The 66,868-nt window shown below is 54.3% G+C and overlaps 5 protein-coding genes across 9 annotated transcripts; 2 read left to right on the forward strand and 3 right to left on the reverse strand.

Annotated features, from left to right (window-relative positions):
* Positions 1–10,504: 10,504 nt before the first annotated feature.
* On the forward strand, positions 10,505–34,593 carry Kash5 (KASH domain containing 5). 3 transcript variants are annotated; one of them, XM_076575342.1, is made up of 20 exons: positions 10,505–10,619; positions 14,542–14,679; positions 18,212–18,316; positions 18,626–18,812; positions 19,184–19,248; positions 20,424–20,490; positions 20,680–20,841; positions 21,395–21,512; positions 21,732–21,782; positions 27,059–27,136; positions 27,417–27,473; positions 27,715–27,774; positions 28,157–28,221; positions 28,373–28,460; positions 28,829–28,927; positions 30,700–30,758; positions 32,953–33,001; positions 33,933–33,997; positions 34,078–34,194; positions 34,291–34,593. In XM_076575342.1, the coding sequence occupies exons 2-20, from the start codon at positions 14,637–14,639 to the stop codon at positions 34,430–34,432; spliced, it is 1,677 nt and encodes a 558-aa protein (XP_076431457.1). In that variant the 5' UTR covers positions 10,505–10,619; positions 14,542–14,636; the 3' UTR covers positions 34,433–34,593. The 3 variants fall into 3 exon arrangements, with proteins under 3 accessions (XP_076431457.1, XP_042130645.1, XP_076431456.1); XM_042274711.2 differs by lacking the exon at positions 10,505–10,619 and adding an exon at positions 10,657–10,975; XM_076575341.1 differs by lacking the exon at positions 10,505–10,619 and adding an exon at positions 11,037–11,170.
* Positions 34,594–36,480: 1,887 nt separating this feature from the next.
* Pth2 (parathyroid hormone 2) lies at positions 36,481–38,603 on the reverse strand. 2 transcript variants are annotated; one of them, XM_016004913.3, is made up of 3 exons: positions 38,471–38,603; positions 36,855–36,985; positions 36,481–36,683 (listed from the first exon to the last, which is right to left on the reverse strand). In XM_016004913.3, the coding sequence occupies exons 2-3, from the start codon at positions 36,980–36,982 to the stop codon at positions 36,509–36,511; spliced, it is 303 nt and encodes a 100-aa protein (XP_015860399.1). In that variant the 5' UTR covers positions 36,983–36,985; positions 38,471–38,603; the 3' UTR covers positions 36,481–36,508. The 2 variants fall into 2 exon arrangements, with proteins under 2 accessions (XP_015860399.1, XP_006986321.2); XM_006986259.4 differs by lacking the exon at positions 38,471–38,603 and having other exon boundaries at positions 36,855–37,021.
* Gfy (golgi associated olfactory signaling regulator) lies at positions 37,030–43,586 on the forward strand. The gene is made up of 4 exons (XM_076575345.1): positions 37,030–38,891; positions 39,670–40,766; positions 41,990–42,163; positions 43,325–43,586. Exons 2-4 carry the CDS (start codon positions 39,689–39,691, stop codon positions 43,516–43,518), a joined length of 1,446 nt encoding a protein of 481 aa, XP_076431460.1. The 5' UTR covers positions 37,030–38,891; positions 39,670–39,688; the 3' UTR covers positions 43,519–43,586.
* An 851-nt stretch (positions 43,587–44,437) lies between these two features.
* On the reverse strand, positions 44,438–56,057 carry Slc17a7 (solute carrier family 17 member 7). 2 transcript variants are annotated; one of them, XM_076575354.1, is made up of 13 exons: positions 55,871–56,057; positions 51,413–51,665; positions 50,791–50,865; positions 50,437–50,555; positions 50,016–50,130; positions 49,854–49,941; positions 49,648–49,734; positions 49,415–49,557; positions 48,408–48,557; positions 48,172–48,304; positions 47,306–47,416; positions 46,840–46,967; positions 44,438–45,700 (listed from the first exon to the last, which is right to left on the reverse strand). In XM_076575354.1, the coding sequence occupies exons 1-13, from the start codon at positions 55,930–55,932 to the stop codon at positions 45,407–45,409; spliced, it is 1,758 nt and encodes a 585-aa protein (XP_076431469.1). In that variant the 5' UTR covers positions 55,933–56,057; the 3' UTR covers positions 44,438–45,406. The 2 variants fall into 2 exon arrangements, with proteins under 2 accessions (XP_076431469.1, XP_006986319.1); XM_006986257.4 differs by lacking the exon at positions 50,791–50,865.
* Positions 56,058–61,121: 5,064 nt separating this feature from the next.
* Positions 61,122–65,722, reverse strand: Pih1d1 (PIH1 domain containing 1). Its single transcript, XM_042274701.2, has 10 exons — positions 65,507–65,722; positions 65,313–65,406; positions 64,715–64,781; positions 63,635–63,814; positions 62,753–62,814; positions 62,589–62,670; positions 62,131–62,233; positions 61,892–61,967; positions 61,386–61,529; positions 61,122–61,236 (listed from the first exon to the last, which is right to left on the reverse strand). The coding sequence occupies exons 2-10, from the start codon at positions 65,400–65,402 to the stop codon at positions 61,198–61,200; spliced, it is 843 nt and encodes a 280-aa protein (XP_042130635.1). The 5' UTR covers positions 65,403–65,406; positions 65,507–65,722; the 3' UTR covers positions 61,122–61,197.
* Between the last annotated feature and the right edge of the window lie 1,146 nt (positions 65,723–66,868).

The following is a 66,868-nucleotide window of genomic DNA, read 5'->3' on the forward strand; positions in this document are numbered from 1 at the left end:
CCTGCTTTTAAAATGATTGACAGATGGGGGCTGGAGGGATGACTCAGCAGTTAAGAGCACTGGCTGTTCTTCTAGAGGTCCTGAGTTCAATTCTCAGCAACCACACGGTAGCTCACAACCATATGTAATGAGATCTGGTGCCCTCTTCTGGTGTGCAGGCATACATGCAGGCAGAACACTGTATACATAATAAATAAATCTTAAAAAAAAGTTTGATGGAGCTGGGCGGTGGTGGCACATACCTTTAATCTCAGGAGGCAGAGGCAGGTGGATCTCTGTGAGTTCAAGATCAACTTGGGCTACAGAATGAGTTCCAGGAAAGGTGCAAAGTTACACAGAGAAACCCTGTCTCCAAAAACAAACAAACAAACAAAAATGGTTGATGGACAAACCCGTATGGGTTCAGCAATGGCCTTTAATAGCAGAGAAACTACAGGCCTTAGAATAGCTGGTACAGGAGCAGTTAAATACTGAACATATTGAAGAATCAACCAGCCCTTGGAATTCTCCTGTATTTGTTATTAAAAAGACATCTGGAAAATGGATAATGGTGGTAGATCCAAGAGCTATTTTCATGGTAATTCAACCAACCAATGGGCTCTCTACAATCTAGAATTCCTTTGCCTACTCTGTTACCTAATAGATGGCCTCTTTTTTTTTTTTTGGTTTTTCGAGACAGGGTTTCTCTGTGTAGCTTTGTGCCTTTCCTGGAGCTCACTTGGTAGCCCAGGCTGGCCTCGAACTCACAAAGATCCTCCTGCCTCTGCCTCCCAAGTGCTGGGATTAAAGGCGTGCGCCACCAACGCCCGGCTAGATGGCCTCTTATAGTTATCAATTTAAAAGACTATTTTTTTTCACTATATCTTTACAAGAAAAAGACAGAGAAAGATTTGCCTTCTTGGTGCCTACTTATAATAATTCTCAGTCTGTTAAGAAATATCAACGGAGGGTTCTCCCACAGGGAATGTTAAATAGCCCCACCCTGTGCCAATATTTTGTAAGTCAGCCATTGGAAATAATATGTAAGCAATTTTCTCAATCAGTAGTTTACCATTACATGGATGACATCTTACTAGCTGATTCAAATGTAGGTATTTAGAAAGACTGTTTGAAGAAGTAAAGAAAATTTTGCCTTATTGGGGATTACAAACTGCTCCTGAAAAAAATACAAAAAGGTGATTCTATTAATTATTTAGGATATAAAATAGTTCTACAAAAAATTAGACCCCAAAGGGTACAAATTAGGAGAGATTGATTGCAGACTCTTAATGACTTTCAAAGATTGCTAGGAGACATTTCCTATCTATGGCTCATGATTGGGGTGAAAAATCATGAACTGAGTAATTTGTTTAAAACCTTAGATGGTGACAAGGACTGAAATGGTCCAAGAGACTTGTCAGCTGAAGCTGTGGGAGAATTGGCTTTGGTGGGTGTGGCCGCGTTCCTGCTGAGCTTCTCCAGGCCTGGCTCCAGAGGGCAGCACCGAGCCCAGTCCATCTTTTGTTTAACTGACATCTTTTGTTTCTCCTATCGCCCTATGTGAGTCTTGTCTCAGAGTCTCCCAAGGATACAAAGCCTATGCAAAACTTGGTTCAAGAAACCAAGAAAATCACAGTGCCTGATGAATCCAGGAATTTACACTTGGCATTGTATTTTTGGGAACTCCTTTCAGGTTGTTTTGAGCATATGGAAATCAACTTGCTAAAGTGTAAATATGGAGAGAAATAAAAATGCCCTGGGCAAAGGGAAAGAGCTTCAGTCCTTCAAGGCTGGACACCTGGCAGTCACAAAGGCTAGATTCATTCCTTTTTTTGTTTGTTTGTTTGTTTGTTTTGTTTTGTTTTCTAGACAGGGTTTCTCTGTGTAGCTTTGCGCCTTTCCTGGAACTCACTTGGTAGCCCAGGCTGGCCTTGAACTCCCAGAGACCCGCCTGGCTCTGCCTCCCAAGTGCTGAGATTGAAGGCGTGTACCACCACCGCCTGGCTGATTCATTGTTAAGATGCCTCTGAGTCTTCTTTCCATGGATCCGGTGAACCAACACACCTGTGCCGGGACACTTCGTGACAGGTGGAAGAGAAAATTCAGGATGCACATGTGGATCCTTTGAGTCCAGAGCTTGACTGCATTCTAGTTATTTTACCTTCTACCCATTCTCCTACAGGAAAATTAATGCTGAGGGAAAATATTATTTTAGAATGGATCTTTTTACCACATAAGCAGAGTAAAAAAATAAAAAATAAAAAAGGTCTCTGAGTTGATTTTAAAAGGAAAATTGAGACTTTGTCAATTAGCAAGAATAAACCTAGCATAAATTATAGTACCTTTAATGATAAAATTGACAAATTATGGGCAGAAAGGGAACCTTGGCAAAGAGCTTGCAGTAATTTTTTTGGGAGAGATTAACAGCAAATGTCCCCAAAGCAAGATAATTCAATTTATAAAGATAACTAACTGGATTCTTTCTCATATTGTATGGGGAACACCTATTTCTGGAGCCCCTACATTCTATACTGGTGCAAATAAATCAGAAAAGGCAGATTACAAATCAGAAAATGTAAGTAAAGTGGCTCAAAGCCCTTACGATTCTGTCCAAAAGTCAGAATTATATGCTATTATTCTGTTGGTATGGATTTTACAGAAGCTCTTAACATAGTTACTGACTCTCATAATGAAGAAAGAGTTGTTTTACACATTGAAACTCCTGAATTTATTCCTGATGAGTCAGAATTAACTTTTTTATTCAGTTACAAGAAATAATCAGGAATATGAATCATCCCTTATATGGAACACACATCCAATCCCATACGGGTCTGCCAGGCCATCTAGCACAAGGTAATGAAGAAATTGATCAACTATTGATAGGAAATGTGCTGGAGGCCTCAGAGTTTCACAAAACAAAACAACAACAACAAAACCATGTCAATAGCAAGGGTTTGAAAAAGGATTTTTCCATCTTTTGGCAATAAGTCAAAGAAATTATAAGAAAATGTCCTACTTGTACTTTTTACAATCAAACTCCACTACCAGCAGGATGTAACCCAAAGAGTACTCAGAGGAATGAAATCTGGCAGATGGATGTGTTTCATTTTGTAGAATTTGGAAAATTAAAATATGTACACCACACCATTGATACCTGTTCAGGATTTCAATGGGTAACTGCTTTGAGTTCTGAAAAGGATGATCCTATAATCACATATTTGCTAGAAGTTATGGTCATCATGGGTATTCCTGTACAAATTAAGACGGACAATGTTCTAGCATATATGTCTTGTCCTGATAGTTTGTGTATGCTCTAACAAATAAAGCTTGCCTGAAGATCAGAGGGCAAAGCCAGCCACTAGTTAGCCATAGAGGCAGACGGATCTCTATGAATTCAAGGCCATCCTGAGCTACACAAGATTGATCTAGTTTAAAAGGGAAACAGAGCCAGGCAGTAGTGGCACATGCCTTTAATCCCAGCACCAGGGAGGTTGAGGCAGGAAGTGATATGGCTGGACAGAGAAAGGAATAGAAGGCAGGAGGAGACGGGAGCTCAGAGTCTCTTTCGGGATACGGAGTCCTAGAGGTGAGAACTCTCTAGCGGCTGCTGCTCTGCTCCTCTGGTCTTTCAGCTTTTACCCCAATATCTGGCTCTGGGTTTTTATTAAGACCAACTAGGATTTGTGCAACAGTTTAAACAATTAGGATTTGTGCAACAGAGTAAAATGAAACAGTTTTTTTTCTTATTACAATATAAAGGATCTTATAGGTATACACACAGGCCTACAGGGCAAGCAGTTAAGGAAAGATCAAACAGAACTCTAAAGGATATGCTAAATAAACAGAAAGGGGTAATAAAACCCCCAGAAATAGACTGCATAATGCTTTATTAACTTTGAATTTTCTAAATGCTAATGAGAAAGGAACAATGGCTGCAAAGAGACATTGGATAATAGAAAAAACTACAGAATTAAATCAGCCTGTATAGTTTAAAGAATGGAAACCAGGATATGTGTTACGTTAGGGAAGGGGTTTTGCTTTTGTTTCTTCAGGAGAAGAAAAGCTATGGATACCATCAAAATTAATAGATTCAATTTGAACAGGAGAGACCTATTAATTAGAAGAGGTGATAGTTCATCAACCAGCATGACCATCCAATTTAAATTAACTTATATGACTAACAAATGCTTTTCATTTGATCAGATATAACTTGCCGAAAGGGAACCTCCCTAAAGTCAGGGTTTGGGAAGGGTTTTGATTTTGTCTTTCAGGAGAATAAAGGCATCCACCTAAGGAATCTGAAGACCTCTGGATAAATGAGACATCTGAAGAAAAAGGATGATTCAGCAAAAAAAAAAATGTCCCAAGAAAAAGAGTAAATTGGCCTATTGATATATCACATTTTCAACAGGATAAAATTTCACAAATCTTCCCAAATGTTTGTTTCTGCTGTTCTCTACAGACACATAATGCAAATGATCTTTTTGTAGTCTCAGTTCAATTACAAATTAAAGCTGGCTTTGGAGTTGGGAGTGTGGCTCTCCCCTCTAAACCCATGCATGCTTGTTAAAAGCAAAATCCAAAATCTCTGACTCATGTCAGAAGAGCCACCTGATATGAGACAAAAGACAAACAAAAATTCAGGGACTTTTTATTGTCACTAATCTAATCTCATATTCTTTTGGTTTTATTTTGACTTTTTAAAACTTTTCTTAATGTATAAATATTATCTCAAAATTTAATTTTGTCATGATATTAATGGTCATATAGGGTACTAACTAATTCTAGAAAAATGTTTCATCTAGCTTCCTGTACATGATTTCAGGTTTGATTCTCTATCAGGTAACTAGGAATTAAGTTTTTGTGCTTTGGATGTACATAACAAATATTGATCCTTTAACCTCTTTGAGGTCTGCTGCATATGACATTTAAAATGTTTAAGTTTTTAGCAGTGAACAATAACTGTGCCTGACAGTGAGTTTTGAAGTCTCCAAAAGGATGATGGAACCCCACAACGATGATTCCACATGGATTATAACACCACTAAGCTGACAAACACCACCCAAAGATCAGCTTTGGACTACAAACTGCTCAGGACAATTTCAAAGTGGCTAGCTGAGATGATCCAGTCTCACAGACTACTCTAGCCAGAATTTGAGACAAGCCCTGCACGTTCCCATTATGCAGAGACTGGACAACAAATGATACAGCTACCTCTCCTAGGACTTGAAAATTAACCCAAATTTTTCTTTTCAGGATCCCCTAAAGATGATGTTGCCCCCAGACAGCAATAAGTAATTTAAGAACATGATTTCCACATTCCCAAGAGGTAGGTGGGTGGTTTTTGGTCATTCAGTGGCTTTTGGATATTGTCATTTTTTAGCCAGTTGGTTGCAAGTTGTTATTGGTAATGGTCATGAAAAAAGCTGAACAAAGAACTTTAGATTAAGGGTTCTTGTTTTGAAAAGAAAAACAGGGGATAAAGAAATGATAGGCTAAAAGGACTTATTGAATCTACCTTTATTTATTTGTTTTATTATATATTATTATTATTATTATTATTATTATTATTATTATTATTATTATTTTGGTTTTTCGAGGCAGGGTTTCTCTGTGTAGCTTTGTGCCTTTCCTGGAACTCACTCTGTAGCCCAGGCTGGCCTTGAACTCACAGAGATCCACCTGGCTCTGCCTCCCGAGTGTTGAGATTAAAGGTTTGTACCACTGCCATCCGGCTTCAATCTACTTTTAAAAAGCAACTACTTGTTTTAAATATTTTATGTTGATATGTATTTTTGTATATTGATACAAAGTTGAGATTATTTTTGTTAGAAGATAATGTATGTACATTTCTAATCTTGTTCAAGGTATTGTACCTACACATCTCATTTAACAATGTAATGAAAATTGCTAGTCCTTGAAAGTTATTTTTACAAACTATTTAGGATAATAAAGAAATGCAGGTTAGTAGTTGGTCACCTATTACAATTAAGCTTGTAATCAGGTACGTTTTCAAGGTCAAACAGATATACTTTAAGTAAACAGGTGGTCATCAAACACTTCAGAGATCTACAGAATATGGCATATAAGATGTTTTGATAACATAGGTTCTTTTTTTATGACAATGAGACATGTCTGCTCCTGGCAGCAGCAATCTACTTCAGAGAAGATGATGGACCTCAAAGAAACTTCATATGGGGTTTACTTTCATTGTGGTAAAAGTTATCCACCAGGCAAGAAAGTGCTCTTGCCTTGACTGCTGACAGTTGCTGTCCAAATGGGACAAGCAGGACACAAAAGAAAGGAATGCCAAACTTTGCCAAGACAAGGTAGGAAGGCCCTTCAGAAAATCCTGCTTCACAGATGAGTCTGTCAGATATTCTAGGCCTGTAGACTAAATATAGATGTCCCAACCTTGCAAAAGAACCTTGGGTGACTGTCCAAGGCAGCCAACTGTTTCTGTCATTTCTCACATTTTTTGGAAGTTGCTTGCTTGAGCTTCCTGCTTACTCAGGTGTTGTTCGAATCTTAGATGGTCTTTTAATTAAAAAAAAAAAAAAACAGCTCCAGATATCAGGGTGAAAGCTGAAAGATCAGAGAAGCAGAACAGCTAGCTACTAGTTCTTACCTCTACGAAATCCTCAGCCTATAAAAGAGTGAGTTCCTGTTTCCTCACACCTTATATACCTTTCTCTGCCCTGCCATATTATGTCCTGGGATTAAAGGCTTGTGTGTTTCCCAAGCCAAGGCATGAGATCTCAAGTACTGCGATTAAAGGTGTGTGCCACCACTGCCTGGCTCTGTTTCTCTCCTAGACTGAGTCAATCTCATGTAGTCCAGGGTGGCCTTGAACTCACAGAGATCCAGGCAGATCTCTGCCTCCCAAGTGCTAGGATATTTTTGTTTATTTGTTTGTTTTCTCAAGACAAGTCCTGGATCTCACTCTGTAGACCAGTCTGGCCTCAAACTCACAGAGATCTGCCTGGTTCTGCCTCCCAAGTGCTGGGATTAAAGGCATGTGCCACCACTGCCTGACTTCTAAATCTAATCTAGTGGCTGGCTCTGTCCTCTGATCCTCAGGCAAGTTTCTTAGGTTAGATAATATATCACCACACTCAGGTAATATTTCCTTCTTGGGTCTCTGATGGAGTTGAAGGCTTTATAGTTATTGTTTTCCTTGTAACCAGATTTGGAACAGAAATTCACTGAAGAGGTGTAAAGTACATAAGGTTGAGAGACATTAAAAGGTAATTTTGGTAATGCAAGTTACAATAGAAAGTGAAATAGATACAACCTTTTGGACTCACCAAGATAGGGTAGATAAAGAGTATTTTCCCTGAATTTGTCAATTGCAAATGGACTACACAATGTTGATGTATTTATTGCCTGTATACATTGTGTACAGTTATTTTACTTATTGTATATAGCTTTTCTTATATTAGTTAAAAACCTTTTTTTTATTTTAGACAAAAAGGGGAAATGTGGTGATATTTTGTTTGTGCTCTAACAAATAAAGCTTTCCAAGCCAGGTGACAGTGGCGCACGCCCAGCACTCAGGAGGCAGAACCAGGCTGATCTTTGTGAGTTCAAGATCAGCCTGGTCTTCAGAATGAATTCTAGGACAGTCAGGGATACACAAAGAAATCCTGTCTCATGGCCTGTCTTACGGCCGGGCGGTGGTGGCGCACGCCTTTAATCCCAGCACTTGGGAGGCAGAGCCAGGCGGATCTCTGTGAGTTCGAGGCCAGCCTGGTCTACCAAGTGAGCTCCAGGAAAAAGCTACACAGAGAAACCCTGTCTCGAAAAACAAAAACAAAAAAAAAAAAAAAAAAAAAAGAAATCCTGTCTCAAAAAACAAACTAACAAAAATTGTAACAAATTTTTTAACAAAATTAATATTTTTAACAAAATTTTTTATATTAACAAATATTAATCTTTCAATATTTGTTTTTCCTTTTGTAAGATCTAAAAATTTTGTAAAATTTTGTAATTTTGTACAATCTAAAAAACATGTTTTGGTGGCTAGTGTGGCTCAGCAGGTTGGGTGTTTTAAAACTTGGGGCGCCGGGCAGTGGTGGCCCAAGCCAGGACTCAGGAGGCAGAGCCAGGTGGATCTCTGTGAGTTCGAGGCCAGCCTAGTCTACAGAGTGAGATCCAGGACAGGCACCAAAGCTACACAGAGAAATCCTGTCTGGAAAAACAAAAACAAAAACAAAAACCTTGGGGCCTTGGGAGGGCAAACAGGCTGGATCAAGGGCTTCATTCAGTACCAGGTGCACATCCTGGTGCCATAGGAGACCAAGTTGCCCAACTAAGAGATGGTGGACTGGCTGGCTTTGTGTGTCAACTTGACACAAGCTAGAGTCATCAGAGGAAGGAGCCTCAGTTAAGGAAATGCCTCCTTGAGATCCATCTGTAAGGTATTTTCTCAATTACTGATCAATGGGGAAGGCCCAATCCATGGTGGGTTGTGCTATTCCTGGGCTGTTGGTCCGGGGTTCTATAAGAATGCAAGTTGAGCCGGGCGGTGGTGGTGCACGCCTTTAATCCCAGCACTCGGGAGGCAGAGCCGGGTGGATTTCTGTGAGTTCGAGGCCAGCCTGGGCTACCAAGTGAGTTCCAGGAAAGGCGCAAAGCTACACAGAGAAACCCTGTCTCGGAAAAAAAAAAAAAAAAAAAAAAAAAAAAAAAGAATGCAAGTTGAGCAAGCCATGAGGAGCAAGCCAGTAAGCAGCTCCCCTCCATGGCCTCTGCATCAGCTTCTGCCTCCTGCCCTGTTTAGTTCCTGTGCTGACTTCCTTGGTGATGAACAGCAATGCTGAAGTTTAAGCCAAATAAACCCTTTCCTCCCCAACTTGCTTTTTTGGTCTTGGTGTTTCATCACAGCAATAGAAACCCTACCTAAGACAGACAGTGTTCTGAATGAGATGCAGGCAAGATCTGGAACAGCCACACTGAGCTAAGTGTGTGTACTGAATGTATGTGTTAGAGGGAGTAGCTGTGTGGCTTGATTGGGAACAGATACCAAAAGAAGATTGTAGCATGAATCCTAATTGGTCTTAATAATAAAAACCCAGGGCCAGATATCAGGGTGTATCAGAGAGACAAAGGAGCAAGCCACAGCTACCGCTAACCTTGACAACTCCTCAGTATGAAAGGGGTGAGCTCCTGTCTCCTCCTGCCTTATATTCCTCTCTGCCCAGCCATCTTGCTTCCAGTCTCCACCTCCCTACCCTAGTGCTGAGATTAAAGGCATGAGATCCCAAGTGCTGGGTGCTGGGATTAAATGTGAGTGCCACCACCACTGCCTGGCCTCTGTGGCTAACTTGTGGCTAGCTCCGCACTCTGATCTCCAGGAAAGCTTTTTTTTTTTTTTTTTGGTTTTTCAAGACAGGGTTTCTCTGAGTAGTTTTGGTGCCTGTCCTAGATCTCGCTCTGTAGCCCAGTTGGGATGTACAGAGTTTATTTCATCACACAACTCTTAGATCACATTCCTTTCCTGAGGGAAGTCAGTGCACCAGCTCAAAGCAGGAGCTGAAGCAGAAGCCATGCTTCCCTCGGCTTGCTGTTTTCTTTTTTTAATTTCTTCTTTTTTCCTTTAATTTTTTGAAACATTTTCTCTGTATAACAGCCCTGGTTGTCCTGAACTCACTCTGTAGACCAGGCTGGCCTCGAACTCACAGAGATCTGCCTGCCTCTGCCTCCCGAGTGCTGGGATCAAAGGCGTGCGCCACCACCGCCGCCGCCTGGCCTAGCTTGCTCTTTTCATACAACTCAGAATCACCTTCCCAGGGGTGGTTCTGCCCACAGTGGGCTGGGTCCTCCCATATCACTCCTGAATCAAGAAAACATCCCACAGGCTTGCCCACGGGGCAATCTAATAAGGTATTTTCTCAGTTGAGGTTCACTCTTCCCAGATGACTAGATTGTATCAAGGTAACCAAAACCTAACCAGCACACACAAGGTCTCATGTGTTGAACTGAGAAAGACTTTGAATTTTCCTCTCTACCTCCTGAGTGCTGGTGCGCCACCACGCCCAGTTCACTGTACCAGCTGGGCTGCAAGTCCCGCCCTATCATAAACAAGGGGTAGGAGGGTACACACATAACAGTTTGCATGTGGCTTCAGGGGACCTCTTTCCACCATGTGGGTCCTGGGGATTCATCCCAGGTCACCAGGATGGGTGACAAGTGTCTTTACTTACTGATTCATCTCACCTCATTACATAATATGACTATGTAGACCAGGCTAGCCTCACTTTCCTCCACCCTCCTGCCTCTGCCTCCTGTGCGCTGACCATCCCCTACTAAACAAAAAAATTGTGCCCATTTTGGGGAGAGCATACAGGATGAAGCCTGGGGGTGGCACCCACAGACTCTACCACCTGATGGACCCTAAACAGATTAAGCAGACCCAGAGGAAAGCGCAACAGTGGGTCACGTTTTCCGGAGTTACAAACGGACGAGAGGGCGGAGTCTTCTGTTCCAATATCTCTGGGAATGAGTCTGGTCACCCGCTCCTTCTTTACGGCCGTCAAACAACCGCCCAACCCGGCGTGATGGGCTGGGGCGGGGTGATTGCTCCACGTCCGGTACCAGCCTGGGCTACACGGCTGGGCAATGCCTCAATAAGTAAGGAAGTAAGTAAGTAATAATTGGGGGGAATGCAGGTCGGGTACGTATTAATGCCACAGGAGGGCACCGAGCAGACGCGAGGCTGGAGCAGGCTGCGCATCATTGTGACGGTGGCGGGCGCGGGACCCAAGAGAAGACAGAAAGGATTCGGCTCAGTGACTGACAAGAAGTGAGGGGTAAACAGGGCGTCCTTCCGTCGAACCCTACCCTGCTATTTCGCCAAGCAGAAGGCAAAGAGCCCGGACCGCAAAGCAAGTTCCCGGTGGTTTACCAAGGCTCGCTCCACCAGTGCGCATGCGCTCGCTCTGGCCTCGGCGAGCCTCCCAAGGCGTTCCACGCATGCGCGCCCAGGGGGTCCATGGTAAGGGCTCCGCGGGCGCCTTCGAGCTGGTGTGCGCCTGCGCGGAGTCAGGAACCCGGGAGGGGCGGGGCTTGCGGGAGGCCGGCATTTGCATTTTGGCGGGAAAGGCGCGTGTGAGCACGCCGTCTCTTCCGCGCCATTCGCAACCGCCGCTCGTCGTTGGCGGCCCTCAGCTCCCGGGAGGCCTGACGCCAGGTACGCCCTGCCTGTGGCCATGGCCAGGGGAGCCACGGCAGGGGCACCCCCCAAGTTACCGCCAGACGCCCCAGGAACACCGCCGGCCAGCCCCTTCCAAAACGCTCCAAGTTCAGACCAAATCCCCCCGGAATGTGTGAAATACTCTCTGGGAGTTGTTTTTTTTGTTGTTGTTGTTTGTTTGTTTATTTGTTTTGTTTTTGTTTTTTCAAGACAGGGTTTCTCTGTGTAGTCCTGGCTGTCCTGGATCTCGCTCTGTAGCCCAGGCTGGCCTCGAACTCACAGAGACCCGCCTGCCTCTGCCTCCCAAGTGCTGGGATTAAAGGCGTGCGCCACCACCGCCAGCTCCGATGATTTTTGTTGTTTGTTTTGTTTGTGGTTTTTGTTGGAGATAGTGTTGCCCAGGATGGCTATGAACTTGTGACCCTCTTGCCTCAGTTTTAAGATTACAGCTCTCTCAAACACGCCCAGCTACATTCTTCCAGAAACCTTGAAACTTAACAGTTAGTTATATTGTGTTTCATTTTGTTTTTGCAGGGGCAGGTGTGTGTTTTTTGTTTTGAGACATAGTTTCTCTGAGTAGCTGTCCTAGAACTCACTCTACAGCCCAGGCTGTCCTTGAACTCACAGAGATCTGCCTCTGCCTCCCGAGTGCTGGGATTAAAGGTGTGCGCCATCACTACCAGACTTTATTTTCGTTTTGTTTTGTTGTTTAGAAGATGTATTAATTTTTATTTTGTGTATATGAGTGTTTTATCTGCATGTATGTACGTGCACCAGGTGCATGCCTGTGGAGACCAGAAAAGGTTGTTGGATCCCCTGGAACTGCAATTACGGAAGGTTGTGAGATGCCGTGTGGGTGGTGGGAATGGACCCCAGGTCTTCTGGAAGAGCAACCCTTAGTCCTCTTAATCACGAAGCTGCCTCTCCAGGGCCTCATTAGGTTGTCCAGGCTGTGCTCAAAACTGGATCCTGATGCCTCAACCTCCTGAGTGCTGGTCTCGAAAGTGTGGGCCACCACGATATCAACTAGAATCCTCCAGATATCCCTTCAGATTTCTTCCTCAAAACGTGCCAGAGGCTTTTACTATGGAATCCTGGTGGGAATTCTGTATTCAAGTCCTGCCTCGCGCTCTGGAAATCTGTACTAGAGCCTCTGCAAGTTCTGCTGGGGACCTTGAAATCTAGTGACACCCCAGAAATGTGGCCCTTGAGTTCTAGTTCAGGGGCCCCTCAAGACTTCCTCTTAGGATACGAGGACCCACCCATGTCCAAGGCCCCTCAGATACCCCCCAGAAACTTGATGTCCTAGTTCACAGGTTTGTCCCCAAACTCTGGTAGAGTTCAAGAGAACTTTCCCCTTGCCCCTTTTCCTCCTGCTGTGTTCCTGGAAGTCTCTGGGAACATGTGCCTTCTGAAAGCCTCTGGGCTGGACAGCAGGAGGATCTCTACAAGCTGAAGACCGGCCTGGTCTCCACAGATTCAGAAGGCCCTCTGAAGCTACGTAATAGGACTCTGTCTCCAAAAGCCAAATAATAATAATGTCTCCAGGCACGAGCAGCTAGTGGAGTACAGGCAAGGCAGTGTTGGCTGCATTTCTTGAGAAAGGGAGGCAAGCAGGTGGGAACCCGAACCCCCCTGACCCTTGCCCCAGGTGCCTTCTCGGCCTCAGAGGCACTGCTGCCTACACCTGGGGCAGTAACTCCTGATGCCTCCTTTTCTCTTGAAAGTGACCCTTATTTTTGTTTTCTTTCGTTTGTTTGTTTGTTTTCAAGACAGGGTTTCTCTGTGTAGCCCTGGCTGTCCTGGACTTGCTCTGTACACCAGGCTGGCCTCCAACTTATAGAGATCTACCTGTCTCCAAGTGCTGGGAGGCAGAGGCAGGCAGATCTTTGTGAGTTCGAGGTCAGCCTGGTCTACGGAGCAAGATCCAGGAATGGCGCAAAGCTAACCAGAGAAACCCTGTCTGGGGGGGGGTGGTGGTGCTGGGATTAAAGGTATGCGCCGCCGCCGCCACCATCACCACCACCACCTGGCAAAAGTGGCCCTTCTTTTGACTGACCTGGCTGTATAGCGGTAGCACCATCAGGGTGCAGAGGAGGGAGGCCCAGGTCCATAAGGGCCTGTGAGAACCCAGGGAGCAGCAGGCCGGGGGGTGATATGCTGAGTTCCCATGGCCATGGACTTGGAGATTACTGATGGAGAGGAAAAATGGTTCAGTGGTTAAGAACACTTGCTCCGTGTCACCTTGATGGCTCATGCCTCTAATCCCAGCACTCTGGAGCAGGTGGATCTGAGTTCAAAGCTGGGCTCGTCTTCATGGCCAATTCCAGGCCAGTGAGGGCTATAAAGAGAGACCTTATTAGTTTCATTCCCAGAACCCACATGGCAGCTCACAGCCATTTGTTCCAGTTCCAAGAGATCTGATGCCTCCAAAGGTATCAGACGCACATGTAGTAAATACACGTGCAGACAAAACACTCACACATAAAATAAAATTAAACCTAAAGGGGGAAAAAGGCAAGGAAGTAGTCCCGGTGATGCACATTCCTGTGGAGGCAAACTGATCACAAATTCAAGGCCAACCTGGCCATCTTCGGGTGGTTTTGTTTCAAAATCAAAAGGCTGGAGTGCAGCTTAGCAGGGAATTTTCTTACAGCTTGGCACCTGTCTGGAATTTACTAGTGAGGGACGGGTGGTTCAGCAGTAGAGCACTTCCCTAGCATCACCAGGGAGAGTGACCGTGTGGCTCAGTGATGGAAGCCCGTGGAAGCGGGAGAGCTAGCTGAGAGCGGTACAGGAGGCCACAGTCCAATTACGGGTGGACGGGCAGGCTCAGGCCAGTGTGGGAGCCTGCTCAGCTGGGTGAGAGATGTGTCCAGACGACAAGAGTCACAAAGGCGAGGAGAGTCCCAGAGGGAGGCAGCAGGCGCAGCAGGTGTTCTTCAAAACGCAGTGCAGGTTGGAGCTGCTAGGAGACTTAGCACGGTTTGGGGAGAGAAAGCAGCCGGCCCAGGCCGCCCCATGCCTCTGCTACTGGACCCCAAGGAGATGGGAAACCGTGGCCAGGCAGGGAAGGCAGAAGAGCCCAAGGTGGAGTCACAGGGATGGTGACTCGGTAGGCTGTCGGGAAGAGAGGTGGCCACAAGCCCTGGAGCGGCAGGTGACCCCACCCTCTTGCCTCCCCCTTTGATCTTCTGCCTGCTCTTCCGCCCTCAGGTTGCCATCCCATACCTCAAATCCATAAAGCCAGGTTGGAGTTGGGATGGGGCTGGCGAACAGGTTCTGAGAACCCCGAGGGCCTAGGGCAGAGATGGAGCAGTTAGAATGTGGCTGGTCTGAGGAAGCCATCTCTCTGTTTGTCCTTCCAGGAGCTATCTGGACAGACTGTCCCTTTCCCAGCCCTCCTAGCAGTGGAGGGAAGGGGAGAACTTCACCAGCAGCAACAGAGACGCAGGAGTGGTCCATGGAGCTGCCAGAGGACCCAGCTAGTGCCTCTGCTGCACACAGTAGGTGTCTGCCTGAGGAGGAGGAGGAGGAGGAGGAGGGAGCCGTGGGTCAGGCTGGGAGCCGGAGAGGTGGCCAGGCAGGGTGGGCAGAAGCAGATGGTGGTGGATGAGTGTCAACTGTGGGCTCGCCACGTGTCTGTCCCCATGTCCTCCGCTCTGGCGGGCTGTTGGAGACTCTGCACACGGTAACATCCACACCTCCACACCTCCACACCTCTAACTAACTGCCTGTGCTCAGCTCGTGGCCAGCGATCGCTCTTACTGTGGGGAAAAGAGGTGCCCTGGCCTCTCCCTTCCTGATGCACTTCTCCTCCCAACACTGGCGTCTGTCTGTCTGTCTGTCACCTGCTTAGTGTAAGACTCAGCATGGCTCCACAGAGCCTATTCCACTCTTGCTGCTGCCCCCGGTGTGTGTGTGTGTGTGTGTGTGTGTGTGTGTGTGTGTGTGTGTGTGTGTGTGTGTACACACGTGCGCATGCAAATATATATAGTCTTACAGTGCAGGAGACGGAATCCAGGGCTTTGTGTGTGCTAAGCAACCAATCACCACTGAGCTGTGTCCCCATCTCCGGGTTTTGTTTTTTGAGACAAGGCCTGGCTCTGAACTTTCACTCCTCCTACCTCTGCTTCTCAAGTGTTGAGATTACATGTGTGCTCCAGCATGCCCAGCTCACATATGTAACTTTTCATTTTTTTAAAAGAGAAAAGCTGGCAAGGGGTCATACCTGTAGTCCTGGAACTGAGGAGCTACGGCAAGAAGATAGAAAGTTCAAGGCCAAATCAGTCAGGTGATCCGAATGGTATTGACTGATTTAGCTCTGTACGCATACAGACTGTTTTCTACCTTAAGCGGCATAAAAACATGCTGAGTTATTCCTGTGTTTTCAGACATCTTTGAGAGCTAGTGTGTGGTGCTTCAGACTAACATCTTGGCCTGTTCAAGTGCAGTCAGCCTCTGCCTCAGCAACGCCTGCTTCACTGTGGAAGCTCGGTGCCTGTGGGCAGATGTAGACACGTAGGTGTGGGAGCCAGCACACAGCAGCTCAGCGAGGAAGATACTGGCTAACCAACTATCTTCTGTGGGCCAGCCTCCGCCTCTGTTTTCTTCTGAAAACATCTCTGACCGCTGTTTTCTTCTCTGCCTGTCTCTTTCTCTGCCCTGTCTCAGCAACTCTGTTCCCTAAGCATCCATCTCTCTCCTTCCTCTACTCTGCCCTCGCCTCACCTCTGACTTCTCCCTCCATCTCCTGAGGATGTGTTAGCAGGGAGAGCCGGTCTAATCAAGAAGCTCCTGCCTCTTACAGGCAGTGGGGTCATTTGTAGGAGTGTCCTGCCTTCCCGGCTCCTGGGTGTTCCCAGCTTGGCCCAAGCCTGAGGTCTGCACTTCAGCCTCGGCAGTAACCTCTACAAATAGGAGGGTTTTACAGGCAGACAGACACAGCATGCCAGCACTTGAAGGCTGCCTGGCTTGGGGGAATGACTGCCATCTAAACCTTGCCTGCACCAGCAGAGGGCGTGCGGCCACCAGGAACTATGACCATCTCCGAGTCAACTCCTGAGGCTGCCGTAGGAAAGAGAACTCACCCACAGGAAAAGCCAGGGTTGAAAGACAGGGGTAGCAAAGGGGAGAGAGAAGAACAGGATGGAGGATGGGAGTATCGGGGACACAGGACAGAGGCTAGACATGTGAGAGAGGTTGGGAAGACGTGGAAGAAAGATCCCGAAGGAAAAGTAGAGCTGGGCAGTGGTGGCGCATACCTTTAATCCTAGCAGAGGCAGGCGGATCTCTGTGAGTTCAAGGCCAGCCTGATCTACACAGTGAATTCCAGGACAGCTAGGGCTACACAGAGAAACCCTGTCAAAATAACAAAGAAGAAAAGAAAAACCGAAGGCAGAGCTGGGGAGTGAAGGAGGACGGAGAGGGCAGAAAGGCGTCTCTCTTGGGAAGGGACTGTAGCAGTGGCCTTACGGGGCCACAGAGTCCTCCTTTGTAACGGTGAAGGATAAAGAGCAATAGACCAGCCGGAGTCCACCTCCCCTAACCAACCTGGGCCCCAAGGCCCTCACATAGGAGCAAGAACGGTCCAGGCCACCAGTGAGCTAAGTCAGGGAAGTGTCAGAGTGAGAAAGGGACTCCTGGGCTAGAGGCAACTGTGGCCGCCGCTGCCGCCGCCGCCGCCGCCGCCGCCGCTGCCGCTGCCGCCGCAGCCGCAGACTCACCTTTAGGAACAGCGGCTGCTGTGGTCTGATGCTCCATGAGTGCCTGGAAGCAGAGGCCCACCCACATTTTATCCCATTCTTCTCTAGGAGGGAGGTAGCTTTCCTTAGGACACTGCTGAGGCTCAGAGGTTGAGTCCTGGCTTGCTGGTGGTGTGGGGCAGGTTGTTCACTTCATGCCCAGCTCAGACTCTAACCCTACAGCCATGTGCAGTGGCATTCATCTCAGCAAGCCAGGCCAATGAGAGGGGTGAAGGCCACCTCTAGCTTGGAGAGGCTCTATGGCATGGAGATTATTGAGTGCCTGCTGTATTCAGGCAATGTGAATATAGCCGAAGACCAAAAGATCCCAGAAGACAGGCACATAGGCATGATACACAGTGGATCTGAGCCAGGTGAGAGCTGCCCTACACACACACACACACACACACACACACACACACACACACACACACACGAGCACGAGAGCACACACACACACACACACCATATATATATGTGTATACATAAACACATACATAGACATGTATGCATACACATATCGCACTGCACTATGTATTGCACTACACAGTACACACACACACTGAACATATCACACATGCACACACACTCACACCCCCATACGCATGCATGCATGCACACCCATCTTCACACATGGGGGCAGAGCAGCCCTCTCAGTCCTCTTGAGGGGGGATTTCACTGGCATGGAAACAGACCCCCCAAAGAAGGTCTGCTGTGGTGCTGTGGTGCTGCTGACTCAGTCCCCTGCTGCCCCTGCTTAGACGGTCCCCTCCCTCCTCTTCCTCGTGGTGCTGGCCTGTGCTCCTCCAGCTCTGATGACGCACGCTGGGGATGGAGAGATGAGACCTGGTCCCCGGGGAACTGGGGAAGGCTGCAGCGGGCGGATCGATGTAGGCTGCCCACGCCGTATCGGATTGTTCCTTGCTCCTGGGCCACCTTCATCCTGGCTTTTCCCACAATCCTCTTCTTTGCTTTTCTCAAGCCTGGTGCCCTCTGCCTGTAGTCTGGGAGGTTGGAGAAAGGAGGAGGGGAGGGTCATCTCATTAAGGCCTCCTGAGCCCGGTGGATAGGAACGTCAGACTGCAGGGGCACTCCTGGCCTGAGAGATGGCCCACTGGGGAGCAGTGACTCAAACCCCTCATGTTGCCACCTGACTGGAATCCTCCTGCTGTCCTTCACTAGTCCCATCCACAGATAGCTCTAAATAAATTAGCCCCCACCTCAGCAGGGACTGGATACGAGGCAGCAAGGCCCTGGTGCCCCTCACACAGGGCGGGCCCTCTTTCCTCTACAGTGTACCTCTGGGAGCAGCCTGAGGAGCTGAATCCAGGACCACTGCTCAGCCTAGAGGAACAGATTCTTAACTCTACATTTGAAGCCTGTGACCCTCACAAGACAGGTGGGGGCTGGGCTAGGGCCCCCCTCAGGGGTCCTCCAGGGACAGGAAGATGACGTGGGGGTGGGGATGGAGGAGGAGGGGCGTGAGGCCCTGGGGGGAGTTAGCCTCTGGCCTGGTACAGCAGTGGGTACTGCCCTGGCTCATCCTCTTTGGTTCACTCTGAGATGGACTGAAAATTTGACTCCAGGGCGGAACTTGCCCAGGTCCCTCTGCATGCTGTGGGGCAGGCATGTCACCAACCCATGGATGACAGGCAACTGTTCCCAAGCCAGTGTCCAGTCCAGTCTTCCCCACCATGCTCTGTCCCAGGCACTGTGGCTGTAGCCCACCTCCTGGCCTACCTGGAGGCTGTGACAGGACAGGGCCCCCAGGACGTGCGCCTCCAAACACTGGCCCGAAGCTTGGACCCTTCCGGGGAGGGCGCTGGAGCCACTGTGGAGCTGGGCACCTTTCTGGTGGTCATGCGGGACTGGATTGCTGCCTGTCAGTTGCATGGGTGAGTCCTGCACCAGCAGCCGCCCACCTGGGAAGTCTTTCCAGTTTGCTCTGCAGCCGCTACCAGCTAGGCCCAGGAACTCCATGTGGTTGGCTTGAGGCTAAGGAGGGACCGTGAAAAGATAGGGCGGGGTAAAGAGTCCGAGGACCGAATGCCTCGGACGATGGTGCAGGGACCGTGGTGCAGGGACCGGGAGGCAGAACTAGAGGGGCTGGCCATGGGAAGGGCTGCTCTTCCCAGCCCAGGCCCTACCAGCTGGCCTGGCCCTGCGCCCATAGAACCACACCCCCGACTGCCCTCCCTCCACCCCCAGACCCCTGCAGACACAGGCCCTGGCTGCAGGGGACCTGAGCCTCTTGCCTTTGATACAGGGGATTAGAGCAGGCAGAGGAGACCGCCTTCGGGGGAGTCCTGGCTTCTCCACACCTGCCATCTGGTGAGCCTATTTATAGAAGCAGCCGGGGTGGCAGGGGTCAGCGGGGGTTAGCAGGGACCTCTCATCTACCCGCTCCACACAGCAAGGGCTGAAGAGACAACTGCGGCCTTTGCTCAGCCTGCAGCTGTGCTGGCTTTCTGGGACAGTCCCTCCTCCTGGACTTTGGGGTGAGGTTTCCCATCCCTCTGCCCAGCTCCAGCCCTAGTGTAGAGACTGAGAGAGAGAGACTGCCGCTTCCTGGCTCTGTTGAAATCTTCCCATGGCACAGGCAGTCTTGGCCTGCCCCCTACACACCTCACACCTGCTTGCCTGCCTTGAGAACAGGCATCTGCCCGGCTCTATCCCAGCCCTGTGCCAGAGTGCTGGGTGCCCAGGACCTCACACCGCAGAGGTGTACCACTAGAAAGTGACCGTGAGAACCCACACTGAAGCTCTCTTGGCATTCTCTTTTTTATGTTTGTTTTGGTTTCAGGCTGGGTTTGTTGTTGTTGTTTGCTTTCTTTTTTTTGTTGTTGTTTTGTTTCTTTTTTTGTTTGTTTGTTTTGTTTTGTTTTTTTTTGAAACAGGGTTTCTCTGTGTAGCCCTGGCTGTCCTGGAACTCACTCTGTAGCCCAGGCTGGCCTCTAACTCAGAGATCCACCTGCCTCTGCTTCCCAGCTGCTGGGATTAAAGGTGTGCGCCACCTCACCCAGCTCTTGGCATTCCCTTGAACCTTGAGGCCTCTTCAGTCTTGGGGGCCAGGGAGGACTGTAAGCAGCAGAGGGTGGCCAGGTCACGTAGGGGAAGACAGAGAAAGGAGGCAGAGGCTGGGGAGTGCCCAGGGAGAGAGGAAGGTAGTGGGCGGGTGGATGCGGCGGAAACAGTCTGCCTGGCTGAACTCCAGCAATGACAGACCCGTGGTGATGAGGGCCTAAGACTCAGGGAAAGCTGGGACAGGATGGGGGCTTGGGGAAGTGGGGGAACCCTGGTGACTTGTTCTGAAGACCTGGCTGAGCTCCAGATAAGCATGAGCAAGCAGCCTATGTATGTAGTAAGAGTAATTCAGCCCAGGGAACCCCAAAGCTACACATGGAAGACTGGGAGGCCAGAGTCCTGGAACAATCCCAGGGTCCTTGGACACCCCAACTTTTAAAGTCACCAAAGAGTTCAACCTTCTTTTGTTTGTCCCTTTCCAGCATGCCCAGAAGCTGAGGAGCCAGCCAACTTAGAGAGCTTTGGAGGAGAAGACCCCAGGCCTGAGGGGTGCCTGTCTTCCCCACCCCATCCCACTCCATTTTCTCCAGCCTGTCTGGGGCCTGGCAGTGGGGAGATGTTTGATTCTGATTTGTCTTAGAGGAACCCTTGCCCCAGCTGCCGGCCCTGCTCTATCTACCTAGGAAGCTGGGGAGGTGGAGCAGGGCCGGGGGGGTGACCAGGCCTTGCTGCCCTCAGGCCTGCCACAGCTGAGCTGCTGAGCAGCCTAGAGGACCTGGAGCTCAGCAACCGGCGCCTGGCTGGCGAGAACGCCAAGCTGCAGCACAGCGTGGAGACTGCTGAGGAGGGTTCGGCACGCCTAGGGGCCGAGATCGCAGCCCTGCGCAAGCAGCTGCGGAGGTGAGTGCCTGGGTCTCCCTTCCACCGAGAGCCAGCGCAGGCACAGGCAGGCACAGGCCGGCACCCTACTGCCCAGGCCGCAGGCACAGGCAGGCACAGGCAGGCACAGGCAGGCACAGGCCGGCACAGGCAGGCATTCTACTGCCTAGGCCGCAGGCACAGGCAGGCACAGGCAGGCACCGGCAGGCACCCTACTGCCCAGGCCGCAGGCACAGGCAGGCACAGGCCAGCACCCTACTGCCCAGGCCTGCCTTCCACTTCCTTCTATCTGGGTCTTGTCTTCTGGCCTTTGGGTTCAGTCTGACTGACTCCTTCCAGTTTTTGCTCTCGTTCTCTTCCTCTACCCCTTTCTGTCTTTGCTGTGTGGCCCGTGCTTCCTTCCTCGGGTGAGACGTGAATACTGTCTCCCTCCCACACTGCATGCCCCTGCCCCTTCTCTCCAATCCTTGTGGCCCTTGGCCTAGCTTACGTATGGTCATAGTCCCCCTCATAGTCCAGGATGTTTTGCTCTACTTCTCTGCCTGCCTCTTCTCACATCTGCACCACCCATCAGCACCCAGCAGGCCCTGCAGGCGGCCAAGGCTTTGGATGAGGAGCTAGAGGACCTGAAGACTCTGGCCAAGAGCCTGGAAGAGCAGAATCGCAGCCTAATGGCCCAGGCACGGCACACAGTGAGTGCTGGCAGGGCATATATGGCTGCAGCAAAAGGGCAGAGGTGAAGGGGCAAAGGTCACCTGACTTCCAGGTCCCGTTCAGCCCACACTCCCTCATCCCTCATAAGCCCTCCTCAGCCCAGCTCTCCAGTGACAGAGGCCCTGACTGAGTTCCTGGGTCCGGGAGGGAGACGGGGCAGGGACTGGAACCGATTCTATCCTCTCTCGCTGGGCCAGGAGAAGGAGCAGCAGCACCTGGTGGCTGAGGTGGAGACGTTACAGGAGGAGGTAAGCTGAGGCCCACTCACATTTAAGACTCCTGCCCCTGTCTTGCCCGCCAGGGGGGCCCAGCATCCCACAGGCAGGCCTGGCCAGTCCTTCCCTGTGTGCATTGTGGTACCCTCACCATCAGGGGAGCCAGCCAGTGGCTGCACCTCCCAGGGTAGTGTGAGGTTGAAACCAGATGTTTAGAAAGTTCCTAACTCAAGGGAGGATAGATAGGGTGTGCACAGTAAAATCCAGCAAGCTGGCGTAGTGCTCCGTGCCTGCCATCCCAGCACCCAGGAGTCTGAACAAAATGCCACGTATCATTCTTTATATCCGGGTGTTGTGTGTGGCTTTGATGCCGGGCAATGCAGATGAAACTGCAAAAACTTGTAAAAGTCACCTCCAGGAGCAGTCACAGACTTCAGGCCTGTAACTCTCCCTTCCTTCTAAGCTTTCCTTTCTGCTTTCATTTTGGTGGTGCTGGAGCTCTGGGCCTTGGACATGCTGGGCAAGCGGCCATCAGGCCTGGGTGTTCTTCAGGAGCCAGCAGGAGTCTGCACAGTTGGGTTGTGATAATAGTGAAGGAACGGTGTTTACTTGAGGCTAGCCCTACACTCCAGACCTATTTAAGTCCCTGTTCACTCAGAGTTGTTGTCCACAGTGAAATCCATCAAGTGTTAATGATATCCACACCACCCCTCCTCCCCCAAGGTGGCAGATCAGTTGCAGATCCATGACAGGTTCACATCCCAGGCAGCATTGGTCCTCTGCTGTCCTTACAGACAGACAACCTTTGTTCCCTCTACTTGCCTTCAAATCTGCGCTTCCTCTACCTGCTGGTGCCCGGATGCCTGTCTCCTCTCCTGGGCTTGGCTTTAGCTCAGCCTCCCAGGGTCAGCCAGGGATCGGGCTGCTTTCCTGTGAAGGCACACAGCTGCACCCGTGTGGTCTACCTCTGCTGCCCTGCAGCACTTCTGGGTGAGCTGGAAGAAGCTGATTCAGAATCAGGTGTCCCATGGTTCCCAGGTTCCCCTCCTTGCCAGCCAGGGTACAGAGCTCTGAGACGTTCTCTGGCTTTCCCACCCCAGCTTGTGTCCTGTGGGTCCCCAGCTCCTGTCCTGACTCTCTGCCCTGTGTCTGCACTGGGCCCTTTGTTGAGATCCTAAGTTTCTCTTCTTCACTGTTCTCTGTCTCCTTTGTGAACTGTTTCCCTGTCCAGGATAATGGGAGTCCCACTGAAGCCTGCATTCAGTCAGGGAAAGACCTTGTAGAATCTCTAAAGAATGTATTGTATGTCTAGGAGTGTTTTGCTTGTATGCATGGCTGTGCACCATGTGAGTGCTTAGTTCCAGTGGAGACCAGAAGAGGGCATGGGATCATCTGGAACTGGAGTTACGATGGTTGTGAGCCTCCATGTGATTACTGGGAATTGAACCTGGGTCCTCTGGAAGAACAGCCAGTGCTCTTAACTACTGAGCCATCTCTCCAGCCCCCAGACACTTTCTTTCTTTCTTTCTTTCTTTCTTTCTTTCTTTCTTTCTTTCTTTCTTTCTTTCTTTCTTTCTTTCTTTTTTTTTTTAGAATGAAGGAGATCAGCCAGGCATCGGTGGTGTATGCCTTTAATCCCAGCAGAGGCAGGCAGTCTCTGTGAGTTCCAGGCCAGCCTGGTCTACAGAGCGAGATCCAGGACAGGCACCAAAACTACACAGAGAAACCCTGTCTCAAAAAACCAAAATAAATAAATAAATAAATAAATAAATAAATAAATAAATAAATAAATAAAATAAAAAATAAAAAGAATGAAGGAGATCTAATCCTAGCACTTGGGAGGCAGACGCAGAGGTGGGCAGATCTCTGTGAGTTCAAGGCTAGCCTGGTCTAAATAGTGAGTTCCAGGACAACCAGAGTTATGTAGAGAGACCCTGTTGTCAAAGGGGGACAGAAAGTGAAGGAGACCTCTCCCTGGGGCCCTCGTCACAGCTCCCAGGCACCCAGCTAGGATGGTTCTCCTGCTCCCTGATTCTGCAGTACCAGTGGGCTACAACATGCCCACTCCAGGGGAACACGGGCCGTTTCTGCCCAGAGCAGTTTCTGGTCTCGGGATTATCTGATGGTTCTTTTCTTTTAATTCTATTGATTGATTGATTGATTGATTGATATGTATGAGTGCTCTGCCTGCATGTATGCCTGCATGCCAGAAGAGAGCATTAGATCCCATTATAGATGGCTGTGAGCCACCATGTGGGTGCTGGGAATTGAACTCAAGACCTCTGGAAGAGCAGCCAGTGCTCTTAACTGCTGAGCCATCTCTCCAGCCCTGACTTACTTTTTTTCCTTTTTTCTTTCTTTTTTCCTTAAGTGAGAGTATGCTGAGAATGGAACACAGAGTCTTTTTTTTTTTTTAAGATTTATTTATTTATTATGTATAATGTTCTGTCTGCATGTATGCCTGCACACCAGAAGAGGGCACCGGATCTCATTACAGATGGCTGTGAGCCACCACATGGGTGCTGGGAATTGAACTCAGGACCCATGGAAGAGCAGCCAGCGCTCTTAACCTCTGAGCCATCTCTCCAGCCCTGGAACCCAGAGTCTTGCATGTGTTAAGCAAGCAACACTGAGCCACATCCTCAGCCCTGGGTTGTTTGGTTGGTTTTTTTGTTTTGTTTTGTTTTGTTTTGTTTTTTTGTTTTGTTTTGTTTTGGTTGGGTTTTTGAGACAGGGTTTCTCTGTGTAGTTTTGGAGTCTGTCCTGGATCTTGCTGTGTAGACCAGACTGGCCTGGAACTCACAGAGATGTGCCTGCTTCTGCCTTCCAAGTGCTGGGATTAAAGGCGTGTGCCACCACCGCCGGCTGACACACGCCTTTAATCCCAGCACTCAGGAGGCTGAGCCAGGAGGATCTCTGTGAGTTCGATGCCAGCCTGGGCTACCAAGTGAGTTCCAGGAAAGGCGCAAAGCTACACAGAGAAACCCTGTCTTGAAAAACCAAAAAAAAAAGGCATGTGTCACCAGCTGCCCTAGGTTTTTTTGTAACAGGGTCTCACTGAGTAGTACATAGGCTGGCTTTGAACTCTTAGTTCTTCTGCCTTAGCCAGGTGAGGTCGGGACTGCAGGCAAGCTCCTCCATATCCAGTCTCTTGGCAGCTTCTTCTCCTGCTTGTGGCCTCATAGTCACAGATGGCTCAAGGCAGGTGGGGAGGCACTACCCCTCCCCCCACCCCATACACATACTCCTGCCTCTCTCTGCGTCATTCCAACAGCCATCTCCACCACATCATTGGCTGGGGAGGATCCCTTCACCACAGCTGCAAGGGAGCCTGGGAGAATGTCTCACCTTCGGCTGGAGCCCAGCCAGCCAGCCAGGATGGCTGCTGGGATAGCTGCTCCTTCAGCAGTCAGGTTTCCTTGTCCCCGCCCCCAGGGCATGGAATGCAACCGGCAGGAGTCAGTCCCAGGAACAGACCACCACACCCCTGCCTCCTGTCCCAGGCCCTATGCCCTGCAGAGGAACTTTAGGCTCCATAGCTGGAGCTATTTTCGGCTGCTTGCTGGCCTTCTGCAGCTACCCACTGAGATCTAGAAATTGAGATCTCAGGTTACAGCAGGGCCTGGTAGAGTAATGGGACACTCAGCCTCCAAAGGTCTGGCTGCTGGCTGAATCCCAAAACCCCACAGCTGGTGCTTCTGCAGGAGGCTGCAGGGTGCTTTCGGGTCCCACCAGGTAGACAGGTGTTGACACAGCACTCCCAGCTGCCCTTCCTCTGCCCTTCACCCAGCAGCAGCCCAGGCTGCCGAGGTGAGAGAGGCACTGATGAGCTGGAGCAGGAGCAAGGCCGGAGACCAGGAGAGCCGGCCTCTGTCTCCTGGGGCTCCGGAGAAGGATGAGGTGTGCTAGACTCCAGGTGCCTGGAACATTGGACTTCAAATTTATTCTTTTTTTTTTTTTTTAATTGGTCTAGACAAAGTTTCTCCATATGACAGTCCTGGTTGTCCTGGAACTCACTCTGTAGATAGATCAGTCTGCCCCCAAACGCACAGAGATCCCCCTGTACTGGGATTAAAGGCATGTGCCACTGCCGCCCAGCTGAATTGTCATATTCTTTTGTTTTTGATTTTTGAGACGGTCTTGTTATGTAGCCCAGGCTGGCCTGGTACTTAAAGCAATCCTCCTATCTCAGTTTCCCTGGTGCCGAGATGATAGATGTCCTTCCTCACACCCAGCTTTGGGCCACTTTATTCTTAGGTCACACTGGGCAGCTGTTGTGGATGAATTTTCCCGACCTCACTGCCTCCCCTTGGAAGGTTCAGCCCAGGCACCACCTCTGCATCAAGGCCTGCAGCTGCCCCACCATCCAGCTTGGGCCTCCTCAGTGAGCCTTGGGCTGAGCATTATCTGCTTCCCCCTTGTCTCTGCTTCTGGCCCCTGTGCACCTTGTGGCTGGAGTGCCACCACTTCTCACATGTCTTTTTGTCACCCAGGGCTTCATCTGGCCCCCCAGAAGAGGTTAAGTATTAGAGGTGGGACTGGGCATCACACAGATTATGGTTTGCCAAAGGAAATGAGTTGTCGTGAGTAGGTAAATACTAGGGTTGTTCCAGGGAAAACAAGAGATCTGATTTAAAATGACTGAGTTAGACAGGAAAGCAAAAGATATGGAGAAAAGAAGAAACCAAAACATAATTATTGCAGCTGGGCATGATTAGATGAAGCAGGAGGATTACAAGTTCAAAGCCAGCCCAAGCTATATATTGATATTATGCATGCCTCTGTGTGTGTGTGTGTGTGTGTGTGTGTGTGTGTGTGTGTGTGTGTGTTCTGGGCTCATTATTCTTTGTTTTAGTTTTGTATGGTAGGAAGCATGAGTTTCTTTAAGCATCTATAACCGTTCATCTCTAACGTTTCTATCTGGTACACGCCAGGCCTTGCTGACTGCTCTAAGTGTCTGTATTCGTTAACATTCCCTGGACTGTGTTAACATCAGAGCCCTGTGATCTGGAACAATTTACTCAATCCCTCTTTGCCTGAGTTGCCTCTGTCTTTAAAAAATGGGAAAAGATATGCAGTCTCACATGCAAAGTGCTTGGAAGTTATTATTCCCTTATTTAACTCACAGGGACCCCAAGAAATCCTGTTATCACCTTGGCAGTGGGCAAACCCCTTACGGAGAAATTGCAGCTGAGGTCTCCACAGGGTGGTGGGAGAATAAAGGCTAGCTGAGGTGCACACGTGGCAGTGAGTGTCAGCCGTTAGCATTAGTACTGTCGACTGGTGAACCAGGCTGTTCCTCCCTCCAGAACGGGAAGCTGCTAGCAGAGCGAGATGGCGTGAAGAGGCGGAGTGAGGAGCTGGCCACAGAGAAAGATGCTTTGAAGGTGCAGCGTTTGTCTAGGCCTGAGGACCGCTCACCTCCCCGCATGCATCCAAGTCAGCACCGCAGCTGCTGAGAACAGGCTCTGGCATCAGAATCCACAGGCCTTCGGGGCTGCTGGGCAGCTCAGCGGGAGTCCCCTTCAGAGCAGCTGACACCCACGGGTGTCACTGGAGGCTGAGGGGAGACTGGCCGGGACCTGGGGGGGCAGTAGGAGGCTGAGGGGAGATGTGGGGGTTGCTGGGAGGCTGGGTGAAGAGATGTATAGGCTCCTTCCTTGGCAGCGGCAGCTCTGTGAGTGCGAACAACTCATTTGCCAGCGTGAAGCAGTCCTCTCAGAGGTGAGGGCCGGGGAGGGGACAGACCTGCCCTTAGCATGCCTTCCCAGCCCTGCCTTGTACGGCAGGAACCCACCCAGCTCTGAGCCCTGGGCAGGCAACCCAGACAGGCCGCCTCAGGTCACAGTGTGGCCTGCAGGGTCTGAAGTGTCTCTGCTCCAGGCTTTCCCAACTCAGCCAGCTCCCGCTTCAGCACCCTAAGACCTGAGTCTTGGGTGCTGACCCCTGGCTCTGTGTTCCCCAGCGTACCCGCCATGCAGAGAGTCTGGCCCAGACTCTGGAGGAGTACAGAACCACCACCCAGGTAACAAGTGCCCATCTTTGTGGGTCTCAGCGTCCGCTGCTTCCCTCCCTGATAGACCTTTTCACTCTCTGCCGCCTCCTTCCTCACCCTCCTTCCTCGCTCTGCATCCCACAACACTCACCTCTGGAGCTCCTGTCCCCTCCCTGGGCGGTCCGTCTGGGTGGCTCCACCCTCTGTTTTCTGTGAGTCTGCCCACCTTAGAAGTCTCCCCTGCCTCTGTGATGTTCCTGGGTGTGCCTTATGCTCTGGGCTCCTGGGCTCTTAGTCTTTATGAGTCTCTGCCACTGCTTCTTCATCTCGGGCCCTTGGCAGTATGTGCCAGGGAAGAAAAGACCAGGGTATGTGGCTCTCTGCCAGGGCCCACGCTCTGCCTTCCTTGCAGGAACTAAGGCAAGAGATCTCGAACCTGGAGGAGCAGCTGAGTCTGAGCCAGGAGGGTCCAGAGCAGTGAGTGGAGAGTCAGGAGGGGGCAGGGAGGGGTCGCAGGAGAGGGGGGGAGTAAGTGGGTGGTCAGGCATGAAAGGGGCAGGGGGGCTGGGCCACAGGGTGAAGTCTGCAGACTGGGGTCCAAAAGCGTGGCCTCCGCCTGTGTGGCCAGGTTCCTGGAAGGGGCTGAGGCAGGACGAGGAGGCTGGATCATGGCGCCGCCCCCATCACTGGACTTGGAGATTCAGGCCATCGGGCAGGTATGCTCTGCCTCCATGGACTGTTCTGAGGACACCAGGGCAGAAACTCCACGTGTCCCTGTGCACACTCTCACTTCTTTGGCCCACAGTCCCGGGGTCTGGGTACTTGGTACTCGGTGACTCCAGCTCACATGCTGCCAGAGCAGCACCTCCCGTCACATGCTCTTCTCCAGCTTGCTCTGCCTCAGCACCAGCCCTGAAGACTCCCCTGGGGCCATGTTCCTTAACGTCTACCCATCTATGGTGCCATTACCTATTTCCTCCACACTTGTCCCAGCCCCCCACCTGAGCCTCCCTCCACCTCAGTCCCGCCTGGGGCCCCACCTTGCTCTGGCCCTCCCAGGTTCAGATGCAGCGTCTCTTTCCAGGAGCAGGATGCGTCAGGTGCTGGCCTCTCCAGTCCTCTGTGTGGAGTGTGGCGGTGGGAGGGGGCCGAGTTTCCCGCTGAGGACCCCGACAGGAGACAGGTGAGCAGAGGGCTCCGAGCCACAGAAGTCCAGAGGCCCCCAAGAGGAGTTGGGACCCCACTGACCCTCAGCCCTCCTGCTGTGCCATCTGCTCCTTGAGCCTAACAGAGAGCCTGCTGAGTGCTAAGGGTGCAGCCCAGCCAACAGGACACACCCTCGCCCTCAAGGGACGGGCAAGCTCAAGCTGCCCGGGAGAAATCCTGTCATGAGTCCCTTATTTACAATTGTGCATATTGTAGAAGACATGAAGTGTCTTTAAGAAAAGCTGCTGGGCAGTGGTGGTGTATGCCCTTCAATCCCAGCCCTTAGGAGACAGAGGCAGGAGGATCTCTGGGTTGGAGGCCAGCCTGGTCTACATAGCAAATACCAGGACAGCCAGGGCAACATAGATACTTTCTCAAAAAAAGAAAAAAAATAGCCCAGCAGTGGTGGGGTGCACGCTTTTAATCCCAGCACTCAGGAGGCAGAGGCAGGAAGATCTCTGAGTTGGAAGCCAACCTGGCCAACAGAACAAGTTCCAGGTCAGCCAGGGCTACACAGAGAAACTCTGTCTCAAAAAACCAAAAAAAGAAAGAAAAAGAAACACTTAGTACTTAAATAAGTCTGAGCTGCACAGAGACCCTTTCTCAGAAAAGAGGGTGTGGGGCAGGCAGAAAGGCAAGCTTGGCAGCTTAGCGAGCTCACATGGTGAGCGTCCCTCGTTCTGAGGACGGAACCTGAATCTGTACTGTGTACGGCAAGTGCTCTGCCACTGAGCAGAAGTCCCAGTGTACCCCTGCGCTGGCTCTGTACACAGCCGAGTCACCCAGTTCAGGTGGCCGCTGGCCTGGGACAGAGAGAGGTCTGTCTCAGTGGAGACAGCAAAGGGAAAGTGACCTTGCCTTAGGACCCGAGAAGCCTGGGGACAGAACCACACAGAACCACACATGTTCTTAGCGCACACAGGGACTTGGGTGAGGAGGGACCAGGCGAAGGGGGTTGTGCCTGCCTCAGGCCGGGAGCAAGGATGGGCAGGGTAGGGACAGGGTGGAGGGCAGCGCTGAGAAAGGAGGTGGGTGAGGGACATCTTAGAGGACATCTAGGTGCACGAGCCTGGAGCCCACCAATTAGAAAACTGTTGGGGTGGATGTGGCGACTCACACTGCAATTCTAGAGCTTGGAAGTCTGAAGCAGGAGACTTACCGTGAATTTGAGGCCAGCCTGAGCCACAAAGTTAGACCCTATCTCAAAAAAAGAAAAATATGGGGCAAGGTGGTCACACAGCTGTATCTCAGCTCCCAGGAAGTAGAAGCAGGAAGAGTTCAAGGCCATCTTCCACTACATAGTGAGCTCATACCAGCTTGGGCAACAGGAGACACTGTCTCAACAAAACAATAACAAAAAGTTAGTGGAGTTGGTAACTGAGGTCATAGGCACAAAGGAGACATCTCTAGAGAATAGGCCCTGGCTCTGGGCTGAGACCCCCAGAGGGAAGTGGGGAGGAAGTACTGAGCCCTCTTGGCACAGGCTGGTGGATGGGAGCGTCCTGGGAACACTGATCTCCAATCCTCAGAAGGAGCTAGATAGATCTACGTCACCGGGGTCCATGGCATACGTGGCTTTTCCTGAGTGCTGGGAGGGAACCCCACAGGAAGTTTAGAAGCTTGTGTCCCTGGGGCCATCCATTTGAGTCTGGCCCTCAGATAGAGGGTGCCTGGCTGGAGCTGGGTCAGAAGCTCAGAGAGAAGTTCCTGGTGCGAAGAGTTAAGGAGACCAAACCTTATGTTCTGCAGAGAAACTTCCAGAGAGAGTCAGTGCCTGCCCTAGAAGGAACCCAAACGCCATCCTTAAGGTCAGTAGGTGACAGAGCCCTCCCCCATCACAGCAGTGTGGGTTCTGGGGGTGACAGATCCCCCCCATCACAGCAGTGTGGGCTCTGGAGGTGACAGAGTCCCCCATCACAGCAGTGTGGGTTCTGGGGGTGACAGTCCCCATCACAGCAGTGTGGGTTCTGGGGGTGACAGAGTCCCCCCCCATCACAGCAGTGTGGGTTCTGGAGGTGACAGATCCCCCCCATCACAGCAGTGTGGGTTCTGGAGGTGACAGAGTCCCTCATCACAGCAGTGTGGGTTCTGGGGGGTGACGAGTCCCTCATCACAGCAGTGTGGGTTCTGGAGGTGACAGAGTCCCCCCCCATCACAGCAGTGTGGGTTCTGGAGGTGACAGAGTCCCCCCCCCATCACAGCAGTGTGGGTTCTGGAGGTGACAGAGTCCCCCATCACAGCAGTGTGGGTTCTGGAGGTGACAGAGTCCCCCATCACAGCAGTGTGGGTTCTGGAGGGTGACAGAGTCCCCCATCACAGCAGTGTGGGTTCTGGGGGTGACAGAGTCCCTCATCACAGCAGTGTGGGTTCTGGGGGTGACAGATCCCCCCATCACAGCAGTGTGGGTTCTGGAGGGTGACAGAGTCCCTCATCACAGCAGTGTGGGTTCTGGAGGTGACAGAGTCCCTCATCATAGCAGTGTGGGTTCTGGAGGTGACAGAGTCCCCCATCACAGCAGTGTGGGTTCTGGGGGGTGACAGAGTCCCCCATCACAGCAGTGTGGGTTCTGGGGATTGACAGAGTCCCCCATCACAGCAGTGTGGGTTCTGGGGGTTAGAAGGTAAGGGCCGACGGCGTCCTGCCAGAGTCAACACACCTCTCCTTCATTCCTCAATCTTTGGCTGCCTCAGAACCCTGGGCCTGGCCCTGCCCTCAGCACATCCTGACCCTGACAATTTTAAGAGGAGGTGGGCACCTGGACCCCAGGGTGGCTTTCAGGGGCTGTGGGGGGCACCCCAAGAACCAGGCTAGATGGTACAGGTTTGGAATTGTTACCCCACAAGGAGCCAGAGATGCAGGAACAAAGCTGGTAGGGCCTTGAGGGCTCTCAGCGAGGGAGACCCTATAGGCTCCACAACTAACCTTGGGCACCCATTCCTTGAGGAGCTGGTATGAGCCGCCATGGATCCTGGAGTCCAGCTCTGTGACTGATGGGAGTATGTTTTGAGGCCTTACTCAGGCTTTGAGTAAGGATGGAAAGCGCTGGGTGTCTGGTCACAAGCGCCCTCAGCTTCCTGTGGTGCCTCCCTCCTACAGACTCCTGCTGTCACAGCTAATGAGGCCCCTACACAACCTCTAATTGGACTTGCCTGGGCCGAGCTGAGATTGGGCTGCCTGGGTGCTCTGAGCAGTGTGACCTCCTGCGTCATCAGGATGGAGGGAGGGAGGGTGGACTGCTACCAGCACATTTCAGGGTGGCACTCAGCCCACTCTGCTCCAGGAAGCAGAGGACTGGGGGGACAAACACTGGCGCCCAAGATGGGATGGGGCTGGGGTTGACCTCAAGGGGCCAGGGACTCAACAACCCACACGAGCATTTCAGGGGATCACACAGCAGTGTGCTGTGGGGCTGGGCTGGGAGCAGCTGTGTCCCTGCAGCTGCTGGCTGGATGGCGGCTGCAGGGCTAGATCCCTGATCCTCAGGCACAGGCTGGGTCCCTCTGGAGCCATCAGCCTCTGGAGCCCGATACCAGGGCTTCCACCGCTGTGTCCCTGACACAGGCTTGGGGAAGCGGCTAGCACACCTGGAGAAGGGGTTTGGACATGAGAGCCCAAACCGTGAGGTTTCAGGGCCGAGAGGGGAGGCGTGTTCCCAGTCTCTAAGAGGACCTACCTGAAAGACCAAGGCTAAGAAAATGTCACAGTACCCACCCCCGACAGGGGTGCCCAGAGTTCACATACCCTGGGGTCTCTGGTATGGGGGTACAGCAGGGAGCCTCGTTTCTGCCTGGGAATCAGCTGGAAAGGGACAACTAGGAAGGCCTAGGTCAAGGGCTTCTGAGATTTTTTGGGGGGTCACAAACTCTAAGATTGGAATTTTTTAAATCTCTGAAAAGCATACACAGGAGCCACCATCAGACCCTGAGGTCCACTGTATCTGCAGCTTCTGGTGGGAATGGAGAAGCAGGGAGGCGGGGTGTCCAGTGACTTTGTTTGCTATAGGTTGTCCAGAAGACAGGAAGAAGAGGAAGAAGAGGAGGGCCTGGTCCTGGTAGGCAAAACCTAGCACCCTTCAATCCCTAAAGCTGAGGAACTAATGCCAGCCCCTTCCCTCCAGCGTGAACTCCTCAGGAACAGACAGAAAAATCATTTGGTCAGGAGATAACAAGGCCCTCTGCGCAGCTAATGAGAGACGGGGGCGGGAGTGGAAGGGGCGGCTGGAGACAATTGGCAGCCAGGATGTTCCCCAGAGGGCCCAGCCACATACATACAGGCTGCAGTCCTCACAGCCTGAGCCTGGAGCCTCACAGATACGGCTAGACCTCCAACTGTATCACAGACTCCCACACGCTCCCACTCACCAAAGGTCTAGTGGCCTCAATGATCTGGCCAAACTGTTTGGGCCTGGACTCCTCCACTCTTGTCTGTGGTGGGACAAAGTGGAGGCCTCAGCCCAGCTCCTCTCCAGGGAAGGCAAAGGAACTTGAGGAGTGCAGGACAGGCTCTGGAGCCCTCGCCCGCCTTGTCACGCTCCAGCCCCTTCACGGAGGAGGTCCAGCTCCTTCCCTCTGCTCTCAGATCAGGGCCAGGCAATGTGGGTGCAGGACCTAGCATTGGGAGTGACACGCTAGCCCGTTTGTCATTGTCATGCTCATTGTATTTGGAGATGTAGGCATGTGAAGCCCTGACTGGCACAGGGGTCCCAGAGAGACAGGAGTGGGAACAGGCTGCCAGAGCCTTCAGGAATTGGCTGGCATATGTGCCCAGCACAGGAACCGGCACCTGTAAACCATTGCCCTTGGGCTGGAAACTGAGAGAATCGGGAGGTGGGAAGGGGGACTGCTAAAACTCTCGCCCTTACTGACCCTCAGCCAGCCCTGCGAAGGGACATGTGACCTCGAGTGTGTAGTCTGCATCCGGGGTGCTGCCGAAAAACTGTGCAGATTGAGTGAGGGGGTGTGTTGTGTCCTTTCTCCTCCCAGGTTGACCCTTCCATCCCTCTGGGAACCCCTCACCATGAGCTTGCCCCAGGAAGCCCTCCTGAGAGGTAAAGGGACAGATGGGAACTGGAAAGAGATTTAGGACAGACCAGGCCTAGCAATAATGCCCTTCCCATCTGCCTTGCAGGTGTCACGATGTGCCAGACGTTCAAGGAGCCCTCGTGCCTGTGGTGGGAGAGCTGGTGCCAGTGGAGAGGGCCTGCGCCCAGCACTGCCTGCGCCCCCAGCACTCCCCAGGGCTCAGGTGTGCCTTCGGGTGTCTCCAGAAGTGGGTGGAGGCACATGTTGGTGAGACCAATCTCCCTGGGGCCACCTTCAGTCTCTCCTGCCTCCCCTCCAGAGTCAGCCAGCACCCACTGGTCCCCACGCCCTTCTTGGGCCTACTGCTGCTGCTGCTGCTGTCCGTCCTGCTGCTGAGCCAGTCCCCGACGCCCTCCTTACCACAGCTGCAGCTCTACTACCTACAGCCCCCGCCAGTGTGAGCACCCTTCCCAGCAGACCGCCCTCCGTGCCACCACTGTGCCTCATCTGCCACTGACTCAGAGCACTGGGCCCACATCCTTCAGCTGTCTCCATTGACCATGACCTCTCCTGGCTTTCTCCTGCTTTCTTAACAATAGCAAATCATGCAGTAATGACTTCAGCACAGGATGATTTCCTCACCAAACAAGTGCCAGGGAGCAGGGCAACTGGACCTCAGCTGAGTCACAGTGGGACCAAAGGTCCCTGGGCTTTCTCCATCCTCTGCGGTTTCGGAGGCTGCTAGTGCAGCATCCTCAGCACAGTGCAGGGCTCGGGGGAGCGGGCTGTCCCCGACTTGTCTCTGTGTGATAGACTCTGCTCCAGGGGAGGCGGTAGACTAGGGTGGGCCCCTGCACCGCCAGTGCACCGGCTGGTCAGTCCGTTTCTGAGCAGGCGAGCCAGAGGCTTCTCTGACAGATCCTCATTGGCAGCTCCACAAAACATGGGGCCACACAGGACTGCTGCCTTGCAGGCCTCTGATCCCTCGAGTTGCCAGAGTGCTGTGAAGGCGCCTCTGAACCGTAAGCGCTCCACACCGGAATTGTGCTTCCAGGAACGCTAGCTGACCCTCGGCTCCCTCAGCTTTCCCTCATCAGCACTGGCTCCATGATTTGCAAAGACAGGGCCAAGTGGGGTGCAGTCTGAGAACACCCCCTCCCACCCCACGCGTTCAGTTTTGAGAGGCGGCGCAGGGGGCACCCGGGCGGCAGGGGAGGGTTTTAAGGTCAGCTGGACAGCCCAGGAGGAGACCCAAGTCTGGTGATTCAGGGAGAGCAGGCTGGCAGCCAGAGCAGGCTCTGCGAGTGAGATGCAGCCCAAAAGCTGTTCCCAGTGCCCAGGAGAGGGCTGAGAAGGGCAGGCGCAGCCGCTCGGGAACAAGACCCGCCGCCTGTGGAGCGGCGCGGGGAGCCAGGAGGTCTGAGCGAATCCAGGGAGAACCGACCTGAACTGGCCCGAAGGTGGAGGGAGCCGCGGGAGGAGGGTTGTATGAGGGGGTCAGGGAAGGGCGGAGGAGGGAGTTTGGAGAAACGTGAGCTCTTTTGGCCGCACCCTGAGTCCTGTGGCGAAGCAGCCAGGTGTGGTCTGCTGGAGAGAGCTGTCAGATTTCAGGGCATGGGGTACCGCCTCCTGGAGGCCGGGAACCGCTGCGGGCGCCGCCTACCAACTGCTTCTGACCGCAGCCTGGGCTCCCAGCCGCCAGCAGCAGCTCCGCCTCCACAGCGTAAAGGCCAATGAGGACTCGGTCCGCCTCCAGGAAATGCAAATTTAGGAAGGCGGCCTCTTCGACCTCTGTAGGCCAATCAGGTCGCGGTCCGCTCGCCCCCGTGCTCGCAGACTCGACAAATGTCGCTGGGGGCGGGGCCTCGGGAGCTGCGGGCTTTGATTGGTTACCTGCTCCTGCAGCAGGACCGCGCGAACTCCTCCGAACTCTTGGAGACCTCCAGGGGCGGATAAACAAAAGGCCCAGAGAGGTTAAGACACTCCGACCCCCGCCTGGCGTGGTGGTGCACGCCTTATAGAAGCAGACAGGTCTCTGAGTTCGAGCCTAGCCTGGTCTACAAAATGAGTTCCTGAACGACCAGAACTTATACAGAGAAACCATGTCTTGAAAAGCCGGGGGTGGAGGGGGGAGAGCGGAACCTGACCCAGCCGAGCGGTGGTGACAGTCGCCTTTATCCCAGCACTGGAGAGGCAGAGGCAGGCGGATCTCTGAATTCGAGGGCAGTCTGGTCTCCGGAGTGAGTTCTAGGACAGCCAGAGCTACACAAACCCTGTCTTGAGGGGAAAAACCCGACCCATCACACAGCCGGGTCAGGGGCCTGCGACTGTGACAAAAGGAGAGTGGAGTGGCGAGGGAATTCGGAGAGGACAGAGACTCGGTCAGACCCTGGAGGCTGCGGGGCCAGCGAGGACGAGGAGGGCCACGTTGCAGTGAGACGGCGCGCCCCCTCCGGGGCCCCTCCCCACACACCCACGCGAGGGCGGCTCAGCAAGAAGGCGCGCTCGCTCCTGGTGGGATTGGCTCTTTATTGGGCTCAGGGCGCGTCCAGCAGCAACAGCTTCTGCATGTACGAGTCTAGCCAGCGGCGGCGCTCCAGGGCGGCTAGCAGGCGCGCGCGCTCCCGAAAGGCTGCGTCGTCCGCTAGCGCCAGGCTGCGTCGAGACAGGGGAGTACCCAAGTCAGCCCAGGCCCGGCCGGGGGCGCGGAGGCTGCGAGAAGAGAGATGCAGTGGCTGAGCGCCAGACCCCATGTGCCGCCGGTCCCCACCGTGTTCTAACGTCAGGCCCTCCCCTCCCCCACTCACCCCCCCCCCGCGTGTTATCTCGCCTTCCCTTGGGGTGTCTCCTCCCATTCCCGGGTGTCAGGGACCTCACACCTACCTGAACACACCAGCGAGGGGCAGGGCAACACCTGAAGCGGGGCCGGTGCCCCAGGGCACAAGCAGTAGCAGCAGCAAAAGCAGCAGCAGCCGCTCTCGGGGGCTCCTGGACACCTGGCAGGTCTCCATCACCTGTGAACACGGGGGACAGGGTCTCGATGTCACCATCCCGCCCAGAATCTGGGAGCCCACCGTCCAACCCCTGCCACCAGGCTCCCGCGGGGCCCCCTACCGTGCAGTGGACTCAGGAAGCGATGCTCACACACACCCCCTCTTATATACCCGCACAACCCTCGCCTTGGCAGTGACGCAGGCCGGACTGGGGGCACGGGGTCACTCCACCCCACGCTCATTAGGAGCCGCCAGCGGTAATGAGAAGCCTGGTGGGGGCCTCCGCTGCCGTGGCCGCCACCAACTAATTGGGACCCAGAGCTGGTACTGAAGAAGGGGAGTGGAGGGGACAGACAGAGAGGTGGACATAAGGGGTGTGTCAGAGGGATAAAAATAGAGACTGCAGAGGGGGACCATTAGAGCACAAGTCGGGGACACAGAGAGAGGCAGAGGAGAGAGACAGCAGAGGAATCCAAGAGGAGAGAGGGGAGGAATAACCTGCAGACAGGACAGAGACCGGGTGCCCTAGGAAGGAAATAACACCGAGAGGCAGGCCCGAGGGCTCTGGAGATGGAGGGGAAGGCTGAGAGGGTGTGGGAAGGACAGGCAGGCTCAGCAGACAGCCAGGGAGGGAGAGGAGGTGGCAGTGTGCAAACAGGTGAAGTCATGATGTGGGGACACAGAGGCCCTGGGCTCCCACAGACATGCGTCTCCCCGGGTCCCCCAGGGCACTGGGACAGGTTAGAGATAAGGCCCAATCCTCCATACCTGGCATGTTTAAAGGGGGTTCCCAAGGCCACCCCATAGTGCAGCTCGCCTGTCTTGCCAGACTCAGGAGGCAGGAGCAGGAGGATGACTGCAAATCTGAGATGTGTGTACGCTAAATAAGACTCTTATCAAAGTAGGGGGCAAATAAAGAGGGACGCCCTCCTCCCACATTATGGGCAAAGGAGGCAGACAGGAGCCTGGACTCCTATCTCTGCAGAAAGGAGGGGTCCAAGCTTGGAATCCCAAACCTAAAGGTAGTCAGACAGAGCCCCAGACTCCTGGGTTCTGGCAAGGGTCCGCCTGGAAGCCTGGGTTCTCTAGTCTGAAGGGAACAGTGACACAGTGGGATTAAGGTCGAGAGGGGCCGGGGACTTAGATCCCTGGCTTTGGTTGGGTGAATGGAGAGGGCCTAGGGCTTGTTTGTTTGTTTGTTTTCGAGGCAGGGTTTCTTCGAGTAGCCCTGGCTGTCCTGGAACTCACTCTGTAGACCAGGCTGTCCTGGAACTCACAGAGATCCGCCTGCCTCTGCCTCCCAACTGCTGGGATTAAAGGTGTTGGCTACCACCAGACAGCTGGGCCCAGGGCTTTTATATATGGAGAGTTTGTTTTTTGTCTGTTGGGTTGGTAGTTTTTGGAGGGTTGTTTTTGCGTATGTTTGGTTGGTTTTTATTTTTGTTTTAGAGTCAAGGCTTCACACTGTAGCCCAAGCTGGCCTCAAATTTGTGGCAGTTTTCCTACCTCAGCCTCCCAGATGCTGGGATTGAAGGCAAGGACCACCACTCCTGGCTCTTGAGACACAGTCCTGCTAGGCAGCCCAGACTGGCCTGAGTCTCACTGTCACCCAAGATGGCCTCAGCCTTCCAAGAACAGGGATCATGGGCCTGTACCATCATACCTGGCCAAACCTTGGCTTCAAAGGGAAAATAGCCTGGTTAAATCCTAATTCCTCCTTTGCCCTAGCTATGAGGTCCCATGTCTTTGTTTCTTTAAGAACCTCAGCTTGTTGCTAGGCTCCCAGGATTCCTCAGGGAGGGGTCAGGTGCATCCCTGTGTGCCTCTGGGACCCCAGCACCTGCCTCTTCCAGCGCCATTCAGCAGCACCTCCCTGCCTGTCTCTGTCCAGTGCCGGTCATCTGCTGTTTTGGACACCACTGAACAGGTAAGAGACCCCATGACCCCAGTGACCTGCCCCACCCAAGCTCACTCCTCCATCTCCAACCCACTACAGAAGTTACGGGATCAATTGTCGGTAAACAGGGGATAGAGCTCACTGTCAGGAGTCTACACCTCACATCCCTACTTCCCGGAGACCTGGAACTCAGATCCAGACATCACTTAACCCGTGGTCTGAGGACCCCACGTCCTCTCCCCTGTAACCCTTAAGCCCCACTTCTAGGTCCCAGTATTCAAAGTTTCTAAGGCCCTAATTTCTGGCAAGAACGGAAGACATGGACCCTCAGCCCTTCACTCTGTGGGCCTCAAAGCCCAATAGCTACCTTCTTAGGACCATGGAGTCTCCCCTCCCTCTGACTCAGCTTGGGTCCCAGCTCTTCATTCTCCAGTGTTAACATCTGTGCAGTCCTGGTGTCTGAAGAGCCCTGGGAGGAGAAGGAGGTTGTCCCGTGTCCCCTTGGCCACCTGATATCCTCTGAAGGTGGAATCTCACATTTGTGGGACCTTGGAAAGGTGTCATTATGTCCCAGTTTTCAAGGACCCCACTGGTAAATGCACCCCCCCCCCCCGAGAATCCCTGAACTCCTGTAACCTTGGCGACCACAGTTACCACCTCACAGCCGCCAGAGACTTGCCATTGGGTTTTGCCAGAGTCCCTGTGCAGACCTGGTCGTTGGGGAGCCAGTGGGTGTGGCCTCTGGGAGTGTGCCGGCTCCAGGATGCTTTAGTGTTAACCTTTTCCTCCCCGCTCCTTCCGTCCACAGCTACAGGCATCTCTGGGCCATGCAGCACTTCAGCCCCTTCTTCTTCCTCCTCCTCCTCCTCTTCCTCCTCGATGGTCTGGGTTCCAAGGCAGCTCCCTCAACCTCTCTGCCCGTGGGCTCCGACCCCCAGGAGATAATCCAGCCCTCTAGGATGCCTGTTGCTCTAGAAAATTCTACTAGAGACAGGCCTGCCCCAGGATTCCCCGCAGCGGCTCCTCCTGAGCCCTCCAAGACACCACCCCCCAGACCCAGGCTCTCAGGTTCTCCAGAGACCCCAGTGCCTGCCCAGCTCACAGTCACAGAATCCCAGGATGCTTTACAAACAAGCCCCTCCAAAGCAACACTGCCAGAATCTCCTGAGGTGCCCAAACCTGACCTGACTGCAGTTTCCCAGTCTGGATCCCCTGGAACCCAAAAACCTAATCCCTTCAAAACTTCACCCTCAGAATCTCCCAAAGCTGAACACACTGACCCTGCACCAACTACACACCAAGACTCCCCGGAAATCCCTAAGATACCAAGTCCTGGCCCCACCCAGCTCCTCAGCTCCACAGCCCGGGAGACCTATGACCCTGGTACGAACAGAACCCTAAGTTCTGCATTACTACCAACCACCCATGCTGACCCCACAGAAACGCCACAGTCAGCATTTTTCATCACCCACTCCACTCCCACCGACATCCCCCAGACACAGTTCCCCACAACCACCAACCAAAACGCAACAGAGATGGCTGTGACCTCTGCCTTAGGAATCACCTCTGGTCTTCCCACCCAACCAACAGCAGCCTTCAGGGAGGAAGCCACCACATCCCGTGAGCCGGGCTTGAGTCCCAGCCCAGAATCCCCCGCAGCCACCCAAATTGCCACTCCTGGCCTGCCCACGTCAGATCCCCTAGGGACCAAGGAGCTGAATATACCCCAGAACTCAGGCCCTAAAGGGCCAGATATCCCTCCTCCATCGGCACGGATTGCAGGCCCCCCTGCTCCTCCAGACCACCCCAATCAGGTAGCCCCTGGGGTGCTGCAGGCCCCTCAGAAACACAGCCGAGGAGAGACCGTCAATACAATCATCGTGGTGGAGCGAGTGAAGGAGACTGGTGAGGGGCCTGGCCACGGATCTCCAAGCAGAGGATCTCCAAGCAGAGGGCTGGGCCTGGACCCTGGGTCTGAGGGAGGAGGCTGGGCCTGGACCCTGGATCTGAGGGAGGAGGCTGGGCCTTGACCCCTGGGTCTGAGGGAGGAGGCTGGGCCTGCACCCTGGGTCTGAGGGAGGAGGGCTGGGCCTGGACCCTGGGTCTGAGGGAGGAGGCTGGGCCTGGACCCTGGGTCTGAGGGAGGAGGCTGGGCCTGGACCCCTGGGTCTGAGGGAGGAGGCTGGGCCTGGACCCCTGGGTCTGAGGGAGGAGGGCTGGACCTGGACCCCTGAGTCTGAGGGAGGAGGGCTAGACCTGTAGCCTTGGGTCTGAGGGAGGAGGGCTGGACCTGGACCCCTGAGTCTGAGGGAGGAGGGCTGGGTCTGAGGGAGGAGGGCTGGGCCTGGACCCTGGGTCTGAGGGAGGAGGGCTGGGCCTGGACCCTGGGTCTGAGGGAGGAGGCTGGGTCTGGACCCTGGGTCTGAGGGAGGAGGCTGGGCCTGGACCCTGGGTCTGAGGGAGGAGGCTGGGTCTGAGGGAGGAGGGCCGGGTCTGAGGGAGGAGGGCTGGGTCTGAGGGAGGAGGCCGGGTCTGAGGGAGGAGGGCTGGGTCTGAGGGAGGAGGGCCAGACCTGCAGCCTTGGGTCTGAGGGAGGAGGGCTGGACTTGGACCCCTGAGTCTGAGTGGGGAGGGCTGGGTCTGAGGGAGGAGGCCGGGTCTGAGTGGGGAGGGCTGGGCCTGGACCCCTGAGTCTGAGGGAGGAGGGTGGAACCTGGACCCTGGGTCTGAGGGAGGAGGCTGGGCCTGGACCCTGGGTCTGAGGGAGGACGCTGGGCCTGGACCCTGGGTCTGAGGGAGGAGGCTGGGTGGGACCCTGGGTCTGAGGGAGGAGGCTGGGCCTGGACCCTGGGTCTGAGGGAGGAGGGCCGGGTCTGAGGGAGGAGGGCCGGGTCTGAGGGAGGAGGCTGAGTCTGAGGGAGGAGGCCGGGTCTGAGGGAGGAGGCCGGGTCTGAGGGAGGAGGCCGGGTCTGAGGGAGGAGGCCGGGTCTGAGGGAGGAGGGCCGGGTCTGAGGGAGGAGGCCGAGTCTGAGGGAGGAGGCCAAGTCTGAGGGAGGAGGCCGGGTCTGAGGGAGGAGGCCGGGTCTGAGGGAGGAGGCCCTCTGTTTAAATGGCTGTTCATCTCTCAGGGGTGACTCTGGTCAGCCGCCCGCGAGGCTCCATCAGTGGGTCCCTGTGCCTGTTCTTCGCGGGGACAGGGATGCTAATTGGCATATTCCTCCTGCTGTGGTGTCTCTACCGCCGGGCCTCCAGACACAGGTCCTTTGCACACCACCGGCTCCGGGACAGCGGAGACGAACCGGGTAAGTGTTTGCTCACCCCAGAAGGCCCAAACGGCTCCGGACCCAGGCCTTGTCCAGACTTAGGACAGCCTTCTAAAGAACACAGACACACTCCACACACACCACCCGGCAGGGGGCTGGAGGGGCGGCTCAGCGGTTAAGAGCACTGGCTGCTCTTCCCGAGGACCTGGGTTCAATTCTCAGCAACCACATGGCAGCTCACAACTGTCTGTAACTCCAGTTCCAGGGGACCTGACACCCCACACAGACACACATGCAGGCACAACACCAGTGCACATGAAATACAGATAATCACAAACAAAACCACAGACCCCTGTCCCAGGTAAGTGTAAAGCCTGACCCTACCACGGTCCCAGATTCCCAACACACGCGCGCGCACACACACACACAGTCACACACACACACACACACACACACACACACACGCGCGCGCGCGCGCGCGCGCGCGCACACACACACACACAGTCACACACACACACACACACACACACACAGTCACACACACGCGCGCGCGCGCACACACACACACACACGCGCGCGCGCGCACACACACACACACAGTCACACACACACGCGCGCGCGCGCACACACACACACAGTCACACACACACGCGCGCGCGCGCGCGCGCACACACACAGTCACACACACACACGCGCGCGCGCACACACACAGTCACACACACACACGCGCGCGCGTACACACACAGTCACACACACACAGACACACACACACAGTCACACACACACAGTCACACACACAGTCACACACACACACACAGTCACACACACACACGCGCGCGCGCACACACACAGTCACACACACACGCGCGCGCGCGCACACACACAGTCACACACACACAGTCACACACACACACACGCACACACACACGCACACACACACGCACACACACACACACAGTCACACACACACACACACACACGCGCACACACACACACACACACACACACACACACACACACACAGTCACACACACACAGACACACACACACACAGTCACACACACACAGTCACACACACACAGACACACACACACACAGTCACACACACACACGCGCGCGCGCACACACACAGTCACACACACACAGTCACACACCCCGGAATGTCCTCAGCTCCTCACCCCCCCCCCCCCCGCCCTGCAGCCCTGCACCTGGACGCCCCGAAGGACCCCCTGGACCTGTACTTGTACGGCTCGGACGCGTGGGTGCCCTCGCACATCGCCACGCAGCAGCCGCCCCGCACGCCCCCGCTGCCGCCCAAGCTGCCCCCGCCGCCCCGCGGCCCGCAGCGCCTGGAAGCCCTGTCCCCTGCCGCGCTGTCCCCCAACTTCGTCTGAGGACGGCGGCACCGCCTCGAGGACCCCAGAGCCGAGCCGAGCTCCCAATAAAAGTTACCTCACCCTACATCTGCGCCTGGGTGCCTGGCGGAGGGGCGGGGGCGGCGGGGCGGGGGGCGGAGGGGCGGGGGCGGCGGGGCGGGGGCGGCGGGGCAGGGGCGGAGGGGCAGGGGCGGAGGGGCAGGGGGGCAGGGGTGCGGCGGGGCAGGGGTGCGGCGGGGCAGGGGGTCGGCGGGGCTGGGGGGCGGCGGGGCAGGGGCGGCGGGGCAGGGGGGCGGCGGCGCAGGGGCAGGGGCGGAGGGGCAGGGGCGGCGGGGCGGGGGCGGCGGGGCTGGGGGCGGCGGGGCAGGGGCGGGGGCGGCGGGGCAGGGGGCGGAGGGGCAGGGGCAGGGGCGGGGGGGCTGGGGGCGGGGGGGCTGGGGGCGGAGGGGCGGCGGGGCAGGGGGGGCAGGGGGCGGAGGGGCAGGGGCGGGGGCGGCGGGGCAGGGGGCGGAGGGGCGGAGGGGCAGGGGGGGCAGGGGGCGGAGGGGCAGGGGGGGCAGGGGGCAGGGGGCGGAGGGGCAGGGGGCGGAGGGGCGGAGGGGCAGGGGGGGCAGGGGGCAGGGGGCGGCGGGGCAGGGGGCGGAGGGGCAGGGGGCGGAGGGGCAGGGGCGGGGGCGGCGGGGCAGGGGGCGGAGGGGCAGGGGCGGGGGCGGCGGGGCAGGGGGCGGAGGGGCGGAGGGGCAGGGGGCGGAGGGGCGGAGGGGCAGGGGCGGCGGGGCAGGGGGGGCAGGGGGCGGCGGGGCAGGGGGCGGCGGGGCAGGGGTGCGGCCCAGGGCCAGCGGCGTGGACGGGAGGAGCCTGCGCCCTGCACGCGCGGAGGCCGGGGCTGAGGAGCCGGGGTTCTGACCCCGCGACCCGCATCAGGTGACCCCGCTCTGTACACCACAGCGTTTATTGGAGGGGACGGGCAGGGCGGATTTACAGTCACGGAGACGGAGACGCCAGACACACCCCTGCCCGGGACAGCCCTCCTCGCCCAGGCCCGCCCCCCTCCCGTCCTGGGGTGACTGTGAGGGGAGCACCCCGGATCTGGAGTCATTTAGCCCCTGAGGGACACAACAAATGGTCACTGAGAAACTGGGGGCAGCCCGAGCCACCCAGAAGATAAAGTGCAAGGATTTGGGGGGAGGGGGGTCCTGAAACCACCACAGGGAAGAAGTGACAGCTTCCAGCCCTGAATTAATAGACTTGAGCAAAGACCTGAAAACCGAGTCAGAAGAAGGGCACGGGGAGCAGAGCCACCCCGGCCGTTTCCCTGGACGTCGTGCTAACCTAGGGTAAGGACAAGGCCCGGCAAAGTGCTGGTGAGGGAGGGAGGGAAGGGGTGGGGGGACTTGAAACCGCCATTTTCCCGCAGAAACGCTGGTGAGAATCAGTCCTCGGAATGGCGGGCTTGGAGGTTGGTTGAACCACCTTGGTTAGGGGAGCCCTGGATCTAAGGGGGGATGACCATGAGCTTTTCTGAGTTGGAGACCAGCTGAATAATCTCGGGGTAGCCTGAGAATCCCTGGGGTGCTGGGAAAGGGGGGGGGCCTCAAAACCACGACGAAAGAGTTGAGCTGTGTCCATCCAAGTCCCGAAGGGAAGACCTGAAACCGGACGGGCAGAACAAGCGGACAACTTTCAGGGGTGCTCGGGCGTCCTTGAAACTGCTAGTGCGCAGCTTCACCCCCTGAGAGGCAGTTTTGGGGGGAAGAGCTCGGTTGCACAGCACTGGGAACGGGGGGGGGACTCGCGGTTAGGCCCGCGGCAGGCCGGGGAGGAGGCGGCTCCCTCCACGGCCGCCCAGGCTGGGGGCGCATGGAGTGGAGGTCCTGGAAACTGCCCATCGGGGGGAGGCACACGGTCAGTAGTCCCGGACCGGGGGTGGGGGCCTCGGAGGCTGGACTGTGCTGTGTGTGGCCCCATAGGAAGGAGGGGGTGCAGGGGGCGCCCCCGGGGGCTCGGCCTCGTCCTCCACCTCGCTCTCGTCGCTGCCAGCCAGCTGGTCGTGGCCCACGAAGCCGCACTTCTCCTCGCTCATCTCCTCCGGCTCCGCCCACGGCTGCTTCTCCCCCGAAGCAAAGACCCCGTAGAAGATGACGCCCCCATAGTGCACCAGGGAGGCGATGAGGAACACGTACTGCCACTCCTCGCGAGTCTGGGGGAGACAACAGGAGGTCAGCGCCTCTGCAGGCCGCCGCAGGAGGATGGCCGCCTTTAAAGATACATAGAGGGGCCTGAAAAGATGGCTCAGCAGTTACCAGGCCTTATGGCTTTTACAGAAGACCCAGGTTCAGTTCTCGGCACCCACATTAGGCAGCTCACGATGACCTGTAATTCCAAGGAGCCCGGCGCCCTCCGGCCTCTGGGGGCACAGCACTCATGTGCACACACACACACACACACACACACACACACACACACACACACACACACAAATAACAGGAGGCCAGATGTGGCAGAGCACAGAGGCAGATGGATCTCAGTGAGTTCGAGGCCAGCCTGGTCTACACAGAGCTCCAGACCAGCCAGGACTATATAATGAGACTCCAACTTTAAAAAAAATAGGGTTGGTGAGATGATTCAGTGGGTAGAGAGGCTGCCAACCCTGGCGACCTGAGTTCTACCCTGGGACCCCATGGTGGAAAGAGGGAACCAATGTATATTCCATACCATAAAAAAGCTCACACATGCTAAGTTAATAAAAAATTAAACTAATAAAAATAGATGTTTTAAGAGATAAAATCTCTGAGTTTGAGGCCAGCCTGATCTACAGAGTGAGTTCCAGGACAGCCAGAGCTACACGGAGAAACCCTCTCTCTCTCTCTCTCTCTCTCTCTCTCTCTCTCTCTCTCTCTCTCTCTCTCTCTCTCTTTTGGGGGGATTTTCGACTTTTCGAGACAGGGCTTCTCTGTGTAGTCTTGGCTGTCCTAGAACTCACTCTATAGACCAGGCTGACCTCAAACACACAGAGATCCTCCTGCCTCTGCCTCCCAAGTGCTGGGATTAAAGGTGTATGACACCACCGCCTGGCGTGAAACCCCATCTTAAAAAAGAAAGAAAGAAAGAAAGGAAGAAGGAAGGAAGGAAGGAAGGAAGGAAGGAAGGAAGGAAGGAAGAAGGAAGGAAAGAAAGAAAGAAAGAAAGAAAGAAAGAAAGAAAGAAAGAAAGAAAGAAAGAAAGAAAGAAAGAAAGAAAGAAAGAAAGACAGACAGACAAATTAATAAGAGAAAGGGAGAGGAGGAGGGGGGCTGGGTGTCAGAGGTTCCAGGCATGCACTGGGAGGGCTGTGCTAACCTTGTGCTTGGTCATTGCGCCCACGATGATGGGGCACACCATCCCAGACAGTGTGCCCACGCCGTTGGAGATGCCCATCAAGATGCTGGCATAGCGAGGGGCGATGTCCAAGTGGTTCACGTTAAACCCTGGTGGGGATCAAGTCAGCAGCTGTCGCACCAAGTCCCCACTGCAGTGTCACACCCACCCATCTCCTCCGCTCTTCTGAGGCATTCGTTTTTAAAATGTATACTTATTAATGTGTATGTCTGGGTGAGGGTATACACATGTGAGTGCAGTGCCCATAGAGGCCAGAAGAGGGCGCATGATCCACTACTGGCAGTTGGGTAGATGCTGGGAACCAAATTCAGGTCTTCTGAAAGAGTAGCAAGTCTTAACTGCTGAGACATCTCTCTAGCCCCCAAGAAGCCCATTTCAGGGCCCGAGCTGACTCCAATACCCCCAGCTACCCATCTGGGGTTCTCACCAGAGATGGCAAAGCCGCTGAAGCCCACAGCCAGGACAAGGAAGGAGATGGCCACACCCTTGGAGTGTGAATATCCGACCACCAGCAGCAGCGTGGCTTCCATCCCGAAGCCTGCGGAGGGCCATGTCTCCCAAGTGCCCATTGTGACCCTACTGGCCACCCTGCCCACATGCCCAGCCTTGACCTCACCCCAGCCCCCTTCTATGGACCCCAGCTGGCCACTCTGACCTGCAGAACACCTGACCAGTTTCACCAAACCACAGAGGGTCCTGCTTCCCCAAGACCCACCCCAAGCCATATCTTTTGGCGGCTCTGCCTTACAGGGGCCCACTGTGTCCCACCTTCTGACTGAGCCACACTCCGCAAGACCCAGCACCCCATCTCTGAACCCTCAGAACTCACTCTGTGTCCCTATCACATAAGGACCCCACTCAGGTCCCCATCTCCCCTGGTCCCCATTCTCAACCATCTTGCTAGGTCCCCCACTCACAGTCTGGTGTTCCCAAGTCTCCACCCATGACCTATCTCCCTAAAACCCCAGTTGTGGCCATTTTAGAGTTATAGGACTTTAGGTTTTAGGGTTATACAGGACTCAGCTCCCCCAGTCCCAGCACCCCACCCCACCCCCGACTAGTTTAAGTCTGGCTTCACCTCGGTGTCATCTCTACACCGCTCATCTGCCTACCCTTCCCACATGGTGGTCTCCAAACCTGGCTCCCCGGAAGTGTTGCACACGGCCCTTACTCCCTCAGATGGGGTCGGGTCAGCCACGCCCTGTGACCCCCACCTCTACCCTGCCCATCCGACCCTCCCCTTTGCGCTCTGCTCCATGCGCTCTGCTCCACGCGCGCGCTCCACCCACGCACCGCCGCAGTTCATCAGCTTTCGCACATTGGTGGTGGACATTATCCGGCGACTGCGCAGGAAGTCGGCGATCTGGCCTCCGATGGGCACGATGATGGTCATGACCAGGTGCGGCAGCGCCGACACCAGGCCCACCTGTGGGAACAGGTGCACAGGCGCCGCCTCCTCCTCGGTCCCGCCCAGGGACGCAGGCACGCTCTCCCTCCCCCCCACCGAGCCCCGACTCCTGCACCCTAACCTTGCTGATCTCAAAGCCGAACACTTCTTCAAAGTAGGCGGGCTGGGAGATGAGGAGCAGGTAGAAGGTCCAGCTGCGGCAAAAGTTGGCCACGATGATGGCGTAGACCGGCATGGACGTGAAGAAGCGCCTCCAGGGTGTGTTGAATTTCTGGGGGGGGGGGCAGACCATGCTAAGGCAGACACTAGGGCTTGGGAACTTCATGTCCCTTCAGGGACCCCCCCCCTGGCTCACTGAAGCCTCTAGCACGGGCCACATCTTCACTCCTGGGGACTTAGGAATTCTAAAACTCCAGCTTTAAGGTTGCACCACAAGGACGAAAGATGGGGCCCGACTCCCCAGAGGTTCCTTGAGTTCCAGATCTTAAACCCCATGATAACCCATGAATGTGAGCCCAGGAAAATGTCTATTCAATCACGCTACAAAGTTCAGCCGTACGCACAGCAATATCTAGCAAAATCTCAGGTTCTAATCCCCCTCTGCTGCTTTTAACCAGGCCTCATCCGTGGCTGTAACTCAGCCCACCTTGTACCTAACTCTAGGTCCAGTACCTGACATTCTCGAGCTCCATCCAGCCTAATATGGAATCTAGCCCAGCTAGTTTCTTTTCTTTTCCTTTTTTCCTTCTTTCTTTCTTTCTTTCTTTTTTTTCAGTAACGGGAATAGAACCCATGACCTCATGCATGCTAGGCAAGCACTCTATCATTGAGCCATGCCCCAGTCCCTCACTGGGGTATTCTAGGCAAGTGATCTACCATTGAGCTATACTTTTCACTTTTCACTTTTGAAATAAAGCTTCACTAAACTTCCCAGCCTGGCCTTGAACTCACTTTATAGCCTGACCTCGAACTTGCAATCCTCCTGCCTCAGCCCCTGAAGTAGCTGCCTGTGTCGCCACACCCCATCTAGCCCCATTTGCTTGGCAGTCCTGTCCCCTCTGAGTCGCTGCACAGCTTTGAGCCAGCACACTCGGGTCCTCCCTGCCCGGTCCCACAGCCGCGCCGCACCGTGACGGGGTTCATGAGCTTGGCACTCTCTCCGATGGCATCCTCGATGTATTTCCGCTCCTCTTCTGAGATGCTGGGGTGCATTGCGGGTGACTCATAGGAGACCAGCAACCAGAACAGGTACCAAAAGATCCCGAAGCTGCCTGTGGGGGGCGGAGCGGGAGGGGAGCGGGGTGACATCTGGCCTCACTCAGCCCCAGTGCCGCCCAGAACCATACATTTGAGTCCCTCACCATAGACATAGAAGACAGAGCTCCACCCCGAATACTGCACCAGGACCCCCGCCAGGGGCATGGCAACCACTGCCCCAGCATAGGAACCTGAGGAGACAAGGAGGGTAGAGAGCAGCCCGCCCTCAGCCCTGGAATCTGCCGCATCACAGCTCAAGCCCCCGCCCCACACACACACACACCTCAGCCGGTCCCCAGTCCCTGCTCACCACAAAAGGCTGTTGTCGCCAGCCGACTCCGTTCTAAGGGAGGGGCCCATTTGCTCCAGATGCCATGGCAGGCAGGGTATGTGACCCCCTAGGGAGGGAGCAGCGAGGTCAGAGGGAAGAGGTGGGGCCAGAGAGGGGGCAGGGCTTAGGGGGCGGCTTTACCTCTACCAGTCCCTGCAGGATCCTCACAAAGATGACCGCGCCGTAGTGGACGCGGGCCGCTGAGGGGATCAGCATGTTGAGGGTGGAGGTAGCCACGATGGCAAAGCCAAAGACCCTGGTGGGAAGGTGGGAAAGGAAAGAGTCTAACCAAGGCAGGTGTAGTGAGGTGCTCGTGTGGTCCTGGCCATCTGGCCTTCCCACCATCCCTAGGGTTTGCCCTTCCTGCCCACAACAGGCCACGAGTTTCACAGAACTCAAGGACACCGCTAAGATATGCCCTCAAACAAGGACCCTCCCAATATCCCAGAGCCAAACCCAAGGCCACACCTCTAGCTCCACCACACACACACACACACACACACACACACACACACACACACACAGCTGCAGTTTCTGCCACCTTGAGATGCCGTCACTGTACCTGTTAGCTGCGAACTTTTGGCATATAAATCCTCCCGGAATCTGAGTGACTATGTAGCCCCAGAAAAAGGAGCCGTGTATGAGGCCGACAGTCTCTGGATCCCAGTTGAACTGAGCTTTCTGCGGGTCAAAATGCACATCACACTAACCGCTCTCCAGACTCTACCCTCCGTCAATCAGCACCCATAGATTTAGTGTCTCAGACAACCAGCACCAGATCCCCTCCCCCTGCCCAAACCTGCCAGCCAGAGCTCACTGGAACTCCACGCTCTTCCATGTTGCTAGAGCTAGCCCTATACGGTCCTATAACTATAAGCGCTGCTGCCTAGAAGCCTACTGCTACTTGCTCGCTTACCTCAGTATCCCCTCCCTGAACATCCCCAAGTGTGGGAATGACTGCCTCCTGTCTGTGGACAGACCTGTATGGGGCCTAGGCAGGGCCAAGAAGTAGCTAAATTAGGGGTGTGCCTTATTATATTGGAGCAGAGGATGGGGTTTCAGGTAAGCTACAGAACAAACCAAGATTTCCCCCCCTTTTTTCCAGTCATGGTCATGGCTTCTATAATACCCAAGTTAAAACAGCATAAATCTGAGTTTGGACAAGGCTTTAGGTGTGGGCCTGAACTAATCAGGTGGGCAAAGGTAGAGGTAAATTTGGGAAGGAGCTTGAGATAGGAGTGAAATGATATAAATGTGACCCGAGAACACAAACGCGGGACACAGCTGTAAGAGAACTGGCTAGAAGGTCCAAAATGGACCGAGGTAATAAGTATACCGAATACTGGTGTGACATTTCCTAATCCAGCATGGGAAGGGGTGGAGCTTTCTTTGTATCAGGGCGGGGCTTAGGAAGGCAGGGACCCGGAGCAGGGGCAGATCTGTAGGGAGGCACGATGGGCAGAGTGTAGCTGGGAAGGAGTGTGAACTGGCCGCGTGTGACATCACGGGCCGTGAGCAGGGCTCGCTAGAGCAGCTACCTGCACCACCACGTGGCCCCCACGGTGGGTCGTGCTGTTGTTGACCATGGACACGATGGCCACGCCCAGGTTGCAGCGGATGCCGAAGCTGATGCAGAAACCCAGACCACTCATGATGGCGATGATATAGCGGCGAGGGAGGCCAAAGCAGGTGCAGTCCAGCACAGGCGGGTCCCGCGTGTGCGTGGTCACTGGGCGCCCGTCGGCGCTCAGCTCCAGGGTCTCCGCGCCTTCCTGACGCTTCTCCAGTAACCTGCAGGGCCGCGAGAAGCAAAGCCTCAGCAGTCCAGGCCCCTCCTCCCGGTGGCACGGGGGTTCCTGGCTTAACCTTGCTTTGCTGCCCTCACCAGGATGCAGGCGTCTCTGATCTGTCTTTCCCTCCCTCCCTCCAAGAACTCAGGGTGCCCTCTCCTCCCTGTGACGGAGGAGTGCATGGAAAACCACGGTCTTTTGTCAGACCCAGAATTCTGAGTCGGAATTCCTTCCAGTGCCAGGAGTCCAGGCCACCAGCTCTCCCCTGCCTGGATCCGACTCTGGGGTCAAGATCTTCAGTCACCTTCTCCATCTCTCCACTAGGGAGTTACAGACTCCACACCACCCTTTGGAATCAAAGAGCAGGTGCCTGCGAGCCCCACCGCCAACTCCAAGACTGTCCCCAGCCCCCTCCGGCAGATGCAGATCCAAGTCTATTTGAGTCAGCAAAGGTACAAAGAGGCCTGCGCAAAGGTGTCAACAGAGCAGATGCTTCGAGCCACCTCGGCTATATATACAGACACCCCCTCCCCTCCCCCTTCCCGTGATCGCCCCGCTTCTAGGCCCCAGATATGTGGGTTTGGGGAGTCCCCGATGGTGCTGAGTCCAGCAGTCCAGTTTGGGGCCCCTGGGGAATCTGGGGTTCAGACTGTCAGCCTAGGGAGCAGGGAGGGGGAGTGATGGCTGGTGTCCTGGCGGGGGACAGATGGTAGGGAGATTGGCGCATTCATTCCCCAGCGTGACTCTCGCCTCCGCCCGATCTGCATCCAGGATTGAGTCTGTGATGATGGATAGAGCTCAAGGAGGGGCTGTCTCCCAGCCAGAGAGGCTGCTGGAGGCAGGAGGGCCTGACCTGGAGACAGGTGGGCAGAGTGCTGAGACGGAGAGGCAAAGAGTGGGACAGGAACATGGGGAGTAGACAGAGAACTGGGGGGACCTAATGAAAGGGTAGAGACTCAGAGAGAGAGAGCACAAAAGATAAGAAACCCAGAGCGGGGGGGGGGGGGGATGACAGAGACCTAGAGAAAGGAGAGAAGGTCAGAGAAAGACAGAGACTCAGGGGAGAGAGCAGGAACTGCCTGACTTTAAGAGACACAGACGTGGGGTGGGAAGGGCAGAGAGCCTCTGATATTAGGAAATGAAGAGATGAGGAGACACCGGGGACAGATGATCGGAGGCCAATGAGGTGTCTGAAGTATGGGGACCTTGAGAGTTCAGCGTGGCCCCTCTGAGGCGGGTAGGCAGCCAGGGGATCCGGCTGGATCCCAGGAAGGGGCGAGAACAGATGGAGGCGAGGGAGACTGGGACGGGGGAGGAAAGAACAGCCAGACGGCCTGGGGGGAGGGGCGGAGGACCAAAGAACACAGCCCACAGCCCCATCCTGAGACTTAAGGAGGTGGGAGGGGCGGGCAAGAAAGGGGTGGAGGTAGAAACCAGGCGTGGTGGCTCACGCCTGTAATCCCAGCACTTGTGAGGCTGAGGCAGGAGGATTGCTGCGATCTCCAGACCAGCCTGGGCCACAGCGTGGGACAAGTGAGGGAGAAGAGAGAGGCAGCCCAGTTGGCAGAGCGCTTGCCCAACATGTGGGAAGGTCTCAGTTCTACCCCAGCACCGAGAAGCCAGGTACACTGACTGGCACACATCTGTAATCACACTTAGAAGCGGAGGCAGGAGGATCAGAATTCAAGGTCATCCAGCCTGAGTTACACCAGACTTAGTCACAACAAAACAAGCCATATGGTGGCGCTCGCCTTTAATCACAGTACTTTAAGGCAGAGGCAGGATCTCTCTGAGTTCCAGGCCAGCCTCGTCTACACAGCATGTTCCAGGCCAGCCAGAGATGCACAGGAGCCTGGTCCTGTGGTCCAAAAAAAAAAAAAAAAAAAAAAGTGGGGGGTCTGGAGATAGAAAGAGAGAGGGTGTAGACAGAGTCCAAGAGCTGGGAATCAAAGCCCCCAGGATGAACAACATGGGGTAGAAGGACCCCGCATGTTCCCCTCCACAGAGCATTCCCTGTGAGAGTGGAACTTGACCCAGGTTGATTTCTGATATTTGACTGACTCTGAAACTGCAGGCGTGGGTCTAGCCCCAGAATTTTGATATTTGTTGTGTGTATTAGATGTCAGATCTCTCCAAGCCAGGCTTTTCAAACAGGGATCCTGAGTATCATACGAGACGGGACACAGGCGGCCACCGCACAGCGCAGTGCAGCTGGGGCCAGGCAGTGATCAGGAGTTCAAGGGCCAGCCTGGGCTACCGGAGACCTTGTCTCAGAATAGCAAGAGTCACAGAGAAGCCCCATCTCCCCTCTGAATGACCCCACCTAGGCCAAGGACTTGGAGAGGGGAGGTGTCCCTTAGGGTGGAGTTCCCCAAAGGAAGCCGAGTCTCGGCTGCTCTCTGAAGGGGCCTCCCCACTCCCGCATCGTCCCCTGTGCCTTGGTAGATTTCTGGTTTCTTCCTATCATAGAATTAGGAAACTGAGACTTCAAAAACAGATGTCACAGGTCCAAGGTCACACAGGAGGAAAGCAACTTGGGCCTGATCCATTCCTGGCCCCCAGCACTGCCCTGCCCAGAACCTGGCCGAAAGAAGCAAGACGCCCTGGCTCCCGGCTCCTCTTTGTCCGAAGACACCCTGGGTTATCTTGGTCCAAAAGACACCCCCAGCCCCCAGCTAGCACCAGCCTTCTCCATCTCCAGGAACATCTGTAGCTCTTATCCCGTTCCAGGCTTGGGAAGGATGATCTGTGTTCAAATGATAAGTGTGGTCCTCAGCCATTAATGCTCACCCCCCTCGTCAAAGTGAATTCTGGATTTTGTAAGCAAATAAATGCTTGCCCCCTCCCCAGCTTTATGATGCTTCTCCTGGGGTCTCTGAGTCTGGAGAGGAAAGGCAAGGCTGGGGGCCCGGAAAGGAAGTGGAGAGATTGAGAGGGAGGGCCTAAAGAACACCCCCCCTCCTCCCGCTCTCACCCCTGCAGCCCCCTCCACCAGCACGTCTTTCTCTCCCCTGACTTCACACTGGTGTATTTTGAGAAACTCGTGAAAGGAGGCGAGAAAAAAGGGTGGGGAGGGGCTGGGGATTGGAAAACTAGGAGAGGTGAAGCTGTCTCAGCTCCCCCCACCCACCCCCCACTGCACCTCCTGCCTCCCTCTGTCCACCTCATCCCTCTCCTCTCGTGTTACCAGAGGGTGGGGTAACTTGGGAGCCAAGATGTGAGCCCCAGTAAGCTGGACTGTCGGACTGACATTAGACTCAGGTGGCCCAGGGAGATGGACCGAGGACCACGTAAGGATGGACCAGGGCCCTGGATGGAGGAAGCGGGCCCTAAGGGCGCCATGCCCACGAGGCCATCTCCTCCCTGCACCGTGAATAGATATTTTTAGGTTTCTGGAGAGCTGAGTAATTTCTCTGACTTGGAGCCAGAGCTGGGGTTGGGGGTGAGGCTGGGAGGTGTCCAGGCCACCTCAAGGGACACTGGGGTCACTGGAATCATGGTTCTGGGTGGGAGCAAATCTCACACAGTTCTAGCCTATATCCCTTGGGAAGTCCATATTACCTCCCGAGATTAATTTGGTTTCGTGGCCTGAAACTCCCTCACCACCACCACCCCCTCCTGAACCTGGGATACCCCAGCTTTTTCCTCTCGGCTTAACCCCCCTCAAGGACAAGGACCAACAGCCCCAATCCGCTTTAGCTCCAGATTAAATGCCTCTAGGGACAGAATCTGAGAAAGAGGATGAAAAGAGATGGGGAGAGCACTCCAGGGGAACAGTCAGAGATTCCAAGAGAAACAGAGACCCGAGTGGGGGCCAGCGGTCCAGAGAGGAAGAACGGGAGGGGCGTGCGAGAGGCGCAGTCAGGACCGATGGACAGCTAGTGAGCTCCATGGCTCCTAATCAGAGGGAAGGGACAGACGAGGAACCCAGAGAGAGGAGACAGGTGGACAGACACCCAGAGAATAGGGAGGGATGCACAATCTCAAAGAAAAGTCAAGCCCAAGGTGGGGTGAGGTGCAGCGGGGAGGAAGAGGATGGTGGACCAGGCAGTGGGAGGCCAGCATCCACAGGGCCGAATCCTGCACAGATGGGTGGGCCTCCCCACAGTGCCAGGGTGTCATCTCTCTTCTCCCTCTGTCCGTCTGCTCCCGGGGGGAAAGGAGGCGTCCTCACCCTTCCCCTCCCAGGAACCCCACCAAGCTCACCGGTGCAGCCTCCCCAGGGCGCGCCCCGCCAGCTTCCGAAACTCCTCCTGCCGGAACTCCATGGTGGCTGTGCCCACGCGGGTCCCCTGCCAATCCCCCCGCCCGCGGGCCCGGGCGGCCGCGTCCGGGATCCCGGGGTCCGCCCCGGCCCGGCCCGGCCCCGCAGCTCCGCTTGGGGGGAATCAGGCTGAGAGTGCCAGTTGCCCCGGGCTGTTGCGGGACTCAACGTCGGGGGGCGGGGCGGGGCGGGGCATCACGCCCACCCAACGAGGCCCCACCCCTTGCAGGCAGGGCCCGCCCTCTCCTTCCCCGGTTACCTGGGGGCTGTAGGCCGGTCGGCTAGGCCTCTTGCCTTGCAAGCTACACTCGCTCTCCTTCAAACTCTCCCATCCCAGAGCCTCTACCTGGCCTTCTCAAGGCCACGCCCTTGGAACTGAACTCTGAGTTGCCTCGAAGCCCGCTACAATCCAGTTCCCAAGTAACTCTGGGTCCCTCCTTCCCACATCTCTGCGCTCCTGAGCTCACTTCCCCATCTGATCTTCGGCTTTCTCGTTTTCTTTTCTTTAAAAAAAAAATTTTTTTTTTTTGAGCTGGGAGGTAATGATGCAAGCCTTTAATTAATCCTGGGACTTGGGGAGGCAGAAACCCTGTCTCAAAAAACAAACAAACAAAAAACAGCTGGTTGATGGTGGCGCACAGCTTTAATCTTGGGAGGCAGAGGCAGACGAATCTTTGAGTTCAAGGCCAGCCTGGTCTATAGAGCGAGTTCCAGGACAGCCAGGGTTAAACAGAGAAAAACCAAAATAAACAAAAACAATAGTTAGGGTTTTTGTTTTTGTTTTGTTTTGTTTTGTTTAGGGCTGGGAGGGTGGCGCATGCTGTTCATCCCAGCACTTGGTAGGCAGAGGCAAGTGGATCTCTGAGTTCCAGACCAGCCTGGTCTATAGAGCAAGTTCCAGGACAGCCAAAGCTACACAGAGAAACCCTGTTTCAAAAAAAAAGTGTTTTTTTTTTTTTAATTTAATTCTATGTATGAGTGTTTTGCCAGCATGTCCGTCTGTGCTCTACCTCTAAGCCTAACACGGTGCACACCTAAAAGTAGCATTGAGTCCCCTGGAGCTGGAGTTGTGAGCGTCCACGTGGGTGCTGGGAACTGAACCCAGGGCCTCTGGAATCGCCACTGAGCTATCTCTCCAGCCCCTCCTTTCATTTTTTGGGCCATACTAGGGATTGGACCCAGAGCCTCACATGCTAGGCACGTCCCCATACCTCACTCTGCAGCTCAGGCTGGCCTTGAACTCACACATGCTAGGCACGTCCCCATGCCTCACTCTGCAGCTCAGGCTGGCCTTGAACTCACACATGCTAGGCACGTCCCCATACCTCACTCTGCAGCTCAGGCTGGCCTTGAACTCATGATCCTCTTGCTCCTGTGTAGCGGGTGTTACAGGCTGTGCTGCTGGACTGGCTTTCCCCATCCTTTTCGGATTCCACTATTCCCCTTGAGTTCTACTTTTCCTCGGGGTTTGTCCGCACCCCATCCTTCTCTCCTCCCCCTTCATCCCTTAGAATTCCGCTCCCTACGACGAGGCCCACCAACACTGCCCTTGGTGTCCAGTGATTCCCTCTGCACTCGCCTAGAATAGCTCTAGGCTCCATGACACTCTTTTGAGTCTGGGCCCCATCAGCTGGGTCCTATCTCCTCCCTCTGAGTTCTACCCTGCACCCCCCCCCCAGACGTGTCCCCCTACTCCTGCGGACGCTATGTTCTGTCTCTGCCTTCTGGGGTCTGGCTCCTCCCCTTAAGTCTGTCCTAGCTGTGGCTTCCACTCGTGCCCCAGGGTCTGTCCCCACCCACTGAGTCCTCTCCCCACCAGTAGACCCCAGTTCCATCCCTTGGGGGGAACACCAGCTCTGCGGTGGCCCTCAAACCCTGACGCCCCCCAGACCAACGCTTTTCCCGGTGCGCCCCCAGCTCCAGGCCTCAGCAGGGTCCTGCTTTCCCCACCGTCTCTCTTCCCGTGCTGGGCCACAAATGCATTTGGGATTAAATTTTCATGATGCGGCCCGGGAGGGGACGAGAGAAGCCGATCGAGCGGCAGGCGGGCTCGGAAGATCTGTCTCGGCTCCGACGAGTCCCCGGGGAGGAGGGAGGCGGGCTGAGCGCGCACACGCGCCACCTGGTGGCCGGAGCGTCCCGGACGGCTGCGGAGGCGGCGTCCGCGGCTCCCGGCCAGGTGTGAGGGAGGAGCAGATGGCGAGGAGGAGGGAGTGGGAAGGGGGCCCCGCCGCTGCCAAATCCCGGGCAGTCGCCCGCACCGTCACCATGGCGACGGAGGAAGGAGGAACGCACCCAGCCTCAAGCTTTTCCAGGACCTGGAAACCAGTCCTTCAGTGGCCCAGGGGTGGCCTCTGTCTGGACTACAGGCTCCAGCGACCGCGCTTGAAAGTTAGCCCCTCTGCCCACCGCCCCGATTCCATTTGCTTCTAGATGTGGTTGTCCTAGCTAAGCAGCCTTAGGGCCTGGGCTTCCTTGCGCCCTCACGTGGGCAGGGCGCGCTAGTTTGCTTGACGGCATCCTGGGGCGGGATAGATGTCGCTGTTGTACGACTAGCGACTAGCGACTAGCGTGGAACTCGTCATCCTCCTGCCTCAGCCTCCCGAATGTCAAGCAGGTATACCCAAAAAGCTTGGCTACAGGATAGACACCCTTCTGACTTGACCAACTTTTCTCAGCAGCAGTATGGCCATGTTATTGTTGTTGTAGTTTTCTCCGACACAGTGTTTTTCTGTGTAGCCCTGGCTGTCCTGGAACTCACTCTGTATAGTGACTGGAACTCAGAAATCCCCCTGCCTCTGCCGCCTGAGGGATGGGATTAAAGGCGTGTGCCACCACTGCCCGACTTGTTTTTAATTTAAAAAAAAAAAAGTGTGTGTGTGTGGTGTGTGTGTGTATGCCAGGCAGTGGCGCACCCTTTTAATCCCAGCCCTCTGGAGGCAGAGTCAGGTGGATCTCTGAGTTCGAGGCCAACCTGATCTACAGAGCGAGTTCCAGGACACACAGAGAAATCCTGTTTTGAAAAACCAAACAAAACCTAAAAACTACACATATATTTGGGGCTGGAGAGAAGGCTCAGTAGTTAAGAGCATTTGTAGCTCTTGCAGAGGACCTGGGTTCAGTTCCCAGCACCCTTACTGGCGCCCTCTTTTGAATTCAGCAGGTACAACAGTATACATGTAAATAAACCACTCATAAACAAATAAATCTGAAATCTGTGTGTGTGTGTGTGTGTGTGTGTGTGTGTGTGTGTGTGTGTGTGTGAGAGAGAGAGAGAGACAGAGACAGAGACAGAGACAAAGACAGAGCGCACACACCTACGGAGGTTAAAGGACCTTTTGGGAGTCAGGTCTCCCTACCGTGGGTTCCTGGAATGAATCTCCTGTCATCAGGCTCAGCAGCGAGCAGCTTTACTCAGGGAATCCTCTGGACTGCCGAGGTGTGATTTTTTTAATATTTTAGCTGTTTGTATTCTCTTTTCTCCTTTTGCAGGGCCAGGGAGTCTCAGAACACATTTGAAATAACTGTGCATGAGTCTGGGACAAGATTGTGGCCAGACTTTTCTCAAGAGTCAGCTTTTGACTCTGTAGAGGTGGCTCTATGTAAATACTTGTGGCTCACAACCACCTGTAACTCCAGTTCCGGGGTTCTGACCGCCACAGGAACCAACCACACAAATAGTGCACATACGACATACACAGACGAAACTCTCAAAAATGTAAAATAAAGTGCTGGAGAGATGGCTCAGAGGTGAAGAGCACCGACTGCTCTTCCAGAGGTCCTGAGTTCAATTCCCAGCACCCACATGGTGGCTCTCAGCCATCTGTAATGAGATCTTCTGGCCTGCAGGCATATATGCAGACAGAACACTATATACATAATAAATCTTTTTTAAAAATATAAAATAAATTTAAAAAAAAGGTCAGGTTTCAACAAGTACAAACATCTGATAATTTACCAGTGTAACTTATATTACAGCATGGGGGTGGAGCCTGGAAAAGCACCTCAGTTGGAGGAGTGCTTGCCCAGCAGGCATGAAGCATGGGTTTGGTCCCCCCCACCCCACCCCACCCCACCCCCACTACATAAACCAGAGCAGTGCTGCAAACCCGAAACCCCATCACTTTAGGCAAGGAAGGAGGATCATAAACTCAAGGTCATCCTCAGCTTCATGGCAAGTTTCAAAGCAGCCTGGAATACATGAGGCTTTTTCTCTAATTAAAAAAAAAAAAAAAAAAAGCTGGGTGGTGGTGGCACACACCTTTGATCCCAGCAGAGGCAGGTGGATCTCTGTGAGTTTGAAGCCATCATGGTCTAAAAAGCAAGTTCCAGGACAGCCAGGGCTACACAGAGAAACCCTGTCTTGAAAAATTTTAAAAAAGAAAGAAAAAGAAAAATTTAAAAAGGGGGTGAGAGGTTCCTTGAGGTGTTTTTCCTCAATGGTAAAACAAATATAAGCCTGGTATTGTTTGTTTTTCCAGGGTTTCTCTGTGGAACTCTGGCTGTTCCGGAATTTGCTCTGTAGACCAGGCTGGCCTCGAACTCAGAGATCCCCTTGCCTCTGCCTCCTGAGCGCTGGGGTTAAAGGTGTGCGCCACCATTGACTGCCCAGTATATGCTTTGCATCAGAGGCCCTGAGTTACATCCTCGGCACCAAAAATGGGGACAGGATATTGGGGAGTAGCGTGGGAGTGCCCCAAAAGAGGGACCAGCGCAGGCTGAGCCAGGAGGAAGTGAAGCTTGGGGTTCAGGACCTAGACTTGGGCGCACCCAGGACAGGAAGCTGGACCAGGGACGGATGTGGTTCATGGAGTGCAGGAGGAGACCCTAGGCGCTGCTGGAGTTTGGTTGCTAAGATCTCACGCAGTGCAAGCCCCCGTCCCGAGAGCACCCGCTGTGCGAGGGGATGGCCCTTCTGGAGAAGGGGGCACTAGAGCTAGGAGAAGCAAGCGTCAGTGGCATGGTGGGACACTGTGCTGTGAGACCGCTGGGCATCAGTGAGGGAAGTCATGTCTAAGAAGGAAGGGGTCAGAGCTGAGTCTAGATGCCTGGATGTTCTGGGGACAATGAAGGAGGGTCAGCTCTGGGCCCAGGGAGGCCAGTGAAGACAGGAGGCCAGGGCCTCCAGGAAGGGACAGAACTGATGGTCCTCTTCCCTCCCGCCCGCCATGTCTTGATTTCTGAAGCTGGAAAGAACTGGAAAAACTGTTTATTTCACATTGAGAGAAGACACCAACATCTCCACATCTGGAATACAGGGGGATTCTGGTCAAGACACTGACAGGAGGGGCATGGACACCATCAGTTGCTGGGAAAAGAAAGAATGAGGATTCAGAACCAGGGCTCTAAACCCTAGCTCTCTTCCCTCCAGCCCGGGACTTCAGGTCTCAGCCGCTCCCCACAGATCCAGGGGTTCAGATCCCTAGATAGCAGCTTTCCCTGAAGGCCCTCGGGTACCTTTCTTCTGCGGTGGAAAGCAGCCCGGCTGGCCTCAGGGTTGATCCGCAGGGGGATGGAGGCGTTGAGGTGGTACAGCTGCTGAGGACTTCCCATGACCAGGAGATTCTCCCCTATCTCCAGCGTCAGCCCTCCAGCTCCATCCTGGGGGTGAGGTCAGTCAGCCCACATCCCCTAGCACAGGGAAGCTATGTCCACAAGGTCATAGCATGCATGGCTGTGCTTTCAACCCCAAAACCAAATCAATGCAGACAAATCAAAGGACCATAACTATGAGTCTCGAGGAACTCAAACTCGGGACAGCAATGGCTGCACCTGTTGGTTTTCTGGGCCAGGAGAGGCAACTTCTGCAGGTCTGGGGATAGCCCACATCGCTGCTTCCAGAGGTATAACCCAGGCCGAGGAATCCGGGCTCCAGCCTCCTCCTTCAGATCCAGGGTTTGGCTCCTAAACCTCCTGCCTTAGCCCCAGGGTGTCCAGACTCTCGCTCTCTTCCCTGCACTCACCAGCTTGGGGAGGTCAATTTCAGCCAAGAGGAGGTCGGGGGCTTCCAACCAAAGGTGCATGTGAGGCCGCTCCAGGCTGTACGGGAACAAGGGCAGACTGAAGGTGACCACCCGGTCTCTGACAGCCCAGCACCCTCTACTTGGCTTGCTGTTCCTTCCTCCCTCCGCCCAGTTCTGTGTCTCACTGTGTCTCAGCTCCATCGAGTCCCTAGACCCCCAGGATATGTATGAAGGCTCACCCCTGCAGGGTCCCCAGCTCCTGGATCCGAGGACGCTGCCGGGAACGGATGTTCTGCTGCGAGATGGACCCCAGGAAAGGCCGGTACTTCAACATGCGCCACTCTGAGGGTTGGGGAGTCAAAGATCGATCGCTGAGGTGGGGTCCCCTCAAGTGGTGCTTCCCAGTCCACAGGGGCTGGGCCGCCTCCCTAGACACCTTCCGCTCTGACCACTGCAATCTTGACTCTTAGAGGCCCTGCCCACCTTAGCCCCCACCCTTCCTGGGGAATGCACCAAGACACCCCCACCACCTCCACCACCGCCAACCCCCCCAACCCCCCCAACCCCATCCCCGCCAGGCTCCTGGCCCCGCCCCCTCGCGGCCCCACCCTCACTCTGAGAAGCTCCACCCCTCCTGGCCCACTGGACTCGCCTCTCCCAAGCACGCCATCCAAGCCATTCCCCTCCTGGCCCTCACCCGGATTTAGCTGTAAACCGTACTTGTCCTCAAGGCCCTCCCTGGCGATGGTGACCACCAGCTCCCTCAAGAAATCGCTGTTCTAAGGTGAGAAGAAGAGATGCGGTGGGGGGCGGGGCTGGCGGAAGCACCCTCCCGGGCCTTATCCATAACACACGTCCCACCTGCATCCTCAGGTAGAAGGTGCTATTGACGGCGACATCATAAGCAGTGCAGCCCTGGCCTTCTGTGGAAAGAGGGAACGAGGCCTTTGCAACCCTCCAGTAACACCCATAAGGAAAACTTACCCAAGGACCAGAGACCACGACACAGGAAGTGAGAGCCAGCTACGCTTTACTCCCCAGCCGACTCAGACCAGGTCCTTCTTGGCTTCCAGGCTCAACTCCAGGTTGATGTCCACATCCCCAAGACAGACCCTGATACTCCCCAGTGACCCCAAGAATCACCTCACTCTGTCCCACCCACCTCTAGGAAAATGCTCATTTCCACTCTAGAGAACGCCAGCTGTCCACACTTCCAGTCTCTCCTGATCGTTGGTCCATCAATCAAATCACTGTACCCCCCAGACTCGGGCCCTGGTCCTTGTAGCTCAGGCTGGCCTCCAGCTCTCAGCAATTCTCCTGCCTCAGCATCCTATTTAGAAGTCAGCCACCACGCCCGGCTCACTTGTCATCTCTGCCTACCACCTTCTTCTCTGACTTTGCCTGACTAACGCCTCAAATCTTTTCTGAGTCAGCCTTTCTCTGTGTAGCTCTGGCTATCCTAGAACTCGCTCTGTAGCCCAGGCTGGCCTAGAACTCACAGAGATCCGCCTGGCTCTGCCTCCCGAGTGCTGGGATTTAAGGCGTGCACCCCCCATTTATCCCCCCAACTCTTCAGATCTTCTATCAGAGCATTTACTCTTCTAGTTAGCTTTCTCTGAAGTCTCCTTAACCTCAGTGAAGAGCCCCAGGGCATGTTCCCTCCAGACTTGGATCAACCCCCTCTGGCTCCCAAAGCTGACTGGTCATGAGGGAGCAGACTTGGTGTGTTCGGAGGGTACTGACTTGCATCCAGCTCAGCATGTGGCTCTCCCAGGCTCATGGGGATTCGGAAGCCAGCTTGGTCCTCCTCCAGCATCTGAAGCAGCTCGTCCTCAGTCACGTCCACCGGGGGAGGGATGGAGGGCGAGTGGCAGATGTTGATGAAGACCTTTCCTTCCGATGAATTGGTCTTTATGCAGAAACCTGCACAAGTGGGTTATCTCGGCCATCTGTCCCCAAGCAGTCTCGTTCTCACCCACGCGCTGCCTCACCCACCCTCCCCTTTCCAGACAGGGTCTCCCTCTATACCCAGGCTGGCCCCAGACTTGGGACACTCCAGCCTCCTGAGATTATAGGCATTCACCACCACACCCAACTTCTTTCCCTCTTTTAATTTTATTACATGCACTGTGTGTGTGTGTGTGTGTGTGTGTGTGTGTGTGTGTGCGTGTCACAGCTGGTGTGCGTCATGGTCGGAGGACAGCGTTCAGGACTCAGCTCTCGCAGGTCACCAGGCTCACCAGCAGCAGCCTCACCTGCTCAGCCATCTTGCTACGTCTTTCACTCTTTGCCTCTGTCCTGCTGAGCCTCTGCTTCCCTCAGGCCCTGGACCCACTTCCGCTCTGCTTTCTGTGGTCCAGTATTTGTAGGTGACCCTCCTGCCTGTCCACTCACATAACTACTTCTAGGCCTTTGTACCCAGTTAGGATCTCTCTCCTTCATCCTCTGTGTCCCCTGCCCTTAGAGTCCACTGACCTCTCTCAGGGTCTCCAGTCCTCACTCTGAGATACTCTACGCCTGCCTATCCATCCATCCATCCATCCATCCATCCATCCATCCATCTATCTATATCTCTCTATCTATCCATCCATCCATCTATATTCTATCTATCTATCTATCCATCCATCCATCCATCCATCCACCCACCCTTCCATCCATCCATCCATCCATCCATCCATCCATCCATCCATCTATTCCTCTATCTCCACCCACCCATCCATCCATCCATTCCTCTATCTGTATCTATCATCCATCCATCCATCCATCCATCCATCCATTCCATCCACCCACCCATCCATTCCTCCATCTGTATCTATTTCTCACCAGGCTGGGGCTGGATCTGTGTAGACTCTGGTCTGTCTGTCTGGGCTTGCTGGAGCTCCTTGGAAGCCTGTGGGGAAAAACAACCTCATGATAATTCTGCCCTATCAAGCCCCCCACCTGCTTCCCAACGTTTATTAGGACAGCTCATGTGTGATAGCTGGGGATCACATGGTTTTTACTAATGTTATATTATTGTTGTTATTATTATTATTATTATTTTATTATTACTATTGAAACAGGGTTTCTCTGTGTAGCCCTGGCTTTCCTAGAACTCACTCTGTAGACCAGGCTGACCTCGAACTCATAGGGATCTGCCTGTCTGTGCATCCCCAGTGCTGGGATTAAAGGCATGTGTCACCGTCACCTGGCTCACTTGTTATATTACACAGTCTAGGCCCCCTTTTCTTTTTACGAAGACTCCCAAGATCACCCCAATTCCGTTTCTTTTAAAACCTAGTAAACTTTGTGCCAAACAAAACTACAATTCCCATAGGCCTCCTTGCTGCCGTAGGGCATTCTGGGAACCGAAGTCGCGTCTCTGAGCGCCAATGTATAAATCTTCAACACCCAGGTCCCTGCAAGTCCTGTCAGCCCGCACCTGCAGTAGCAGCTCCTGAAACCGCACCGTCTCATCACCCATCGACTCTGCGTCGCTCAGCTCTGGGGCCAGAAGCTTCGAGTCCGCCATGGCCCTGGGAAAAAGTCCAAGGCATCCAAAACGTGTGGACTTCCCGGATCAGCGAAGCCAGCCTATCGCGGGGCCTCAGCGATCCCCGACACACAGCGCCCTACCCAGAACTCCCAGGTCTGTGCCGGGAATCGTCTACGCATTCATTACGATGAAGGCACCGTCCTCAAGTGTTGGGTTTCTTGATTGATCCTGTTTGGCCGATGCCTAAGTGAAAGCCACACTTCCGGTCTCTGTAACCAAGGACCTGAAGTAGCCACACTTCCGACGACTGCAGCGCCCTATCATCCAAAGGCACCCAAGCCGACCATTTGTGTTAGAAAGCTGAAGTCACGCCCCCCTAACCAGCCAATCAAAAGAGGGGCTGAGGAACACCGTGAAATGACACACTTCCTGAATCAATAACACCTACACTTCCGCCCGTCCCTAACAACTGCAGGCGTTACGGTGCAGAAAGGATTGGCACTCTGAGAATTTAATCTCTGTGTGTAGCTCTCGTCTATTATGTGTAGGCTCTGGGTTCGATCCCACCCAACACACACACACACACACACACACACACACACACACACACACACACACACTTAATTTCAATGCTATTAACTGTCCTTTTTGAACAAAAAGAAGGTTTTTGTTTATATGGAAAGTCATGCGGGCGGGGTGAGGGGTGGGGACGGACCTGGAGAGATGGTTCAGTGTTTGAGTGTTGATTGGTCTTCCAGAATTTTTTATTTGTTTTATTGTTGTTTTTCGAGACAGGGTTTCTCTGTGTGGCTTTGGAGCCTGTCCTGGAACTCACTCTGCAGACCAGGCTGGCCTCGAACTCAGAGATCCCCCTGCGTCCCGAGTGCTGGAATTAAAGGCCAGGGTCACCACCGCCCGCTTTAGTCTTCCAGAATTTGATTCCCAACACCCACATGGAGACTCACAATCCCCTGTAACTCCAGTTTTAGGGGATCCAACGCCTCTTCTGGCCTCCTGGGAAACTGCATGTACATGATGCACAAGACATGCAGTCAGGCAAAATACCCTGCACATAACATAGAAGCAAATCTTTGCTTGTTTTAAAGAAGAGAAAATAGTAGTGGTGGGGAGAGGGCTCGGCAGTTAGGAACATGCGCTGCTTTGGAAAGGACTGGTTAGTTCTAACACCCACATGGTTGCTGACAACTGCCTGTAACTCCAGTGGCTCCAGCGCCGTCTTCTGGCCTCCATAGGCACTGTATGCATGTGGTGCGCAGACACGCGGAAAAACCCAAACAAGTACAAGGAAGATAAATATTTTTAGCTGGGTGGTAGCGGCATATGCCTTTAAACCCAGCACCCCGAGACAGGGTTTCTCTGTGTAGTTTTGGTGCCTGTCCTGGCTGGCCTCGAACTCAGAGATCCGCCTGGCTCTGCCTCCCGAGTGCTGGGATTAAAGACGTGGGCTGCCACGTGGAGGTGGATTTCTAAGTTCGAGGCCA

This window comes from Peromyscus maniculatus, chromosome 1 (genome assembly GCF_049852395.1).
Source record: "Peromyscus maniculatus bairdii isolate BWxNUB_F1_BW_parent chromosome 1, HU_Pman_BW_mat_3.1, whole genome shotgun sequence".
NCBI lineage: Eukaryota > Metazoa > Chordata > Mammalia > Rodentia > Cricetidae > Peromyscus > Peromyscus maniculatus.

What these genes read in the sequence shown, in the direction of transcription:
- Kash5 (XM_042274711.2), top strand. Translation starts at nt 10,909, where the DNA reads ATGCGCTCGCTCTGGCCTCGGCGAGCCTCCCAAGGCGTTCCACGCATG. An exon ending in TAGTGCCTCTGCTGCACACA is followed by an intron (nt 14,680 to 18,211) that starts GTAGGTGTCTGC and finishes TTTCCTCTACAG; the next exon opens with TGTACCTCTGGGAGCAGCCT. An exon ending in TGGCCCAGGCACGGCACACA is followed by an intron (nt 21,513 to 21,731) that starts GTGAGTGCTGGC and finishes TCGCTGGGCCAG; the next exon opens with GAGAAGGAGCAGCAGCACCT.
- Pth2 (XM_006986259.4), bottom strand. Translation starts at nt 37,021, where the DNA reads ATGGTGACATCGAGACCCTGTCCCCCGTGTTCACAGGTGATGGAGACC. An exon ending in CCCCTCGCTGGTGTGTTCAG is followed by an intron (nt 36,684 to 36,854) that starts GTAGGTGTGAGG and finishes CTCTTCTCGCAG; the next exon opens with CCTCCGCGCCCCCGGCCGGG.
- Gfy (XM_076575345.1), top strand. Translation starts at nt 39,689, where the DNA reads ATGCAGCACTTCAGCCCCTTCTTCTTCCTCCTCCTCCTCCTCTTCCTC. An exon ending in GGAGCGAGTGAAGGAGACTG is followed by an intron (nt 40,767 to 41,989) that starts GTGAGGGGCCTG and finishes TTCATCTCTCAG; the next exon opens with GGGTGACTCTGGTCAGCCGC. An exon ending in GGACAGCGGAGACGAACCGG is followed by an intron (nt 42,164 to 43,324) that starts GTAAGTGTTTGC and finishes CCCGCCCTGCAG; the next exon opens with CCCTGCACCTGGACGCCCCG.
- Slc17a7 (XM_076575354.1), bottom strand. Translation starts at nt 55,932, where the DNA reads ATGGAGTTCCGGCAGGAGGAGTTTCGGAAGCTGGCGGGGCGCGCCCTG. An exon ending in TCCTGCAGGGACTGGTAGAG is followed by an intron (nt 49,942 to 50,015) that starts GTAAAGCCGCCC and finishes CTCCCTCCCTAG; the next exon opens with GGGGTCACATACCCTGCCTG. An exon ending in GGCGACAACAGCCTTTTGTG is followed by an intron (nt 49,735 to 49,853) that starts GTGAGCAGGGAC and finishes TTGTCTCCTCAG; the next exon opens with GTTCCTATGCTGGGGCAGTG.
- Pih1d1 (XM_042274701.2), bottom strand. Translation starts at nt 65,402, where the DNA reads ATGGCGGACTCGAAGCTTCTGGCCCCAGAGCTGAGCGACGCAGAGTCG. An exon ending in AAATTGACCTCCCCAAGCTG is followed by an intron (nt 61,530 to 61,891) that starts GTGAGTGCAGGG and finishes CCTCACCCCCAG; the next exon opens with GATGGAGCTGGAGGGCTGAC. An exon ending in CTTTCCACCGCAGAAGAAAG is followed by an intron (nt 61,237 to 61,385) that starts GTACCCGAGGGC and finishes TTCTTTTCCCAG; the next exon opens with CAACTGATGGTGTCCATGCC.